Source organism: Euleptes europaea, chromosome 18 (assembly GCF_029931775.1).
Source record: "Euleptes europaea isolate rEulEur1 chromosome 18, rEulEur1.hap1, whole genome shotgun sequence".
In the NCBI taxonomy this organism is placed as follows: domain Eukaryota; kingdom Metazoa; phylum Chordata; class Lepidosauria; order Squamata; family Sphaerodactylidae; genus Euleptes; species Euleptes europaea.
The window spans coordinates 7,626,580-7,686,639 of NC_079329.1; the positions used below are offsets into that span (position 1 = coordinate 7,626,580).

At 44.8% G+C, this 60,060-nt stretch overlaps 8 protein-coding genes across 8 annotated transcripts; all 8 read right to left on the reverse strand.

The window, feature by feature from the left end:
- Positions 1-15,328: 15,328 nt before the first annotated feature.
- On the reverse strand, positions 15,329-17,298 carry LOC130490330 (olfactory receptor 472-like). The gene is made up of 2 exons (XM_056864157.1): positions 17,249-17,298; positions 15,329-16,277 (listed from the first exon to the last, which is right to left on the reverse strand). The coding sequence occupies exons 1-2, from the start codon at positions 17,296-17,298 to the stop codon at positions 15,329-15,331; spliced, it is 999 nt and encodes a 332-aa protein (XP_056720135.1).
- Positions 17,299-20,102: 2,804 nt separating this feature from the next.
- Positions 20,103-21,050, reverse strand: LOC130490331 (olfactory receptor 2D2-like). Its single transcript, XM_056864159.1, has one exon. The coding sequence runs from the start codon at positions 21,048-21,050 to the stop codon at positions 20,103-20,105; it is 948 nt and encodes a 315-aa protein (XP_056720137.1).
- Positions 21,051-25,779: 4,729 nt separating this feature from the next.
- LOC130490332 (olfactory receptor 2F1-like) lies at positions 25,780-26,712 on the reverse strand. Its single transcript, XM_056864160.1, has one exon. It carries the CDS (start codon positions 26,710-26,712, stop codon positions 25,780-25,782), a length of 933 nt encoding a protein of 310 aa, XP_056720138.1.
- Positions 26,713-36,222, reverse strand: LOC130490333 (olfactory receptor 2F1-like). The gene is made up of 3 exons (XM_056864161.1): positions 36,218-36,222; positions 35,169-35,900; positions 26,713-26,725 (listed from the first exon to the last, which is right to left on the reverse strand). The coding sequence occupies exons 1-3, from the start codon at positions 36,220-36,222 to the stop codon at positions 26,713-26,715; spliced, it is 750 nt and encodes a 249-aa protein (XP_056720139.1).
- A 7,010-nt stretch (positions 36,223-43,232) lies between these two features.
- LOC130490334 (olfactory receptor-like protein OLF3) lies at positions 43,233-44,165 on the reverse strand. Its single transcript, XM_056864162.1, has one exon. It carries the CDS (start codon positions 44,163-44,165, stop codon positions 43,233-43,235), a length of 933 nt encoding a protein of 310 aa, XP_056720140.1.
- A 3,725-nt stretch (positions 44,166-47,890) lies between these two features.
- LOC130490335 (olfactory receptor 5L1-like) lies at positions 47,891-48,835 on the reverse strand. Its single transcript, XM_056864163.1, has one exon. It carries the CDS (start codon positions 48,833-48,835, stop codon positions 47,891-47,893), a length of 945 nt encoding a protein of 314 aa, XP_056720141.1.
- Positions 48,836-53,726: 4,891 nt separating this feature from the next.
- Positions 53,727-54,671, reverse strand: LOC130490336 (olfactory receptor 2D3-like). Its single transcript, XM_056864164.1, has one exon. It carries the CDS (start codon positions 54,669-54,671, stop codon positions 53,727-53,729), a length of 945 nt encoding a protein of 314 aa, XP_056720142.1.
- A 3,620-nt stretch (positions 54,672-58,291) lies between these two features.
- LOC130490337 (olfactory receptor 2D3-like) lies at positions 58,292-59,140 on the reverse strand. Its single transcript, XM_056864165.1, has one exon. The coding sequence runs from the start codon at positions 59,138-59,140 to the stop codon at positions 58,292-58,294; it is 849 nt and encodes a 282-aa protein (XP_056720143.1).
- Positions 59,141-60,060: the final 920 nt, after the last annotated feature.

Genomic DNA, 60,060 nt, shown 5'->3' on the forward strand with positions numbered 1-60,060 from the left:
GAAGTGACTTGACATCACGTAACAACAACAAAATTGTAGTGCAATATTGGGGGACCTTTTTAGGAAGATGCCACTATTGAGTTTTTTGGTTCTAGATGATGTCTTCGCAGCACTTTGACCACTGCCCCATGGACGTCTTTGTTCCTCAGGGTGTAAATGACAGGGTTGAGAAGGGGGGTGACCACAGTATAAAACAAAGCAATTCGTTTATCATGATTGGAAGGTGGGTTTGACCGGGGCATCAGGTACATAGAAATGACAGTGCCAAAGAACATGGTGACAACCACAAGGTGGGAGGTGCATGTGGAGAAAGCTTTGCGCTGGCCGGAAGTCGATTGCATTTTTAATACAGAAAACAGGATGAGCCCGTAGGAAGTCACGACAATAAAAACAGGAATCACAAGGGCGATGGATGCTAGCACAAAAACAATGGCCTGTGAGACTTGGGTGTCATCACATGCGAGTTTCAACACCAGTGGGATCTCACATATGAAGTGGTTGATGTGGTTAGAGCCACAGTAGGAGTGGCGAAAGGTAACATATACATATATCATGCTAAAAACGATGCCTGTTGCCCAACAAGCAGAGGCAAGTTGCCACTGGTGATATTTGCTCATGGTGATGGCATACGTCAGGGGATGGAAAATGGCCAAGTACCGGTCATAGGCCATGACTCCCAGCACAAAGCATTCTGTCGTGCCCATAATCAGTACAATAAATATCTGGAGCACACAGCCAGTGAAGGATATGATTCCATTTCCTGCCAGGAGGTGAGCCATCATTTGTGGCTCCGTGCTAGTAGCATAGCATATCTCTATGGTTGATAAGTTGATGAGGAAGAAGTACATGGGTGTGTGGAGGCGAGAATCCGACTGGACAAGCATGATGACCAGGGCATTCCCTGCCATGGTAAGTGAATAGGTGAGAAGGATGACCACAAAGAGCAGAATCTGTGTCTTGCGGTGATTGGACAATCCTTCTAAGATGAACTCGGTGGCAGAGGTAAAGTTCTCAGCCCTCATCATGTTCTCCTGCCTGCAGAGAAAGGACAACTGTAACACATGGTTATAATGCTTGCAGCATGGAACAATCCTAAAACTACGGTAATCATCCTTTTCTCTGATAAATACTGGAATCAACCCTAAACCAAGGAATCAATGTCAGTCCACTTTAAATGCACCTATACTGTGTTTGCACTTGGGCTTTTTTAAAACAACAACAACACATGAACACATGGAGCTGCCTTATACTGAATCAGACCCTGGGTCCGTCAAAGTCAGTATTGTCTACTCAGACTGGCAGCAGCTGTCCGGGATCTCAAGCAGAGGTCTTCCACATCTTACTGCCTGGTCCTTTTAAATGGAGATACCAGGGATCATACCTAGGACCTTCTGCAATGCCAAACTGATGCTCTACCAATGAGCCACAACACTTCCATATCCCCAAAAAGCTCCCCTAGTTTGCAAGTTGTTCTTGACCCAAGTGATAGACAACACCGCTGGAAAGGCTGAACAACAAGCATAATTCTCTCTCTCATGCACACTTACACACAGAGAATCTGTATTCCACGTTGACAAGCATAATCTTACCTTCATTCTTCTCCTCGGTAATCTTACAAAAAACAGAAAGAGGTATTTTTCATGACTCTGGTTTATATGCAAAACCTGGGTAGAGGTCATAAGAACATAAAGGCTCTGCTGGATCAGACCAAGGCCCATCAAGTCCAGCAATCTGTTCACACAGTGGCCAACCAGGTGCCTCTAGGAAGCCCACAAGCAAGATGGCTGCAGCAGCATTGTCCTGCCTGTGTTCCACAGCACCTAAGATAATAGGCATGCTCCTCTGATCCTGGAGATAATAGGTATGCATCATGACTAGTATCCACTTTAACTATTAGCCATGAATACCCCTTTCCTCCATGAACATGTCCACTCCCCTCTTAAAGCCTTCCAAGTTGGCAGCTATCACCACATTTTGGGGCGGTGAGTTCCACAATTTAACTATGCGTTGTGTGAAGAAATACTTCCTTTTATCGGTTTTCAATCTCTCACCCTCCAGCTTCATCAGATGACCCCGTGTTCTAGTATTATGGGAGAGGGAGAAAACTTCTCTCTGTCCACTCTTTCCAAACCATGCATAATTGTTATAGACCTCTATCATGTCTCCCCTCAGCCGCCTTCTTTCCAAGCTAAACATCCCGGAGCATTTTAACCGCTCCTCATAGGTCAAGTCATCTTTCTCATGCAAGAAGTTGAAAAAGCACATTAACGTTTTTCAGATCATACATGAATGTAAAGGAAAACTTACACCTCTTCTGCGGGGGCCAAAGTTAGAGAACTCTTCTATCCTGTTGTAAAAAAAGAAGAAGAAGATGCTTGTGGCAGGATCTAGGTACCTTCATGCCTCTTTTCAACAGTAGAAGATCAGAGAATCATCTAGGATTTCTTAGATGTGAAATATCAAGGCCAGAAAATAGTTATACTTTGGATGCACACACATCATCATCATCAAAGAAAAATATTGATACTGTATGTTATTTTTTGCTAGTTTGCTATTGTGGGCTATTAGAAGAAAGGGGAAAGAATTAACAATTTCTAAGAATTTCCTTCACCTCTAGGACTTCTTTTATATTCCATCAGACTAATGATTTATCTCTCCCAGTATTTTGTCTTTTGACTGCCAGCACTTCACCAAAGCCAAATGTAGTTAGGATTGCCAACCTCTAGGTGGTGGTTTGAGATCTTCTGGGATTACCACTGATCTCCAGGTGATAGAGATTAGCTCACCTGGAGATAATGGCAGCTTTGGAAGGTGGACTGTATAGCATTAAACCCCACTAAAGTCCATCACCTTCTGAAACCCCACCCTACTCAGCCCCCCCCCCCAAACTCTAGGTATGTCCAACCAGGAACTGACAACCGTAAATGTAAATGTTCTCTGATGACTCTGAGATTCGAGAGGACACACAAGGAACCACATACATGCAAAGCTTGAATACTGCTACTGAGATATAATTCCATAACCACCTTAACAGGTGCTCCTCCAACCAATCTATAAAAGACTTCCAGGTTGATAATCAACCTAACTTGGCTTCTGCCCCTCTCTGTCTCTTCTCAGAGTTAGCAAACATGACAGTATGCTGAAATCGCTTTGTCTTTGAGGTGTGAAAGATTCACAGTTTGGGTAAGGTAATAAAGACTATGGCTGTACTCTGTGAGGAGTACTCCGATCCCCTGGGCGCTTTCCTACAGATCATTAATATCTGTTGTTGGTTATTTCAGCCTCTTGGCTCTGAAGCATTTAAGCTAGCAGTATGAGAGGGAAATGTCTTTCAGCTTTTGCACAAAGAAAAGGAAGGAAACCATATAGTGGAAGTTGCAAAACACTTTATTTATTTCAATTAGTTACAAGAAAAGAAACATCAGAAATTACAAACATAATTCAATTTCCTCAAGAAAAAAACAACAATGAATATACATATAAAATAATAAATTATAATAATGTTAACAAGTATTAGGAAACTTTTCAAAAATGGTGGTGAAGTAATAATCATTAGGCAGAGAATTTTATAACAGATATTAACAAAGATATCTAAAACTATTTTTCAGGTATTAAAAATTGTCATATATGATTGTCATCTACCCACTATTCGATTGATTGTTGTTCTCTTGAACATCTGTCGATACAACATAATTCCTAACATGAGATATAAATCAGTTCAGTTACGTCCTTCTCTACCCCCCATTTTCTAAGAATAATATAAGTAATATGCTTTCCATTTGTCTTGAAATAGTGTGTTAAATTCGCCATTACTTGTTGCAAGAAAACTGTGGAAGGGGAATTTAACAGCATAACCATTTCTTGTGTTACCTTTACCTGTACCTTGATTGCTGCAAAATAATAAGTCCTTGCTTAAAAGCAACCAAGATACCATAATTATGGTCCCAACGACACGCACAAAATACTTCTTTACTTCCTAAACCGTCCTTCCACCTGATTGTCACAACAGTCTTCCACAATAGGTGTGTGCATGCCATTAAAGCCAAATGGGGGGAAACCGTGCATAATAACTTTTCTGTATTTTTCAGGGGTGGGTGGGGGTTAGTGGTAAAAAATGGTGGTAATAAAAGGGAGCCAAAAGGAAGCTGCTAAACCTTATTTACTGCTAACACAGACTTAATCTCCCGTATTCAAACCCAACATTCAGATCACTCAAGCAAAGCGACCATATTGGCAAATTGGAAACTGTACCAGTTACAATATGGAGAAACCTTTTTAGGAAGATGCCAATACTCAGACTTTTGGTTCTAGATGATGTCTTCGCAGCAGTTTGGCCACTGCCCCATGGACGTCTTTGTTCCTCAGGGTGTAAATGACAGGGTTGAGAAGGGGGGTGACCACAGTATAAAACAAAGCAATTCGTTTATCATGATTGGAAGGCGGGTTGGACCGGGGCATCAGGTACATAGAAATGACAGTGCCATAGAACACGGTGACAACCACAAGGTGGGAGGTGCATGTGGAGAAAGCTTTGCGCTGACTGGAAGTTGATCGCATTTTTAACACAGAAAATAGTATGAGCCCGTAAGAAGTCAGCACAACAAAAACAGGAATCACAAGGACGATGGATGCTAGCACAAAAACAACGGCCTGTGAAACTCGGGTGTCATCACAGGCAAGTTTCAATACCACTGGCATCTCACATATGAAGTGGTTGATGTGGTTAGAGCCACAGTAGGAGTGGCGAAAGGTAACATATACATATATCATGCTAAAAACGATGCCTGTTGCCCAACAAGCAGAGGCAAGTTGCCATTGGTGATATTTGCTCATGGTGATGGCATACGTCAGGGGATGGAAAATGGCCAAGTACCGGTCATAGGCCATGACCCCCAGCAGAAAGCATTCTGCCGTGCCCATAATCAGTACAATAAATATCTGGAGCGCACAGCCAGTGAAGGATATGATTCCATTTCCTGCCAGGAGGTGAGCCATCATTTGTGGCTCCGTGCTAGTAGCATAGCATATCTCTATGGTTGATAAGTTGATGAGGAAGAAGTACATGGGTGTGTGGAGGCGAGAATCCGACTGGACAAGCATGATGACCAGGGCATTCCCTGCGATGGTAAGTAAATATGTGAGAAGGATGACCACAAAGAGTAGAATCTGTGTCCTGCGGTCGTTGGACAATCCCTCTAAGATGAACTCTGTGGCAGAGGTGAAGTTCTCAGCTTCCATCGTGTTCTCCTGCCTGCAGAGAAAGGACAACTGTAACACATGGTTATAATGTTTGCAGCATGGAACAATCCTAAAACTAGTCATCCTTTTCTCTGATAAATACTGGAATCAACCCTAAACCAAGGAATCAATGTCAGTCCACTTTAAATGCACCTATACTGTGTTTGCACTTAGGCTTTTTTTAAAAAAAACATATGAACACATGGACTGAATCAGACCCTTGGTCCATCGATGCCAGTATTGTCTACTGAGACAGGCAGCAGGTCTCCATGTCTCAAGCAGAGGTCTTCCGCATCACTACTGCCTGGTCCTTTTAAATGGAGATGCCAGGGATCAAACCAAGCATCTTCTGCAATTTCAAGCAGATGCTCTACCAATGAGCTACGGCACTTCCATACCCCCCAAATGCTCCTCTAGTTTGACCTGAGAGATAGACAATACTGCTGGAAAGGCTGAACAGCAAGCATAGTTCTCTCTCTCTCTCATGCACACTCACAGACACAGAATTTTTATTCCACATTGACAAGCATAATCTTACCTTCATTCTTCTCCTGGGTAATCTTAAAAAAAAGAGATGTTTTTTTTCATGACTCTGGTTTATATGCAAAACCTGGGTGGAGGTCAAGTCATCTTCCTCATGCAAGAAGTTGAAAACGCACAATAAAGTTTTTTAGACCATACATGAATGTAAAGGGAAACATACACCTCTTATATGGGGGCCAAAGTTTGAGAACTTCTATCCTGTTGTTGTTGGAGGAGGAGGAAGAAGAAGAAGAAGAAGAAGAGTTGGTTTTTATATGCTGACTTCCTCTGCCACTTAAAGGAGAATCAAACCGGCTTACAAACACCTTCACTTCCCCTCCCCTCCCCACAACAGACACCCTGTGAGGTAGGTGGGGCTGAGAGAGTGTGACCTCATACTTGCAAAGCATGAATACTACTGCTGATATATAATTCCATAACCACCTTAACAGGTGATCCTCCAACCAATTTATAAAAGACTTCTAGGGTGATAATCAACGTAACTTGGCTTCTGCCCCTCTCTGCCTCTTCTCGGGGTCAGCAAACATGACAGTATGCTTAAATTGCTTTGTCTTGGAGGTATGAAAAATTCACAGTTTGGGTAAGGTAATAAAGACTATGGCTGTACTCCATGGGGATTACTCCAATCCCCATGGTGCTGTCTGATGGATCATTAATATTTGTTGTTGGTTATTTCAGCCTCTTGGGTCTGAAGCATTTAACTTAGCAGCATGAGGGGAAAATGTCTTTCAGCTTTCCCCCAAAGAGAAGGAAGGAAACCATGTAGTGGAAGTTTCAAAACATTTTAGTTGTGTTTCCATGATGGAAGCTGATTGATAATTTGGCAATTTCTTGGCTAGGGACATGAATGGAGGAATAATATGTTTTAGTATTGCTGCGACCCAACTGACTGGCATGGCTTTGGAGAGCACAGCCCCAACTCTAGACATAGAACATTCTGGGCACCCAAACTAGGTCAGAAGAACTTGAAAGTTTCCCACATTTGGGATTGCAGGAAAAATGCTCATGGAGAGACCAGTAGGTATACGGTAGACCTTACAGGTAGCCCCCTATGAAGGGATTCTGCAACTCTGAGTTATCGCACATGGGGGTATCTGCCTCCAAGGTGCAATCTATCCCTGTACTCAGCATCATTTCCTTGGTTTTAGCCTCTCACTTCCAAGTTCCTCCTTAGGGGATGTTGGTTCTATCTGCTGAGTGACAGCCACTTCACCAAATTCAGCTTCCTTTGAATCCTCAGTAGAGCTTAGCTCCTCTTCTGTTTGCCTCTTCTATTTGACTGTGTTCTGGAAAGTTTTTTTTAATCTCCCCCTTAGGTGGCTTTACTTTTCAGACCCACCCCTGACCATCTTACATCACTTCCAGATAGGGTTGCCAACCTCCAAGTACTACCTGGAGATCTCCTGCTGTTACAACTGATCTCCAGCCGATCAGTTCACCTGCAGAAAATGGCCACTTTGGCAATTGGACTCTATGGCATTGAAGTCCCTCCCCTCCCCAAACCCTACTCTCCTCAGACTCATCCCCAAAAATCTCCAGGTAGGACCAAACCCAGAGCTGGCAACCCTAACTATTTCTCCAGTAAAAAGGACTGAGGGTCTTTTTTTTTTTTTAAGATAATCTTCACAATGACAAGAACTAGAAACTTGCTTCTTTTCAATAATATGTTTAGATCAGTGGTTCCCAACATGGGGCACACTCCCCACAGGGGGGCAATTTTATTTTTAAGGGGGGCAATTCGAGAATAAGTTATTAACAGTGAATTTTTTGCATTTCTTATGGTTCTAGGGGCTTCATATACAGTATATAAATATATATTGTGACATACACATTTTTAAAATTAAAATCAGAATCTACACGGCAATCAGCTGGGGACAATGGAGAGGGGGAAAGCCCACTAATAGAGAGGAGTGGTGAATAGGAGTTCGTTTTTTGAATAATAAGAAGTATAGGTCACGGGGGGGCGGGGGCATCAGGATTTTAGAGATGCTTCGGTGGGGCATGCCCAAAAAACTGTTGGGAACCACTGGTTTAGATACTCCAAATTCCCAGTTCTCCACTAACTGAAAGATACTGCTATTGTGGAACAAACATGTTACAGATTGAACTTTCCAGCACTATAATTACAAGAAAACTTTGTGTGTGTGTTTTTAATAAAGATTTATTTCAGTTAGTTACAAGATATGTCAGAAATTAAAAACATAATCCAAATTCTTCAAGAAAAAGAAAGATAACAAAGAATATATGTATTATATAATGAATAACCATGTTAAAAAGATTAGGAAATATTAAAAAATAAAAGGTGGTGGAATAGTAATGATTAAACAGTGTTAATTATTGTAATCAGTCTTAACAAATATCTCTAAAAATTATTTATGGATATTAAAAATTAAGCTCATAAATAATTGTCATCTACCCGCAATTCGACTGATTGTTGTTCTCTTGAATATCTGTTGATGCAACATAATACCTAACATGAGATGTAAATTAGTTCAGTTACATCCTCCTCTATTCCCCATTTTCTAAGAATAATATAAGTAATATGCATTCCATTTGTCTTCAGATTCTTTAGTTGGCCTATTATTCACATAATGTATTAATGTTGCAATTACTCATTGCAGGGAAACTTTGGAAGTGGAATTTAATAGCAAAACCATTTCTTGTGTTGCCTTTACCTGTACTTTGATTGCTACAAAATAATAAGTCTCTGCTCAAAAGTAAATGAGATACCATAATTAAGGGCCCGATCACACACACACAAAAAACTTCTTTACTTCCTAAACTATCCTTCCACGTGATTGTCACAACAGTCTTCCACAATAGGGGTGTTCATTCGGCTAAAGCCAGACAGAAATCCTCCCAAATCCTCGGGTTTATTAACCTGAAATTTTCCATTTTCCGGGGAAAGCTGAATATTATTAAGTATTCGGTTTTTTCCAGATTGTTAAAAAAAAAAATCCACTTATTTTTAAAAATACCAAAAAAATTGGGGCACACCCTTACTCCACAACATCCTGCTCTGCTGCTAACCTTAATTAACCCAAAATGTTTGATTTTCCGGGGAAAGCCAAATATTATTAGGTATTTGGGTTTTTCCAGATTGTAAAAAAAATTCCACTTCTTTTAAAAAATACCCAAAAAAATTTGTGCACACCCTTATTCCACAACATCCTGCTCTGCTGCTAACCTTAATTTACTGCAAACACAGACTTTACCTCCCGTATTGAAACCCAACACAGGGACCGCTCAAGCAAAGTGACCATAACAGCCCCAGTAACAATATGGGAAAACCTTTTAAGGAAGACGCCAGTACTCAGACTTCTGGTTTTAAATGATGTCTCCGCAGCACTTTGGCCACTGCCACGTGGATGTCTTTGTTCCTGAGGGTGTAAATGACGGGGCTGAGTAGTGGAGTGACCACAATATAAAACACAGCCATTAGTTTACCATGATTGGAAGCTGGGTTTGACCGAGGCATCAGGTACATAGAAATGAGAGTGCCATAGAACACAGTGACAACCACAAGGTGGGAGCTGCATGTGGAGAAAGCTTTGCGCTGGCTGGAGGCTGATCTCATTTTTAGTACAGAAAAAAGGATGAGCCCATAGGAAGTCACAACAATAAAAACAGGAATCACAAGGACGATGGATGCTAGCACAAAAACAACGGCCTGTGAGACTCGTGTGTCATCACAGGCAAGTTTCAACACCACTGGGATCTCACATATGAAGTGGTTGATGTGGTTAGAGCCACAGTAGGAGTGGCGAAAGGTAAAATATACATATATCATGCTAAAAATGATACCTGTTGTCCAACAAGTGGAGGCAAGTTGCCATTGGCGATATTTGCTCATGGCGACGGCATACGTCAGGGGATGGAAAATGGCCAAGTACCGGTCATAGGCCATGACCCCCAGCAGAAAGCATTCTGCCGTGCCCATAATCAGTACAATAAATATCTGGAGCGCACAGCCAGTGAAGGATATGATTCCATTTCCTGCCAGGAGGTGAGCCATCATCTGTGGCTCCGTGGTGGTAACTTGGCAGATGTCTATGGTGGATAGGTTGATGAGGAAGAAGTACATGGGTGTGTGGAGGCGGGAGTCAGACTGAACAAGCATGATGACCAGGGCATTCCCTGCCATGGTAAGTGAATAGGTGAGAAGGATGACCACAAAGAGTAGAATCTGTGTCTTGCGGTGGTTGGACAATCCCTCTAAGATGAACTCTGCGACAGAGGTGAAGTTCTCAAACCCCATTGCATTCTCCTGCCTGCAGAGAAAGGACAACTGTAACACATGGTTATAATGCTTGCAGCATGGAACAATCCTAAAACTAGTCATCTTTTTCTCTGATAAATACTGGAATCAACCCTAAACCAAGGAATCAATGTCAGTCAACTTTAAATACACCTATACTTTATTTGCACTTAAGTTTTTTTTGAAAACACATGAACACATGAAGCTGCCTTATACTCAATCAAACCCTTGGTCCATCGAGGTCATTATTGTCTACTCAGACAGGCAGTGGCTCTCCAGGGTCTCAAGCAGAGGTCTTCCTCATCACTACTGCCTGGTCCTTTTTAAATGGAGATGCCAGGGATCCAACCCAGGACCACCTGCATGTCAAGCAGATGCTCTACCAATGAATGAATAAATGAATTTACAGCAATAGCCAGCACAAGCAGTTATACTTTGTTATACTTTGGATACACACACATCTCCAATGAAAAATATGGATAGCGTATGTTATTTTTTGATAGTTTGCTATTGTAGCCTATTAAAAGAAGGGAGGAAGGAGTTAAAGATTTCTAAGAATTTTGTTCACCATTTGGACTTCTTTTTTATTCCATCAGACTAATGGTTTATCTCTCCCAGTATTTTGCCTTTTGACTGGCAGCACCAATGCCAACTGTAGTTAGGGTTGCCAACCTCCAGGTGGTTTGAGATTTCCTGGGATTACAACCGATCTCAAGGTGACAGATTAGTTCACCTGGAGAAAATGGCAGCTGTGGAAGGTGGACTCTATGGCATTAAACCCCACTGAAGTCCATCCCCTCCCCAAACCCCACCCTACTCAGCCCCCCCCCCAACTCCAGGTATGTCCCAACCAGGAACTGACAACCGTAAATGTAAATGTTCTCTGATGACTCTGAGATTCGAGAGGACACACAAGGAACCTCATACATGCAAAGCTTGAATACTGCTACTGAGGTATAATTCCATAACCACCTTAACAGGTGCTCCTCCAACCAATCTATAAAAGACTTCCAGGGTGATAATCAACCTAACTTGGCTTCTGCCCCTCTCTGCCTCTTCTCAGGGTTAGCAAACATGACAGTATGCTGAAATTGCTTCTTCCTTGAGGTCTGAAAGATTCACATTTTTGGTAAGGTAATAAAGACTATGGCTATACTCCACGAGGATTACTCCAATCCCCTGGGCGCTTTCCTACAGATCATTAATATCTGTTGTTGGTTATTTCAGCCTCTTGGGTCTGAAGCATTTAACTTAGCAGAACGAGGGGGAAATGTCTTTCAGCTTTCCCCCAGAGAGAAGGAAGGAAACCATGTAGTGGACATTGCAAAACACTTTACTTGTGTTTCCAGGATGGAAGCTGATCAATAATGTTGCAGTTTCATGGCTAGGGACATGAATGGAGGAATGATATGTTTTAGTATTGCTGCGACCCAACTGACTGGCACAGCTTTGGAGAGCACAGCCCCAACCCTGACATCGAACACCCGGGCCAGGTCATTAGAACTGGAAAGCTTCCCACATTTGGGATTGCAGGATAAACACTCATGGAGAGACCAGTAAGTATATGGTAGACCTTATAGGTAGGCCACTATGAAGGAACCTACAGCTATGAGTTATCACACATGGGTTAGGGTTTCCAGGTCCCTCTTCGCCACTTTGGGAGGTTTTTGGGGTGGAGCCTGAGGAGAGCAGGCTTTGGGGAGGGGAGGAACTTCAGTGCCATAGAGTCCAATTGCCAAAGCGGACATTTTCTCCAGGTGAACTGATCTCTATCGGCTAGAGTTCAGTTGTAATAGCAAGAGATCTCCAGCTATTACCTGGAGGTTGGCAACCCTACACATAGGGGGGGTACCTGCCTCCAAGGTGCAATCTAGCCCTGTACTCAGCATCATTTCCTCAGTTTCAGCCCCTCAATTCCAAGTTCCTTTCTAGGAGGTGTAGGTTCTATCAGCTGAGCGGCAGCAGCTTCACCAAATTCAGCTTCCTCTGGATCTGTGGGAGAGCTTAGCTCCTCTTCTATTTGACTGTGTTCTGGCAAGTTATAAAGTAAGGCCCCATAAGGGCCAGACTGTGTTCTGCCCCTTATGGGGCCTTACTTTATAGACCCACCCGTAACCTTCTTATATCACTTCCAGGTCACCCATATTATTTCCTGTTCATTCTCTTCCAGAAGCTGTTCCAGATGGCTGTGTAAGACAGCGATGCTCCATACCATGACCTATCATGCTCCCTGTTCTTTGTTTTTTTTTTTTTAATCCTCTGAACTGCCCTACTTCTGGTCCTACTTTATTCACATTTAAAAGAAATCTGCCTCAGAGATGATTTCTCCCTGGATGAGAAACTTGAAGAATAAACTAGGCTTCTATGGTCTCTCACAACAACTGTTCCTGTCTATGGACTATGAACAGGCCAGGGCCTTGATAAGGCAAAGAGTTTTGGATGGAGAAAGACAGCACGATCTAAATAGAGTTAAAAATGTGTGTTACAACCGAAGCACTCTGATCAACCTGAAGACTTTGTGATCATTTATACACGTACCTGATGGACTTTTTAAACTACTTTTCTATATACTAAGAAGATTGTACTATTTATAGGCTGTACTATTTATAGACTACATCAAACACGTTTTGTATATTTTGTATATATTGTTTATTGTCACTAGTTGTAGTCCATTGTTGAAATGTTTGAAACACAATACACATGTTTTGTATCATTGTACTGATTTCTTCCTGTGCCAGTTTCCAAACCTAACGGTATTAGCACGGAGGTGCTCTCTTTTTTCTTGTTTTGCTAATTTCCTCTATAATAGCTGGCTACCCAGGGAAATCTAGAGCAATCCGTCTTTTTAACATGCTCAGATAAGGACATGGAGCTAACCTTTAAAGTGACCAAATTTGGATGGCAAACTATGAAGACTAGGCGAGCATGGGTTGAACTTAATGGATGAGCGATTCTATATTTATATAGACTGCAATTATGTATCCTATTTTAAAATCATGTTCTCAACTGCTCTCCTATGAGTGAGTGACAATTTTTGACATTTATTGATGTATATAGTTGCTATCCTTTTATTATGTATATCTTTTTATTTGCTGGTCTTGGACCGTATTAAAGTTTTTACATGCCTCGGAGATGCTCAAACACACACACACACACACACACCAGTTCAGCTAATGATCAGTTCTCTGGTAATGAATGGGGGAGTCCGTTCTCTCGTGATCAGTTTGCTACTTGTGAGCAATTCAGGCTTGTTTGTTGGGTCACTTAAGAATTGAAACAGGATAGTATGGAGCTGGCCCGTTCTTGACAGATCTCAGAAACTATGCAGGATTGGCCCTGACTGGTATTTGGATGGGAGAATGCCGAGAAGTCCAGGGTTGCTGGCAATGGCAAACCACCTCTGTTTGTGTCTTGCCTCAAAACCCTACGGGGGTCGCTGTAAGTCAGCTGCAATTTGATGGCACTTCCCACTATCACAGTACCAGCTCTATGTCTCCTCTGCCCTTCTCCCATAGGCTTGTTGTCATGACACACTGCTCGACAACTGATGGTGTAAATGAAACAGCAAGGAAATCAATTAGTCAGTCAATGATTATCCCATTTTTAAAAAAAGAATTGCCATTTGTCATTCATTATTGATTTTATTTCATGTGTGCACACTTTCACACAGCATTATGGGACATGTAGTTCCCCCTCATCTCATTTAATGACCTGATCCAACCCTTCCACCACCACCACCCCATCTGGGCACAAAGGAGGGCACTTCCCTTGAGGTGAACCCCAGGGCACAACAATTGTGGTCTGGTACCCAAAAACATTCTCTGTCTATCTTTTGTAAGGATGGATGGAAGTCTGTTTAGATCTTGCCTTTCTCAGAACAAATAAATAGATCCTGCTTTCTTGGGAAAACATAGTGTACCTCCAGATTCTCCAGCCAGATGCCTGTATGAACCTGAGTCTCCTATTTCCAGTCAGTGATCCTTCCAATACTCCACACTCAGGTATGAAGTATGGATGCAGCACAATGAGATTAAGGTTGGGCAAAAAAAAAAAATTCAGTAAATTTCGGGTTTGGGTTTATTGGATCCATTATTATTATTTTTTGGTAAACCTGGAATAAGCCAAATACCCATACTGGTAAATATTGGTATTTGGCTTATTTCCAGGTTTACCTAAAAAATTCGGGCCCATTATAGTGTATGGGGATTTTTTGAAGCTCCTGTGGGGGCATTTTTGGAGGTAGAGTCCCCAAATTTGCAGCGTGGCTGCAAGGGACTCTCCTCTTAGTCACCACAGTTTGGTGAACTTAGGGACAGGGGGTCAAATCTTATGAACCTACAAAAGGGTCACCCCCATCCTCCAGGTATTTGCAAACCAAGCTGGTCATCAGTTTTCAGGTTCAGAAGTTCAGCATTGTCGAGGATTGGCAGAAAAAGCCGATTGGCAGGCTGGTGTTTCAAAGTCTGGGGACTTCGTTCATATCTGGGGTGCACAGCATGATGTCCATGCAAATTAGCTTCCAAACTGAGGGAAAAGGCTTAAATGCAAGAAAAAATAAGGCACAGAAGACATTTACTTTGGTGGCAAATGACATCCTGTGAACAGTCCTTTATTATGGTCATCAAAAATCTGATTTCAAGAGATGGTCATGGTGTGGGGAAATGAAGCCTCTACTCGAGGCGACCTTCAGTTTCAGAGCAGGTTTTCGGGAGGGGGTGATATGGAACCAGCCGAAGTCTTGACCAGAGGGGCTGTCTGAAGGAGATTGCTCATCCTTGCAGGTGAGGAAGTCTCCTTCGGAAGCCTGGTGGCTTGAGCAGCTTTTGAAGCCAGGTCTTTTTAGTTGGAGGGTATATCCCTCCTGACAGGACTAGTGAGCCCTGTCTTTTAAACAAACCTTATGCTTTATCCAAATTAACCCACTGAATGGTGATGGACAAATGGTTGTGTGGTTGGATGGTTGGTCAGACCAAGTTGGCTCCGATCACATGACACCTACCTTAAAAGGCCCCCAACTATGGGGCACTAACAAAACCAGTAAAAAAAAAGAGAGAAAAATGGGAGAAATCAAAGAGCCGTGCCTCTGAGCAAAGGCGAATAGCCGAACCCAAAAAAGCCAAATAATTATTCAGCTTTTTCAGGAATTGCCTGTTTGGCTTCAGGGAGATCCCCAGGTTTTGATGTTCAGTAAACCCAAAACCCAAAAATTATGAAATGGCAAAACAAAACAAACTCTTCTTTTTTACAGAAGTTCCAATCTTCTCCAGTTACGGATGCCTATACTCGTTTTCATTGAAATCTACTTCGTCGTAGTACTCTAGCCACTGCCTCATGAACATCCTTGTTCCTCAGGGTGTAAATGACAGGGTTGAGGAAAGGGGTGACCACCACATAAAACACAGCAATTTGTTTATCACGATCAGAGAATGTGGTTGATCGAGGAATCAGGTACATTGAAATAACTGTTCCATAGTACACAGTAACTACCACAAGGTGGGAAGTGCACGTGGAGAACGCTTTGCGCCATCCCGTGGCTGACCGTATTTGTAACACAGAGAATAGAATGACAGCATAGGAGGTCAAGATAACAGAAATAGGAACCAGGAGGACCAACCCCGCTATTACAGAAACAATGACCTGAGTGATGTGAATGTCGTCACAGGCGAGTTTCAACACCACCGGCAACTCGCACACGAAATGGTTGATACGATTGGGGCCACAGTAGGAGTGGCGAAAGGTGCACCCCACATATATGGCACCAATAACGAAGCCTGTTGCCCAGCAACTAGATGCCAGGTGCATTTGACGCCACCTGTCCATGACAACAGGATAGAGCAGAGGTTGGCAGATGGCCAGGTAACGGTCATAGGCCATGACACCCAGCAGAAAGCATTCAGCAACACCCAAAGACAAGGAAACAAATATCTGAGCCACACAACGAGTGAAGGAGATGATGCCGTTTCCAGCCAGGAGGTGAGCCAGCATCTGTGGTTCCGTGCTGGTGACGTAACAGATCTCTAGGCCTGAGAGGTGCATAAGGAAGTAGTACATGGGCGCTTGGAGGCGGGAGTCAAACCGTACCAGCATGATGACCACCAGATTCCCCATGAGTGTAAGGGTGTAGGTGAGAAGGATCACTACAAAGAGCATCGTCTGAGTCTTTCGGTGGTTAGAGAGTCCCACAAAAATGAATTCAGTGATCGAGGTGAGGTTCTCAGCAGAAATGGTGGCCTCCTGCCTGCAGAAAAAAAGGACAACACATAGAGAAAGTGGCACTTCTTGAGATCAGGTCAATTCTTTTAAAAAATAAACACATCATTTTAAGCTATTTACTTCAGTAGACTTAGAAGGGGCCTAGCCTATCTCACATGATTGTTGTGCAGCTACAAGGAGAAAAGAGCCATATATGGATCCCCAAGTCCCTGGGAGAAAGGATGGGGTAAAATTTAATCCAATCTGAAGGGAATGAACATGCAAAAAGTTTTGAGACATCAAACAACTTATGGCACACAACGTAGTGATGGAGAGGGTGAAGGGCTGTGGCTCAGTGGCAAAGCATCTGCTTGGCAGACAGAAGGTCCCAGGTTCAATCCCCGGCATCTCCAGCTAAAGGGCCAGGCAAGTAGGTCTTGCAAAAGACCTCCACCTGAAAATCTGGAGAACTGCTGCTGGTCTGAGTAGAATCATAGAGTTGGAAGGGACCACCAGGGTCATCTACAACCCCCGTCACAATGCAGGAATTTCACAACTACCTTCCCCCCCCACACCCCTAGTGACCCCTACTTCATGCCCAGAAGATGGCCAAGATGCCCTCCCTCACATGATCTGCTTAAGACAATACTGACTTTGATGGACCAAGGGTCTGATTCAGTATGAGGCCGTTTCATGTGTTCATGTGTGTTCAAATATGGATTATAAAAAGGGCTACATTTCATTGAAGGCTGCCAGCACTGAGAGTTATTAAGAAGGCAAAACTCAAGAAAAGGGATGTGTTCTTTGGGTCTTTCTAAAAGCAGGGTAGAAAGAGGCAAAAATGCAAGTCATGATTCTTGTGTTCGAAAGTCATAGAAATTGGTAACATCTCCAGGTAGAAAACGCCCATGATGTTAGCTCTTTGAGTGAGAACCAGAGAAAGACGGCTTGGCCTCCAACCAGAAGTATCTTCCCCTACCACAAATGATCTCATCTACAAACTGCAAAATATCTTACCTTCGGGCTTGTCCCAGGTGTTCGTCAAAAAAGAAGTCAGAATCTTTCATGGCAGCAGCTTTGGTTAGGGTATGCAAAAGCTAGTCAATCAGTGTCAATCAGCAAGACAACGAAAAACCATAAGGAACTTCTTCAAATAGTATGTGACACTGACTGAAATCGGAGTCCCTCACGTACGGGGACTACAAGAGGAAAGTTTCTCCACCCTGTTTTGAAAATGCTGCCCATGCAGCATCTTGGTTGCCTAATGCTTACTGGCTCATTCCTCCTGGTTTAGAGGAGAATACATCTAGGATTTCCCAGCTGAAAAACAGCATCATCAAACGGTAATTAAAGTGTTGGACAGACACACATAACCAAAGAACTATGGCTTTTTGCTAATTTCCTGTTGCTGGGCACTTGAGTCCTCACTAGAAATTGTGAATAAATTCATGATGCCCCATGTCTCCAAAGAGCTCCTTCTCCTCTTGGATTGGAAGGTGCTTTAGTCGGACAAATGGAGTATCCAGATCAGAATTTTCAGTTTGAAATAGCAGCAGCTCTACAAAGCCACCAAGGAGATGTCCTCCCATACCCTCTTGTCTAAGAACCTTTGCACTGAAAGATGATTTCCCAAACTATCTGAACAGGTAGTCCTCCAACAAAAGACTGTTATTCAGATGATGACCTGGACAACTTGTGCACCTGCTTGAGTACTTTCAGTGTTAAAATGACAGCATGCTGAGTTGCTTCACCCTCTGAAGTGGGAAAGATGGGAAGCTTCAGTAAGGGAATAAAAACTGTGACTGTATTCCAGAAGGATTCATCTGATCCCTGGGGTGGTTTTCATGTGGATCATTAATGTTTGTTGTTTCTTCTTTTAGCCTCTTGGGTCTGAAGCATTGAACCTAGAGCCTGGGGAATACGTATCCCAAGTTTTCAACAATAAAGAAAGTCACACAGTGTGGGCTGCCAAAACTCTGGTTCAGCTTAGGGCTGTTGATTCAGTAAAAACCGAAGTGGCAAAATACCGAATAAATGCAAATTCGGTAAATTTCTGGTTCGGGTTTTCCAAGTCCACAAAATCCGGGAGGTTGGCAAAGCCGAATTTGCCATACCTGAATATCCTGCTATTTAGCAAAGTCTTTCCATGGCTCCTGCGGGGGCATTTTTGCAGGTAGAGATCCCAATTTTTCAGGGTAGCTAAAAAGGACTCTCCCTGCAAGAACCCCATAACTGCGGACCCCCTGACCCAATTTTCACCAAACCTGGGGGTTCCTGTAAGGAGGGTCCCTTCCTGCTACCCTAAAAGTTTGGGACTTCTACCTGCAAACCCCCCCCCCCCCCGCCAGGAGCTTTGCAAACAAAAAAGCCCATTCTGGAGATTTATGAGAGAATTCTAATTGACTGTGACGTAGTTCTCAGGCTCAGGGAGGAAAAAGGAAACCACAATGTAGTTGCTTTGCTCTCATGAATCTCCTGAATTTTTGCAGGTAGAGGTCCCAAACTTTCATGGTTGCAGGAAGTGACTCCCCTTGCAAAAACTCCCAAGTTTAGTGAAGATTGGGTCAGGGGGTCCACAGTTATGGGGTCTGGAAGGGGTCACTCCCCCTTTCTCCATAGGAATGAATAAAAACAGATTTGTATTCATTCTAATGGAAAAAGGGGGGTGACCCCTTCCAGACACCATAACTTCGGACCCCCTGACCCAATCTTCATCAAATGTGGGGGTTCTTGCAAGGAGAGTCCCTTCCTGCTATCCTGAAAAATTGAGACCTCTACCTGCAAAGATGTTCCCCAGAGCCATGAAAAGTCGTGAATGGGTTTAAATGGCCGAATTTTTCAGGAATCTCAAATTTAAAGCCGAATTCCCACCTTTACCGGTATAGGGGAACTCAGCATTCGGATTTTCCCATGGGAAAAAGGCCAATTAAACCCGAACCCGAACTTTCCCCCCCAAAAATTTTTCCAGCAGCCCTAGTTCAGTTTGCAAAACTATGTGAGGGTGAATGGGTAAAATGTCCTCTTTCCACCCTGTATGGCTCCCAATCATAACTGGGTCTCCACATGGCTGTAATTTGAGTTTTAAAAGTACGCAGGGACCTTCTAGCATCTCATTTATTGGACTGTGAAGTCATCCAAAACACAGACCAATGATAAGCAAAACTTATTTCTCTCCAGCAGAGGGCAACAAATAAACAATAAATAGAAATGTCTGCTCTCTCCACGATCCAGCCCATTGGTAGCATTGAAATCCTTCTTCCCTCTGTGGACACAATTCTGAATGAATTCAGTAATAACTACTGAATGAGTTCTGAGTAACTACTGAATGAATTCTGGAGGAATTAAGGAATAGTAGCTATTTGGGTCCTCCCCCCACCCAGAAAAAAATATGACTTTAAGTTTTATTTATTTTTCACACCAGGTGAGAAGAAATTACAGCTCCCAAACAGTGACTCAGAGCAAAATATTCAGTGCCCATAGAATATTTCTTCATATAGAGTATTTTACTCGATCAGTCTCATTTTGGCCTCACAACAACCCTGTGAGGTAGGTTTAGATGAAAAATAACATCTTTCTGAGAGCCATCGAGCTAATCTGCTGGCTGACGAAGTGCATGAACCTGAGTCTCCTGTATCCAGAAACCGAATTGGTTTCCCAACTCCTACACATGAAGCCTGCTGGGTGACCTTGGGCCAGTTACAGTTCCCTACCGGCCCCATGTACCTCCCCGAGTGTCTGTTGCCAGGAGGGGAAGGGAAGGCAGTTGTAAGCCACTTTGAGACTTCTCAAAGGTAGAGAAAAGCGGGGTACAAAGACCAACTCTTCTTTTCCTTTTTGGGCAGAACTTCCAGGGCTCCCCAGTTAAGGATGTCTATAGTCGTTTTGGTTCAAATCCACCTCTTCGCAGTACTCTGGCCGCTGCCTCATGAACATCCTTGTTCCTCAGGGTGTAAATGACGGGGTTGAGGAAAGGGGTGACCACCACGTAAAACACAGCAATTTGTTTGTCACGATCGGAGAATGTGGTTGATCGGGGAATCAGGTACATCGAAATAACTGTTCCGTAGAACACGGTAACCACCACAAGGTGGGAAGTGCATGTGGAGAACGCTTTGCGCCAACCCGTGGCCGACCGTATTTGTAACACCGAGTACAGAATGGCAGCGTAGGAGGTCAAGATAACAGAAATCGGAACCAGGAGGACCAACCCCGCCATTACAAAAACAATGGCCTGAGTGACGTGGGTGTCGTCACAGGCCAGTTTCAACACCACCGGCAACTCGCACATGAAGTGGTTGATACGGTTGGGGCCACAGTAGGAGTGGCGGAAGGCGCACCCCACATATATGGCACCAAAGAGGAAGCCTGTTGCCCAGCAACCTGTTGCCAGGTGCATCTGGCGCCAACTGCCCATGGCGACAGGATACAGCAGAGGTCGGCAAATGGCCAGGTAACGGTCATAGGCCATGACACCCAGCAGAAAGCATTCGGCCGCGCCCAGAGACAAGGCAACAAATATCTGGGCCGCACAACGAGTGAAGGAGATGATGCCGTTTCCAGCCAGGAGGTGGGCCAGCATCTGGGGTTCAGTGCTGGTGACGTAACAGATCTCTAGGCCCGAGAGGTGCATGAGGAAGTAGTACATGGGCGTTTGGAGGCGGGAGTCAAACCGTACCAGCATGATGACCACCAGATTCCCCATGAGAGTAAGGGTGTAGGTGAGAAGGATCACGACAAAGAGCACCATCTGAGTCTTTCGGTGGTTGGAGAGTCCCACAAAAACGAATTCTGTGATGGCTGTGAGGTTCTCAACAGCCATCGTGGTCTCCTGCCTGCAAGGGAAAAAGGGCAGCACAGAGACAAAAGGTGGCTCTTCTTGAGATTAGGTCAATTTAAAAAAAAAAATACATTGTTTTGTCCGTACCAAACTCAAGTCAACAGAAAACCCCCTGAACAAATTCACTATTGTGAGGTCAGTCTCCGAAGTAGTCACACTTTCTACTGGACTCTCCATGATTCCAAAAGGCAGCATGGTATAGTAGTTTGATGGTCAGACTGAGATCTTTGAGCCCCAGGTTCAAGTCTCTACTCTGCCACAAAAGCTTTCTGGGTGACCCTGCACCAACCACACCCTCCAAACCTAAGTTACTTCATAGGGTTCTTAAATGGAGGAAAGGGGGGGAATGAAAGGCAGCTTTGAGTCCCCTTAGAAAGGTAAAGGTAGCACCCTGTGCAAGCACCGGGTCATTCCTGACCCATGGGGTGACATCACATCCCAACATTTACTAGGCACACTGTGTTTATGGGGTGGTTTGCCATTTCCTTCCCCAGTCATCTACACTTTACCCCCAGCAAGTTGGGTACTCATTTTAGTGACCTCGGAAGGTTGGAAGGCTGAGTCGACCTTGAGCCGGCTACCTGGAACTAACTTCCGTCAGGATCGAACTCAGGTCGTGAGCAGAGCTTTTGACTGCAATGCTGCAGCTTACCACTCTGCGCCACGGGGCTCCCCTTAGGTGAAGTAAATAAATAAATAAATAAACAGAGGAATACAATTTTCAAAAGCTGTGGTTCATTGCCTTAACCATGGTCGAGTTTCCAAATATACAAAACAACCATGGATCCCCTCAGTCTTGTTGGTCCCAGAGCTATTGATCCTTGCTAAACTTAATTTCTGCCTTCTGGCACGGTTGAACAGGGAGACACCCTCATGCCAACATTAGAAAGGAGAGAGGCAGGAAAGACAGGGGAATTGCCTTAACCATACCCCCTAGAAACCATAGAAAGGAGAGAGGCAGGAAAGACAGGGGAATTGCCTTAACCATACCCCCCAATCTTGTTGGCCTCTAAGGTGCTACTAGACTGGCATCTCAGCCATCAAGAGGGCATCTTGACCATCTTTTGGGCATGGAGTATGGGTCACTGGAGGTGGGGGTGGGGAGGTAGGTGTAAATTTCCTGCCTTGTGCAGGGGGTTGGACTAGATGACCCTGGTTGTCCCTTCCAACCCTATGATTCTATGATGTTCTACTGCAGACCAACACAGCTACCCTCTGAAATTGCTTTAAAGTGCCTTACCTAATGTTTATTTAGAATCATAGAGTTGCAAGGTACATCTGGGGTCATCTAGTCCAACCCCCTGCACAATACAGGAAATTCACAACTACCTCCCCCCAACACACACCCCAAGTGACCCCTACTCCATGCCCAGAAGATGGCAAAAACAAAAACTCCAGGATCCCTGGCCAATCTGGCCTGGAGGAAAATTGCTTCCTGACCCCAAAGTGGCGATTGGCATTTCACTGAGCATGCAAGAAAGGACCACGAGAGCCAAACACTGATGCAAACCTCCCTCCCATGATCTGCCTAAGTTCACAGAATCAGCATCGCTGTCCAATGGCCATCTAGCCTCTGCTTTAAAACCTCCAAAGAAGAAGAGCCCAACACCTCCCAAGGAAGACTTACTTTACATGTAAAACTGTCAGATTAATAAAGCATAATATAAACCGTAGCTTCAAATCATGCAGTTACAAGGATATCAGAAGGTGAGCTGTCCCATCCTATGCAAATCAATTTCCCACCTGTTGAATATAACCTTACCTTTGTGTTCTTCCCAGGTGTTCTTTAACATTCAAAACAGAGATATTCATGTCATTGATTTGGGTACTACAGCCAGATGGGATTAAAAGCTTTTTGATGCAATGTGTTTAAAGGTCGTGAGGAAACTCAACTCACTAGACTATCAGTGACTTCTGAACTCAGAGGCATAAACATAAGAATTAGCCATATTCTGAATCAGGTTTGTCTCACTTTTCTCAATTTTGAGTGACAGCAGAACTCAAAGGAGAGGTCTTCCCGAGTACCTTCTTCCTGAGGACCCTTAACTGGAGATGCAATAGATTGAGCTAGTGATCTTCTCGATGCAAAACAGATACTCTACCACTGAGGTATCTCCTTACAGGGATGTTCAAAATCAATGACATCTGTCCTATAAGATCTAAGGAGGTCTTTGCTGGTTTGAAAGACCTACCTGTGGTAGCCTAAATGCACACTGGTTTGTTCCTCTAGAATGAGAACTGAATCTCCAAGCTGTAAAACAACAGTTATTATCTGAGTTAATTTATAACAGCAAAAAAATATATAGAAAATGTATGTGTTACTGATCTGGAGCATGCTGCTTCATTTACTACTGCTGGAGATCTGAGTCTTGGTAAGGAGAGACAGTAATCATGATGGCCACCTTTGCCAAGAAAGCCCTGGATTCTAGGGTTGAGAGAGCTAGAACTAGGGTTGAGAGAGCTAGAGAGCTAATCCTAACCCTAACCCCTAACCCTACTGCAGACCCACACGACTACTCCCTGAAACTATGGTTGAGAGAGAAGCTGCTTTAGGCTGAATCGGGCAAGTACTCTTTAGTTTGCCTGGCCATACTTTTAGTGGATGAGCTTCCATGTTCTAAAAATGCTGAAGAGAAAGAGGACGAGGAGGAAGAGTTGGTTTTTATACCCCAATTTCTCTACCTTTAAGGAGTCTCAAACTGGCTTACAATCACCTTCCCTTTTTCTCCCCTTGTGAGGTAGGTGGGGCTGAGAGAGTTCAGAGAGAACTACGACTAGCCCAAGGTCACCCAGCAGGCTTCATGTGTAGGAGTGTGGAAACAAATCCAGTTCATCGGAACAGAATCTGCTACTCATGTGGAGGTGTGGGGAATCAAACCCAGTTCTCCAGATTAGAGTCCACTGCCTTTAACCACTACACCACTCTGGCTCATGTATATACACAAAGCGTATACACTAAATTCTAGTTTGTACTCTGCTTTGGTATATGTTTAAAGCCTTCTGAGATGAGGACCAACACACCTTGGCTACTTGCTAACTACTCTCAGGATTAGAAAACTGACAGCATAGCGGGTGTCTTTTCTCACCATCTGATCGCAAAGATTCAGGAAGACAATAAATACTGCAGCTCTATTCCACAGGGACTGCTGTGATCCCATGGGCACTGCACGCTTTGGGTTTAATATGTTTGTCTCCTCGATGTCTTTGCATCGAAAGCACTTAATGGAACAAAAACAAGAAAGGAAGGACACTGTGTCACTGCAATCCTGCAAAGTTACAGCAGTCTAAAGCCCTTTATTTCAATGGGCTTAGTCTGGGGCAGGGTGGCCAACATCCTGGTACTAGCTGGAAATCTCCTGCTATTACAACTGATCTCCAGCCAATGGAGATCAGTTCCCCTGAAGAAAAATGGCTGCTTTGGCCATTGGACTCTATGGCACTGAAGTCCCTCCCCTCCCCAAAACCCTCTCTCTTCAGGCTCCGCCCCCAAAACCTCCCACCAGTGGTGAAGAGGGACCTGGCAAGCCTACCTGGCATATTCTATCCAGGAAAAGTATGGCTGAGTTGGGCAGTGCCAATTGCCAGGGCTGGCCCCGTTGCACAGTGGGAAAGGGCACCCATTTTCCCCATCTTAATTTCCCCACACTAGTTCCACTTTCCCTCTACCAGGCAGCCTAAAAATCCTCAACCTTCTCTGCTTCTTCTGTCCTCCCCACCCACCTACCCACCCACCTACCCACCTACCTTTTATCAGCACTTCCATCTTCAGCTGTATTGATTATTTGTGGCCCTTTCTTACATGCCCAGGGAAATGCTGATCACCACTCTGGGGTCAGGAAGGAATTTTCCTTCAGACCAGATTGGCCAGGGATCCTGGAGTGTTTTTTTCTGCATCTTCTGGGCATGGAGTAGAGGACACTGGGGGTGTGTGGGGTAGGTAGTTGTGAATTTCCTTCATTGTGAAGGGTTGGACTAAATGACCCTGGTGGTCCCTTCCAACTCTATGATTCTATGATGATGCCACGGAACAAAGTGACCACCACTAAGTCGGAAGTACATGTAAAGAAGAAATTGGGCAGTCCAGGGGCTGACCACATTTTATTCATATATACTTTATTTTAAATGCTGTTTTAATGTTTTTGTGTTCACCACCTTGTGGGAAAGGCAGCACAGAAATGTTATAAACAAAATAAATAGATGTCCTTGGGACAGTCATTCTGTCTTAATCTAGCCTACCTCACAGAGTTATTGTGAGGATCAAATAGAGCTAGAAGAAGAAGAAGAAGAGGAAGAAGAAGAAGAGGAGGAGGAGGAAGAGGAGTTGGTTTTTATATGCCAACTTTCTCTACCACTTAAGGGAGAATCAAATCGGCTTACAATCACATTCCCCTCCTCACAACTAACACCCTGTCAGGTAGGTGGGGCCAAGAGAGCTCTAAGAGAGGTGTGACTAGCCCAAGGTCACCCAGCAGGCTTCATGTGTAGGGGTGAGGAAACCAACCCAATTCACCAGATTAGCGTCCACCACTCATGTGGAGCAGTGGGGAATCAAACCCGGTTCTCCAGATTAGAGTCCACCCCTCCAAACCACCGCTCTTAACCCATTACACCATGAACAAAGAATAGGATAAAAATGTACTAATAAAATGGTCCGTGATGTTGTTTAGGCAACTGGGGGCCCTTCTGACCAAGCTCAACGGTTATCTATTCTTCACAAATGCCGTCTTCGCAGCACCTTGGCCATCGCCTCATGGACATCCTTGTTCCGCAGAGTGTAAATGAGAGGATTCAGAAGAGGGGTGACCACGAGGTAAAACACGGCCATTTGTTTTTCGTTTTCAGGAGATGTTCCAGACTGCGGTCTAATATAGACAAAGATGATGGTGCCATAGAACAAGGTGACCACCGCTAAGTGGGAACCACAGGTCAAGAAGGCCTTGCGCAATCTGGTGGCTGACCGCCTTTGCAACATGGAGGACAGGACAAGGCCGTAGGAGGTCAAGATAACTGAAAAGGGCCCCAGGATGACAATCCCAGCAAAGAGGACAATTATACGTCCTGTGATGTGTGTGTCGTCACACGCGAGTTTCAACACCATTGGTATCTCGCAGACAAAGTGGTTGATGCAGCAGGAGCCGCAGAAGGGATGCTGAAAGGTGATGCTCACGCATACTGCAGCAATTGAAAAGCCAGCTACCCAGCAAGCCAAGGCGAGCTGGAACTGGCGCAACCTTCCCATGCCCGTGGCATATACTAAGGGACAGCAGATCGCCACGTAGCGATCGTAAGCCATGACTCCCAGCAGAAGGGCTTCGACAGAGCCCAGAGACAAGGTCAGGTACATCTGCAAGGCGCAACGGGTTAAGGACAGTTTTCCCTGACCCGTTAGAAGGTGATTCAGCATCTGGGGTACAGTGCTGGTGATAAAGCCAATCTCTACACTCGAAAGGTTTGAGAGGAAGAAATACATGGGTGTGTGGAGGTGGGGGTCCACCCGTATCAGCACTATCACCCCTAGGTTCCCCATCAGGGTAAAGATGTACATGAGGAGGATGAGCACAAAGAGGAGGATCTGTGTGTTGCGGTCACTGGAGAGTCCCACCAAGATGAATTCTGTAGTGGTAGTGAGGTTGTCGGCCCCCATTCACAGCTTCTTCCTGCAGAGTAAGAGAAAGATTCATACTGAGACATTATCTAGGAGTAGGAAAACTGAAAGAAGCCAGTCTTCATGTCAAAGTGGACTTGGTGGTTGTGTGCCGACAACTCACAGCTGACTTATGTAAGGTTTTCAAGCCTCCAGGTGGTGGCTGCAGATCTCCCGCTATTACAGCTGATCTCCAGGTGACGGAGATCAGTTCCCCTGGAGAAAATGGATGCTTTGGCAACTGGATTCTATGGCATTGAAGTCCCTCCCCTCTCCAAAACCCACCCTCCTCAGGCTCCATCCCCAAAATATCCAGGTATTTCCCATCCAGGACAATCCTGCCTACATAACTAAACATCCCCCCCCCCCAAAAAAAAAGCTCTGTGTGGAGAAGGATGTAACTCCATCAGCCTTAAAAAGACAGGCCTATAAGTCTGTTAATGGTCATTCAAAAACCTGAACTGCTCTTTAAAGGAACACAGCTTTTACTGAAAGGTAGGGAAAACAGAATTAGGAGCACTGGACAAACAGTCATAGAATCATCGAATCATAGAGTTGGGAAGGGACCACCAGGGGTCATCTAGTCCAACCCCCTGCACAATGCAGGAAATTCACAACTACCTCCCCCCACACCCCCAGTGACCCCTGCTCTATGACTAAGTAGATTTAGCAGCATGACCCAAGTTAAGCACAGCATTAAAAAAGAACCCTCAAACAACTCTTTTAAAGTCAAGAAAGCGTTGAATCTATATCCAGGTTTGTGTGTGTATAAGCGAATTAAAACCAAAGGCAGGAATGTGTCAGTTTCCACACAGCCCCAAATTGGTTTTTTGATCCTCACAGAGGAGAAAATGTGCTTTCCAGAATACACTCTCTTCCTTTTTGTTAGTGTCCATCCGTGGAGAGACTAGCGCATATGCAAACAGACATGAATAAAAACACACCATGGATTTTCCTCTATAAGGAAAGCCCTGTTGTTCTGCCATAAAACAGCTAGATTCATGACCAGTAGCACCTGATAGAGTGATAGAGGGGAATAAACTTACACCATCAACATTCTTCTTCTTCTTTTACTAAAATGCATATTTTAAACAATCAGAGGGTCGCCCAACGTCTTATTTTTAACAGTATATAAAATAGGGTTTAATTCAGAGAGAAAATAACTCACCGAATGTTTAGAACTCCTGATAAAGTGAACACTTCCAAAATGCTTAACACAACAAGCTGATATATATATCCCCTACAATTAGGCGTCAAGATCTTACCTCTGTGTTCTTCTCTGATGATCTTGAACAACCACAATGGGCTCCCCCATGCCACTGGATTCTGTCCCAGTAGGTGGATGGGATATAGTCAGCTTTCTAATGCAGCATATGGAAACCCTAAACAGAATTTTATTCATCTATCATTGCCTTTGGTGGACTGTTTCAAGCTGCCCTAGATTATGCCCAGATTATGGACCAGAACCAATAGGTTAAATTAAAACAAAAGAGTTTCCGTCTAGACATTAGGAAGAATTTTCTAACAGTTAGAGCGATTCCTCAGTTGAACAGGTTTTCTCGGGAGGTGGTGAGCTCTCCTTCCCTGGAGTCTTTTAAGAAGAAGCTAGATGGCCATCTGTCAGCAATGCTGATTCTATGACCTTAGGCAAATCATGAGAGGGAGGGCACCTTGGCCATCTTCTGGGCATGGAGTAGGGGTCACTGGGGGTGTGGAAGATAATTGTGAATTTCCTGCATTGTGCAGGGGGTTGGACTAGATGACCCTGGTGGTCCCTTCCAGCTCTATGATTCTATGACTCTATGTCAGGCTAAAGCCATGTAGCTCAATATTGTCAGACTGTCAATCCATCGATATCAGCATTGTGTACTCTGAGCAGGAGCATCTCTCCAGGCTGGGAGGTTAAGAAACATCTTTCCTAACAACAAATATCTGAGTTTCTGTCAACAGGAGATACCAAGCACTTAGGTTGGAATCACCTGCATGGAAAGCAAGTGGCCTAGAAGGGAACCATGAAATCTGACACAATTTCTCACACGTGGCCACAGAGAGTGGGTTTTTCCGTGTTCCCTTGTAAAGGATGTAAATGAGGACCTCAGGAACCTAACACTGTGGTTTGTTCCTCCAGTAGGAGAACACCAAACAAATAGAATTTCCTATCTGTAAAATAAAAACTACAATACCTTGATGGGTCAGCCAATCAGTTACTTTCTTGCTTACAACTGTGGGTCATGACAAGATAAAACTGGATGGGTATTAATCAGTTTTCTTATGTACGAAAATGAGGAGCAGATGGAAAAGGTCATTATGCAGTCAGTGACTTCCAAACACAGTGACTTTCACACAGCCCAAATAATGCACTTTCAATCCACTTTCAATGCACTTTGAAGGTGGATTTTACTGTGTGAACTGGCAAAATCTACTTGCAAACAATTGTTAAGGAGTAGTGAAAGTGGATTGAAAGTGCATTATTTGGGCTGTGTGAAAGAGAGAGATCAATACAAGAATGCAAAAAGTACTGAATGAGCTCACTGGTCCATCAAGCCCCGTGTTGTCTGTTATCAATGCAAGACTTGTTTGCATTAGATAGAGATCTGTTCCCGCCCTCCATTCAGATATTTTTTTAAGGGAAAAGTCAGGAAGTACGAATGGGGTTATATCCATGCAAACTGTGTTCTTTACCACTGATCCACCCAATCTCATTTATTTGGGAAATTTGTACAACCTCTCATACCAAAATTAAGCCTTCGCCCTTAAGACTGCTTGGTGGCAGGATCTGCATACCTTAACTCCTAGTGGCTTCTTCCTCCAGTAAAACAGCATAAGTATCTATGATTCCCGGGCTGTAGAATGGTAGGGAAATTTCTGATGATCCTCCAGAAGAAATTACAGTTGTTGGACACACGTACACACCCTGCCAAATATATAGAGATCACGTACATTAAATGACCCATCTAACCCAGTGCAGAGAAGGCCCCCTAGCACAGCGCGCCGCTCTCTACCTTGACTGGAAGCAGTTTTCCAGGCCCTCAAATAGATGTCCTTCCCCTTCCTGAAAATGTCAGGGACCTTTGATTTGCCTGTGAAATGTGAACTTTGTATTCCAGTTCCTAAGCCACCTTGAAAAGTTCTCCTCCAGGCATTATTCAAAGTTGAGGGTGACCACATCCTGGTTTGTTCAACTTTCTAATTACTCTCAGCACTAGAAAACCGGCAGTATGTTGTTGTTGCTGGTGGTGGTTGTTTCTCCCTGTGATCTCAAACAATTGAAGTTTCAAGAAAGAGCAAAGACTATCTCCATGGAAAGAATGCCAGTCCCTAGAGGGCTTTCTTCTAGATGATTAGAAGTTTTTCTTGCCTCTTGAGTTTGAAGGACATAATGTTACAACTAAGGTTTCTGCAGAACAATCTATTTAGTGCAACAAAGACATTTTCTTCCACAACGTGTAGGACTGAGCTGAGGATGGAGTGGCGACAAGACCAAAGATAGCCAAACGGCTCTTCTGATTTCTCCGCCTTTATCTATTTGTGGCCCCATTTCATTCACCTACAGAAACATCAATTTACCTGGAATGATAAATTCCACTTCTTACTTGAGTAAAATTCAGCTTGAGTATGAGAATTAATTTAAGGAATCCTAAACTTATTTCTTCTCTACCATAGTCCATACAAATAGCAGGCCTTATCCCTCCAGCATAGATGAGCATGCATGCACCTATAAACACAAAATTTACATACTTTTCCATACCCTAATGGGCTGCTCCATTGAAATCCCCTGATCTACAGGTGTTCGGTTGATTATGAATAAATTAAGAAAAGAATACTTGCTTGTTTGCTTCTCTGCTTTTTTAATGTTTTATTTATTCTCCACCACTATATTATATTAAGTAAAAAAAATCTGCCTGTTCATTGCCTGGGGGAACACTTAAATTTTTTGATATGACCAAGCTGAAGAGGAGTCATAGTTGCAAGTTGGGTTTGCCTATGGGGATATTGTCCAGTGTTCGCCCATGGGACCTTGGGGTACTTTATGTTCTCGCAAGTGTATCCTCCTCAGAGTCACAAACTTCTAAGTGTGGTGTAGTGGTTAGGACCAGTGGACTCTAACCTGGAGAACCAGGTTTGGTTCCCCACTCCTCCCCATAAGTGACGGACTTTAATCGAGCATTTAAAATCCAATACCCAAAGCTTACTATTTACTGAAATTTAGTTTGTTGCATTAAAGCAGAATTGTTTACCTTGTTTACCTTTTCATGAACTGACGTGGCTATGTACAGGTTTTATTGCCTAAAAAATATCACCTGGTGAAAATTTATCTGCAGCCATTAAGGAATGTTACCAGTCTTTTCTTGTAAACCTGGCACCAGGGCCTTTTCATCTCCCAATCGTTGAGCAGGCACCTGACACCAATACATAGCTGCCCTAAGTCAAGTCAAACTCTTGGTTTATCAAGCTCAGTAATGTGACTGACAGCAGATCACCAGGGTCCCAGGTGGAGAAGTGTCTTTCCGAACACCCGTATTCCTTTCTCTAGTGGTCTAGTGTAGTGGTTAAGAGCGGTGGACTCTAATCTGGAGAACCGGGTTTGATTCCCCACTCCTCCACATGAAGCCAGCTGGGTGACCTTGGGCTTGTCACAGTTCTCTCCAAACTCTCTCTGCCTTTCCTACCTCACAAGGTGTCTGTTGTAGGGAGAGGACGGGAAGGGGACTATAAGCTGGTTTGTTTCTCCTAAAAAGGTAGAGGAAGTCAGCATATAAAAACCAGCTCTTCTTCTTCTCCCCCTCCTCCTTCTTCTCTAGGACTGAACCAGGAACCTACATACAAACCATGTTTTCTGGCACTGAGCCAAAGACCTTCCATGAAATACTGAGCTGACAAAAGGGACTGTAGTATGTAGAACAGTGAGGAGGACTAGTAATCCAGCAGACACCCCAGGGATTGCTTGAGGTGGCACAATGAGGAGCTCGCTCCAGGCATCAGTTGGACAATGTCACGGGCCAGGGCACTGACTCCTCCTTAAGGAAAGAAGGGAAAGCCATGGACAAGCAGGAGGCTGAGGTCCTTGTACCACCCCAACCTCCAGGTACTAGCTGGAGATCTCCTGCTATTACAACTGATCTCCAGCCAACAGAGATCAGTTCCCCTGGAGAAAATGGCAGCTTTGGCCATTGGACTCTAAGGCATTGACGCTCCTCCCCAAACCCCGCCCTCCTTAGGCTCTGCCCAAAAACCTCCTGCCAGTGGCGAAGAGGGACCTGGCAACCCTACCTAGAAGGCAGAATCCAAGAGATCTCTAGAGGTATCTGAGGTCCAGAAGGAATCTCCACAGACTGGGTCTGTTACTTTCCCATCCTACATTGTGTCCTCACAACAAACACCCCATGAGATAGCTTACGCTATAAAGGGTGAATGTGTGGCCCAAGGATCCCCACCAAGCTTCCATGAACATACCACATCTCTTCCTGGGAGGCTCACATTACTTTTAACTTTCTCCTAACCTTCTCACCATTTAAAATAATCCATTCTGTTAAAGCGGTCCTTGTTTTGAAGTAGGGTTACCAATTATCTGGTTTTAGCTGGAGCCAAAGGGACGGGTGGGCACCTACTGCTTTTTTGTTATGGCGGGGGCAAGGCCTTATAGACAACTCCCCTCTAAAATATTTCAAACATATAGCAGGACTCAGTCCTCCGGCAGAGGGCAGTGCATTCACAAATAAGCAGAGGCATACGTATACAAACATGTATTCTTTTATTGATTGACCATTTACTTTATTTATATCCCGTCTTCCTCCCCAACGGGGATCAAAAGCGGCTTACATCATTCTCCTCTCCTCCATTTCATCCTCACAACAACCCTTTGAGGTAGGTGGTGTGGGATGTGACTGGCCCAAGGCCACCCATAAAGCTTCCGTGGCACAATGGGGATTCGAACCTGGGTTTCCCAGATCCTGGTCCAACACTTTTAATCGCTACAGCATGTTGGCTCTCACACAAACACACAAACACAAAAACAAAAGTTCTTGTGATTTTTCCCCTCAGAGTAAAAACCCTACACTTAAGAAGATTATTCACACTAGTCATCCTTGGCCACAGGAGTCAACACTACACTTTTCTTCACAAAATTCATCTTCTGACCTACTTCTTCAATGGGGTGGGACTTGTTCAAGTCACTGATTTCTAGTTTAGATTGTTATTTATTAGGGTATTATCAATCTTAGTACCCCCCCCAAGATCAAATATCATGTCACATTTTAATTTTGAACAAATGTTATATGTACTCCATGAATTCCAAATACTGGATTTTCTTTTTAACATGTACGTGACAATTGCATTTGCTTATTTTTTTTCAAGAGTTTCCCATTTATCCATTTTATGTCACCAGAGATGGATGGTCCTCTGTTGTCCTCTTTCAACGCTTAAAATGTATTCTTTATTATTATTATTAAATAAATATTATTTTTTTTAAAAATCATCTTCACAGCACCTTGCTTTATGGACATCCTTGTTCCATACAGGGTAAATGAGAGGATTCAGAAAAGAGGTGACCGCAAGGTAAAACGAAGAAGAAGAAGAAGAAGAAGAAGAAGAAGAAGAAGCAGAAGAAGCAGAAGCAGCAGAAGCAGCAGAAGCAGAAGAAGAAGAGTTAGTTTTTATATGCCAACTTTCTCTACCACTTAAGGGAGAATCAAACTGGCTTACAATCACCCCCTCCCCACAACAGACACCCTGTGAGGTGGGTGAGGCTGAGAGAGCATGACTAGCCCAAGGTCACACAGCTGGCTACATGTGGAGGAGTGGGGAACCAAACCAGATCAGACTCCACCGCTCCAAACCACTGCTCTTAACCACTACACCACACTGGCTCTCTAAGCCATTTGTTTTTCATTTTCTGGAGATGTTCCTTCCTAACTGGAGTCTAATACAGACAGAGATGATGGTAACATGGAAGAAGGTGACCACCACTAAGTTGGAGCTGCCTGTAAGAAAGGCCTTAAGGGGACCACATTTGATTGAATTGCTTATTTTATATATACTTTATTTTAGATGCTATTTTCATGTTCATTCATTCATTCACTCGTTAGATTTCTATACCGCCTTCCAAAGCTCAGGGCTTTTTACAATGCAATAAATATCACAGCAATATAAAATTAGACCAACACATATTTCAGTATTACTTATTCCAATATTACAACATTACAATTTTGTCATCTTTGGGGCATGGAGGAGGGGTCATGGGGGGCGTGGGAGGGAGGTAGTTCTGAATTTCCTGTATTGTGCAGGAGTTGGACTAGATGACCCTGGAGGTCCCTTTCAGAGCTATAATTCTATGATTCTACAGCACTATGAGCCAGAGGCATCAACTTGGCCAGCAGTTACACAGAGGATAACAGACCAAACCAGTGGCCTAAGTCTGGAGGAATGCCTGTCAGAAGAGTTCCATTTTGTACGCTCTGCCGAATTGAGCGTGGTGTAGTGGTTAAGAGCGGTGGTTTGGAGCGGTGGAGTCTGATCTGGAGAACCGGGTTTGATTCCCCACTCTTCCACATGAGCAGCAGAGGCTAATCTGATGAACTGGACTTGTTTCCCCACTCCTACACATGAAGCCAGCTGGGTGACCTGGGGCTAGTCACAGCTCTCTCAGCCTCACCTACCTCACAGGGTGTCTGTTGTGGGGAGGGGAAGGGAAGGTGATTGTCAGCTAGTTTGATTCTTCCTTAAGTGGTAGAGAAAGTCGGCATATAAAAACCAGCTCTTCTTCTTCTGAGTGGTATTGCATTGGGTGGAAAGGCAGCACAGAACTGTTTTGAACAAAATAAATAATGAATAGATGTCCAGTTGAGACAGTCATTCTGTCTACCTCACAGAGTTATTGTGAGCATCAAATAGAAAAGATAACCATCAATGCCTCTTGCAGCTTCATGAACAAAGGATATGATAAAAATGTAATAATAAATTGGCCTGTGGTGTTGTTTAGGCAACTGGGGTTCCTTCAGACCAATCTCGACGCTTATCTATCCTTCACAAATGAAGTCTTCACATGAACACATGAAGCCGCCTTATACTGAATCAGACCCTTGGTCCATCAAAGTTGGTATTGTCTACTCGGACTGGCAGTGGCTCTCCAGGGTGTCAGGCAGAGGTCTTTCACATTACCTAATTGCCTAGTCCCTTTAACTGGAGATGCCAGGGATTGAACCTGGGACCTTCTGCATGCCAAGGTGATGCTCTACCACTGAGCCACAGCCCCTCCCCTTCGCAACACCTTGGCCAGTGCCTGATGGACATCCTTGTTCCGCATAGTATAAACGAGAGGATTCAGAAGAGGGGTGAACATGAGATAAAACACTGCAACCCTCTTGTCATTATTAACAGATTCTCCTGAGTGGGGTATGATATAGTTAAGGGTGCTCGGGCCAAAGAATATGACGACTGCCAATAAGTGGGACCCGCACGTAGAGAAGGCCTTGCGAAGTCCGGAGGCTGACCGCATTTGCAACACGGAGAACAGGATGAGGCCGTAGGAGATGAAGATAAGTAAAAAGGGTCCCAGGACGACAATCCCTGCAAATATAACAATGATTAACTCCGTGGTACGGACGTCGTCGCAGGCCATCTTTAACACCATGGGTATCTCGCAGACAAAGTGGTTGATGCAGCAAGGGCGGCAGAAGGTATGCTGGAAGGTGATGCTCGCGCATATCGCCGCAATTGAAAAGCCAGCTACCCAGCAGGCTGAGGCAAGCTGGAATTGGCGCCATTTCCCCATGATGGTGACATATACTAAGGGACGGCAGATAGCTAAGTAACGATCGTAAGCCATGACCCCTAGCAGAAATGCTTCAATGCAACCTAGAGACAATGTCGTGTACATCTGTAACTCACAACGGATTACAGGCAGCCTTCCATTACCCGTTAGAAGCTGATACAGCATCTGGGGGATGTTGGTGGTGACAAAACAGATCTCCGCGCTTGACAGGTGTGAGAGGAAGAAATACATTGGCGTGTGGAGATTGGAGTCCAATCGTACCAGCATGATGACCCCTAGATTCCCCACAAGGATAAAGATGTACATGAGGAGAAAGAGCACAAAGAGGAGAATCCGTGTGTTGGGGTCACGGGAGAGTCCCAGCATGATGAATTCTGTCGTTGAGGTGAAGTTGTTGGCCCCCATTCGAAGCTTCTTCCTGCAGAGTAAGAGAAACATTCATACTGAGACAGTGGAGAAATGCCTTTTTATTTAAGGGTTTGGGATTGAAACCCCCCCCCCATTTAGCTTTTAAAAAAATAACCCTTTATTTTAAGTTTAGTTTATATAACAACAACTACAAAAACACAACAGCGGTAGGTTAAACATCCTTGTGCAGTCGAGATATGTTTCGATACTTGGTTCCAACATATGTTCCAATATTATACACCGGTGCTTTTTACAGAAATCATACCATTTGTTGTATTCATTTAGTTGAACCTAATAAATGCAAATCATTTCACGGGCATCACTCACTTCATGATGCCCCCTTCTCCACATATTCTAGAAAAGGCAGCCATCTATTTTTTAAAAGTTTGTAGAGTAAGAAAGTTTTTCGTTCTCCTCATAGAAAACAGGCTTCCGAGTATTGCCCAAGGGACAGGGGAATTGTGTGTTTGCACCTTAGAATCATAGAGTTGGAAGGGACCACCAGGGTCATCTATTCCAACCCCCTGCACAATGTATTCCTTGCTCAATCCATTGCTGTGCAGAGTGTTTGTATGTGGACTTCTTCTTCTTTTTTTTTACTTTTAATAAATTCTTTGCTGTTTTATATACTGGTAGCTGTTTTCTGTACCACGTAGATCTCTATTGATGGAGCACTCCATGTAAAATGGGCACCAAAGGAGAGGAGGCAGTCATTTGCTAAATTGCTCTTTCCTTGGGAGTGCAAAAGTACAGTAAGCTGTCCCCATGGCAACCCGTTGCTGGATAGCGAGAGACACAGGGACTGGGTAGAGCTTTAGGATGAGCTACACGGGAAGGAAAGCTGGGAATACTGACCGCGTTCATTCCCATGATGGCCAGATAGTGGCAGAGAGAAAAACCCCTCCAAGGACTAGGCGTAGACACGGGACAGATGGTGGCAGATGGCCAGATGGCCAGATGGCCAGATGGTGGCAGAGAGAAAAACCCCTCCAAGGACTAGGCGTAGACACGGGACAGGCGAAGGGTGCCTAGATGCTTTGGAGGGCCAAAGGGAACAGCACTTATGGGTCAGCAGGGGCCATTACACCACATAGACATTCTCTGGGAACAGGAAAACTATTTGTAAAGCCTGTCTTTGCTCCTTCGATGTCAAAGTGGACATAGAATCAGAGACTCATAGAGATGGAAGGGACCACTAGGCTCATCTAGTCCAACCCCCTGCACAATGCAGGGAATTCCAAACTACCTCCCCCCCACACACACCCAGTGACCCATACTCCATGCTCAGAAGATGGCCGATGCCCTCCCTCTTGTCATCTGCTTAAGGTCACAAAATCAGCCTTGCTGCCTTGCCATCTAACCTCTGCTTCAAAACTTCCAGGGAAGGAGAGCTTACCACCTCCTGAGGAAGCCTGTTCCACTGAGGAACCGCTCTAGCTGTTAGAAACTTCTTCTTAATGTCTAGACGGAAACCCTTTTGACCATCCCATCTCAGATCTCAGTTGAGATCAGTTCTCCTGGAGAAAATAGCCGTTTTGGAGATCAAACTCTAAGCAAACGTGGAGAGTGCAGATGAGGGGAACAGCAGTCTGCTTCCCTGCCCTCCTGACTAAGCTTTTTGCACATGGCTGTTTGAAGCTCTTTCCCCTCCTCAGCCCAGTCTGCAAGGGAGAATCAGACTTAAATCGAGAATGGTGTAGTGGTTAAGAGTGGTGGTTTGGTGCGGTGAAGTCTGATCTGGAGAACCGGGTTTGATTCCTCACTCCACATGAGTGGTGGAGGCTAACCTTGGGCTAGTCGCAAATCTTTTAGAGCTCTCTCGGCCCCACCTACCTCACAGGGTGTCTGCTGTGAGGAGGAGAAGGGAGGGTGATTGTAAGCCGGTTTGATTCTTCCTTATGTGGTAGAGAAAGTCGGCATAAAAACGCAACTCTTCTTCTTCTCTCCTTGATATGGGGGGGTCTTTTGAGTACATTTTTGGGGCTTGTACACATCGGATGCAGTGGGAGAAGTTAGACCCAGGTGTGTGATTGGAAATTGTGACCATCAATTACCTAATTCAACTAATTCAATTCTGTTTATGAATGTATTAAAAGCCCACAAGATTTGAATCTAAATACAGCTTCTGGTGTGTGTGTGTGTGTGTGTGTGTGTGTGTGTGTGTGTGTGTGTGTGTACATCCCAGCCTAAATAACAAGGCAGGAAGGGGGTTTCATTAGAGAAAAGATTACTGATTTCCCTCACATAAATCTCCCACCCCAAGCTGCATTTCTCCCCACAAGGGTCCCAAAACTACTCTCCTCCCTCTTAAACTTGAAAGGGCAAGTGTGTGTGCCAGCAAGAGGTATTCTGGCAAGAGGTACAAAGCAAGAGGACTTCTGGCTGTCCCTTCTCACCCCTACTTCAATGCTTCTAACAGAGGTACAGGGCAGTGGATCCATTGCTAAAACTGACTTTGGGATTCCTCTAAACCCTACCCCCCCAGTTCAGGTGAAATGTCAAGGATTTTTTTTCCTCCTCACTTGCCAAATGCTCCATAAAGCGAGCACGTAAGAAAGTTAAAGCCACAAGGTGAGATCTTCCCCCCCCAAAAAAAAGTTTTCCTTGCCATTCATACCTTTGGGTTTCTCTCAGGGAACAGTGGGATGTCAACACGGAATCAGCCTTTTCCAGAGAGAGGCGATGGGTCCACCAAGCCCAGAATTGTCTGTAGCTCTCCAAGGTCTTGAATCAGATGACTATCTGAGTCTTAACTCTAGATACCCTTTCATTGGAGATGCCAGTCCCCCTTGGACCATCTATGCTGGATTACCATCTTCTCTATCATGGAGGTTCCCAACCAGATTTACCAGGGAGATCTGCAGAACTTATCATGTGCGGGTTACTGATGAAGCCTGCTTTGAAAAGCTTGCATGTATCAGGAACGTGAGACCTTAACTCCTAAGGCTTATTTTTCCAATGTAAGAGGAAAAAAATCTAGAATTCTCCAGCTGTAAAACGGTGGGAAGCGTCTGAAGAACCCCCAGGAGAAATTACTGCTTTTCACATGAGCCAATGAAGCTGTCTTATACTGAATCAGACCCTTGGTCCATCAAAGTCAGTATTGTCTACTCAGACTGGCAGCTGCTCTCTAGGGTCTCAGGTAGAGGTTTTTCACATCACCTACTTGCCTGATCCCTTTAACTCACTGGTTCCCAACCAGGGGTCCATGGACCCCCAGGGGTCCGCGAGAACTAAATTAAGGTCCGCGAAACAAAGTTATAAACCCATAATAAATTAATATTTTCAATTAAAAGTTCTCTATTATAAAAATATATATTCAAATATTATTCTAAGTTTAATTTTTAACTAACAGTTATGATTAAAGTTTATTTTCAAATTCTCAGAATTTTTATTTTGAACCTTGGGGTCCCTGCACCAAACAAAAATGTCCTAGTGGTCCCTGGTCAAAAAAAGGTTGGGAACCACTGCTTTAACTGGAGATACCAGGGAATGAACCTGGGACCTTCTGCATGCCAAGCAGAGGCTCTACCACTGAGCCACAGCCCCTCTCCTGCAACATACATACACTGCCACACATGAACCATCTTCATGGATGGATGGCAACATGCTGTTAATTTGTTACTGATGCAACTCACAGCTAGAAGATGGAAGAAAGTTGTTCCTGATGCCCATCTTTCCCAAGGAGGTCCTGGCCTCTAAGACTGGGAGATCATCTGCTTTCTGTTAAATCAGAAAAATGAGCAATCTACCCAGCACTCTCTCTGACTGGCAGCAGATTTCCAAGCCATCCGAGTAGATGTCCTACCTTGCCCTGGAAATGCCAGGGACCTTTGGCATACATGCAGAGAATGCGCGCTAAATCCCAGTGCTTAAGCCACCCCGAGAAGTCCTCCTCCAGCCCATGTTTAAAGCCTTTGGAGTTGAAGCTTCCCTGACCAAGATGGCCCAGGCAAGCCTGATTTTGTCAGATCTCAAGCAAAGCAGGGTCAGCCCTTTCCCCTGCCAGGCTGAAGGTGGGCACGCTCTGTTTCGTTCACCTTTCTCCCTCTTTCTCGGCAACAGATACTACAAAGGTTTGAAGATTCAGGAAGACCATAAAGACTGTGGATCTCTTCCTCAGGGGCTGCTGTGATCCCTTGAGCACTTTCCTCTCTGGATTGTTAATTGTCTGTTGTTTGTTCCATCCGCCTGTCGGGTCTGAAGCCGTTGACGTAAAGCAGGGATTGGAATCAGCCCAATCTATGCAGGCCTTTCCCATAGGGTGGCCAACCTCCAGGTGGTGGCTGGAGACCTCTTGGGATTACAACTGATCTCCAGGCAACAGAGATCAGCTCACCTGGAGAAAATGGCTGCTTTGGAAGGTGGACTCTATGGTACTATAAACCATTCAAGTCCCTCCCCTCCTCAAACCCCACCTTCCTCAGGCTCCATCCCCAAAATCTCTGGGCATTTCCCACCCCTTAGCCGGCAACCCTGCTTTCCCATCTTTCTGCTTCTATTGCTCTCATCCTGGGTCAGGCTGATTTCCAGCCCACATGAGAATGCTTTGTACTCTGTGCATGTTCCAGGCTATTAAATATCAGTAGAGAAGGGATTGGGGGTAATTGCCACACTCCTGCTGGTAAACGCGCACACAAATGATCACTTTAAGATGCTGCCAACATTATAGTGATAACACCATGGATTAAATAAAGGTTTGTTTAATGCAGGGGTGGGGAACCTCCGGCCCGCGGGCAGTATCGCTCATTTAATCTGGCCCCCAGCCCGCCTGCCGAGGCCGGGAGCTCCACGGAGCTAGCTGTCGCTAGCCAGGGCCTCCTCTCGGCACTTCGGGCTTTGCTGGGAGGCAGGAGTGCAAGCCAGCTCTGAACCTTCCTCCCCCTCCCAGCTTGCCTGTGTCTGTGTGGCGGGGCGATCCCCCGGCCACAGCTCTGTGCCACGGACTAACGCTGCTGGGGCGGCCAAGACTCATGCTGCTGGGGCCTCACTGGCCTGCACACTGGTCACACCGCTGGCTCTGTGGGCCCCGTGTGTGTGGCTGGGAAGGTCTCTCTCTCTCTCTCTCTCTCTCTCTCTCTCTCTCTCTCTCTCTCTCTCTCTCTCTCTCTCTCTCTCTCTTTCTCTCCCTCTCTCCCCTTCCCTCCCTTCCTTCCTTCCCTCCCTTCCTTCCCCTCTCTCCCTCCCTCCCCTTCCTTCCTTTTCTGCATAACCTTTCCTAGGGTTGCCAACTCCAGGTGGTGGTGGAGACCTAGCTACCCTAGCCTCTCCCTCTTGCCGGGAGATCTACGCCTGGTATGGCCCCCGAATGATATTATAAATATGCAAATGGACCTTGGCAGGAAAAAGGTTCCCCACCCCTGGTTTAATGGGACAGTAAATGTGTAGCAATAAACCTCTGATCCACAAGTCATGCAAAGAGCTAAAGCTCATATTAAAACCCAGGTTAAGTAGGCAACAGGTCAACTCCTGTTTTGTAATGGAGGATCCTAAACAGGATCTATTGTTTGCCATAACCACAGCTCAAGATAAAGATGTCCACTTGATTGGCCAGCTGCTAGCCAATCAAAGTCCTGTTTCACAAAATCCACAGTTCAAAACAAAGATGCCCACCTGATTGACCAATCAAAGTCCAGTATCCAAGTCTCTGAATACCCTCTTTTGCTCCCACCTGCAGCCATTGCTGACCCAAATTGATCCACCCTCCCTCTTTGCAGATCTGTGTGGTAGGGCATTATTGGCTTCAGTGAGAAATCTATGTGGTGTGTTCAGGTTCCGGATTTTCAGGACCATTATTTTCAATGGACAGTCAATTTGAGAGTCTGAGGCAGCCATCATTGAAAATAATGCCTCCATTTTAATTTTAGACAAGATATCTTCACAACTCAAAGTAGCAAATGACTTATCTTACTCTACAAACTTTTAAAATAGATGGCTGCCTTTTCTATAATATGTGGAGAAGGGGGCAGCATGAAGTAAACAATGTCCACGAAAATATCATATGATTTGCATTTATTAAGTTCAGCTAAGTGAATACAACAATGGCATGTTTTCTGTAAAAAAACACCGATGTATAATATTGGAACATATATTGGAACCAAGTATTGGAACATATCTTGACTGTACAAGGATGTTTAAACTGCTGCAAATTTTTTACTTTTGTTGTTATTGTTATTATAAACTCAACTTAAAATAAAGAGTTATAAGAAAAACGAAAGAAAGAAAGAAAGAAATTTCAAGCACATCCAACAGATTGGGTCAGTTTTACCAAACATCAGAGTAGGTTTCTGCGCATGCATACTGCAGAGAATGTTCTTTTCAATAGACAACCAATTCTAGGGTCTAGGGAAGCAGCCATTGAACATAATGCCACATAATTCACATGGAATGCAGTCTTCCCTCTCCTTTCAAGCCCCCCCCCCCAATTTTAAGCACATGCACTGTACCCCAAAGTAGACAAGTTTCCATTTATGCACACTGCAGAAATGCTGCATTCTCTTTCTATTCCTTGTTCTGCAAGGTTCTGGCTGGGAGCATGAGATTGTGCTCCTCCATGACCAGGATCTGATTGGTTGGAAGGATGTGGAGGAGGAGGAGGAGGAGGAGGAAGAAGAAGAAGAAGAAGAGGAGGAGGAGGAGGAGGAGTTAGTTTTTATACCCTGCTTTTCTCTACCTTTAAGAATTCTCAAACCAGCTTACAACCGCCTTCCCTTCCCCTCCCCACAACAAACACCTTGTGATGTAGGTGGGGCTGAGAGAGTTCAGAGAGGACTGTGACTATCCCAAGGTCACCCGGCAGGCTGCATGTGAAGGAGTGGGGAACCAAACCCGGTTCTCCAGATTAGAATCCACTGCTCCGAAGCAGTACACCATACTGGCTCACGTGGAATCAGTGGAACCAATGGAATCAAAAAACAACATGATGAGATCATGCACACCTTGCTGCTAGCTTGGCAAGCACCTGAACTCCCTCTCCCCCCACCAAAAAAAAGCATGGATTTTTCAGGGGGGTGGTTGATTCGTTTCACTGAGAATCGTGGATTTCTAATAGCATTAGAGGAAACTACTGTACCAAACCACAACATTATATTATATTAGGTGCTTTGGAAAACAGGGAGGACAATGCTGCTGCAGTCGCCTTGTTTGTGGGCTTCCTAGAGGCACCTGGTTGGCTGCTGTGTGAACAGACTGCTGGACTTGATGGACCTTGGTCTGATCCAGCAGGGCCTTTCTTATGTTCTTAACAGTGATTTTTGTGTATATTTTGGCCTTGGGAATTCTGTTATGCACTGCACACCCCTACCGGTGAACCTCTGGACCAATGTCAACATTCGTCTTTTCTTCACAAGCGCCATCTTCGCAGCACCTTGGCCATCGCCTCATGGACATCCTTGTTTCGCAGAGTATAAATGAGAGGATTCAGAAGCGGGGTGACCACAAGGTAAAACACAGCCACTTGCTTTTCGTTAACAGGAGAGGTTCCTGACTGTGGTCTAATATAGACGAAGGTGATGGTGCCATAGAACAAGGTGACCACTGCTAAGTGAGAACTGCATGTAGAGAAGGCCTTGCGCAGGCCAGTGGCCGACCGCATTCGCAACACAGAGGACAGAATGAGGCCGTAAGAGGTCAAGATAACCGAAAAGGGCCCCAGGATGACAACCCCAGCAAACCCAAAAATGGCAAACTCTGTGACGCGTGTGTCATCGCACGAGAGTTTCAACACCATCGGTATCTCGCAGACAAAATGGTCGATGCAGCAGGGGCCGCAGAAGGGATGCTGAAAGGTGATGCTCACGCACACGGCAGCGATTGCAAAGCCAGCTGCCCAGCAGGCTGAGGCAAGCCGGAACTGGAAACATCGTCCCATGACTGTGGCATATACTAAGGGACGGCAGATGGCCAAGTAACGATCGTAAGCCATGACTCCCAGCAGAAGGGCTTCAACAGAACCCAGAGACAAAGACAGGTACATCTGTAAGGCGCAACGAATTAAGGACAATTCTGGCCGGCCTGTAAGAAGGTGATTCAACATCTGGGGTATGTTGCTGGTGACAAACCAGATCTCCACACTTGAAAGGTGTGAGAGGAAAAAATACATGGGTTTGTGGAGGTGGGGGTCCAATCGGACCAGCATGATGACCCCTAGATTTCCCACCAGGATGAAGATGTACATGAGGAGAATGAGTACAAAGAGGAGAATCTGAGTGTTGCGGTCACTGGAGAGTCCCACCAAGATAAAATCTGCCGTAGAGGTGAAGTTGTTGGTCCCCATTCATAGTCTCTTCCTGCAGAGTAAGAGAAACATTCATGTGGAGAAATAGCTTTTTGTTTCAGAGTTTGAGATTGAAATGTCAAAGTGAGGTGGGAACATTTTTCCACCAATGGTGCCAATGGTGGAGTTGTAGCAGAGTGAAAAAAATTCTGGAAAGGTATTCATGAGGAAATTTCTAAAGTTATTGGAGTAAAAATTCAAACCAGAAATATATTTACCACATTTTGGGGCAGGGAGTTCCACAATTTAACGCACAAAGAAATACTTCCTTTTATCTGTTTTGAATCTCTCACCCTCCAGCTTCAGCAGATGACCCTGCGTTCTAGTATCATGGGAGAGGGAGAAATGGCTCTACGGCATTATACACCAAACCTATCTGTACCCTCCCCACGCCTCCCTCAGCAAATCTCCAGGAATATTCCAATCTGGAGTTGGCAACCCTAGCTCTGTCTCCTGATAAAAGAGTTGAGGCAATACCAAATGGAGCAACGGCCTCAAACATCACCCTTTCCTGGAAAGGGATTGTCGGGTATATTCCCCCTTCTCCTCACTTGTCAAATGCATCAAGTAAGCACTGGAGAAAGCTAAAGCCACAAGGTAAGATCTTCCTCTCAAAGTTTTCCTTGCCATTCATACCTTTGGGTTTCTCTCAGAAGATTGTGGGATGTCAGCACAGAATCAGCCTTCTCCAGCGTGAGGCGATTCGTCCGCCAAGCCCACTAACATCTGTAGCTCTCTAGGGTCTTGAATCAGATGACTATCTGAGTCTTGCTTCTAGATACCCTTTCATTGGAGATGCCAGTCCCCCTCAGGACCATATACTGGATTACCATCTTCTCTATCACGGAGGCTCCCAACCTGATTTACCAGGGAGATCTGCAGAACTTATCATGTGATGAAGCCTGCTTTGAAAAGCCTGCTAGAATCAGGATCTTGATACCTTAACTCCTAAGGCTTAGGTATCCAACATAAGAGCAAAAGAATCTAGAATTGGTTCTTGTAGGTTATCCGGGCTGTGTAACCGTGGTCTTGGAATTTTCTTTCCTGACGTTTCGCCAGCAGCTGTGGCAGGCATCTTCAGAGTAGTAACACTGAAGGACAGTGTCCTTCAGTGTTACTACTCTGAAGATGCCTGCCACAGCTGCTGGCGAAACGTCAGGAAAGAAAATTCCAAGACCACGGTTACACAGCCCGGATAACCTACAAGAACCAATGAACTCTGACCGTGAAAGCCTTCGACAATATTTTGAATCTAGAATTCTCCAGCAGTAAAATGGCAGAAAAATGTGTCTTCTACCTAGCACTCTCAACTTTGACTGGCAGCAGATTTCCAAGTTATCCAAGCAGATGTCCTACCTTGCCCTGGAAATGCCAGGCAACTTTATGATGCATGCAGAGAATGTGCTCTAAATTCCAGTTCCTAAGCCACCTTGAGAAGTCTTCCTCCTAGTCCTCCAGCCCATATTTAAAGCCTTCTCTAAGTAGAAGCTTCCCTAACCTAGATGGCCCAGGCTAGCCTGATCTCAGAAGCTAAACGGGGTCAGCACACTTTCCCTTACCAAGCTGAAGGTGGGCACACTCTGTTCCATTCAGCTTTCTCAGTCTTTCCTGGCAACAGATACTACAAAGGTTTGAAGATTCAGGAAGGTGATAAAGACCGCAGATCTCCACCACAGGGACTGCTGTGATCCCTTGAGCCCTTTCCCCTTTAGATTGTTAATAGTCTGTTGTTTGTTCCTCCGGCCTGTTGGGTCTGAAGCACTTGAGGAAAAGCAGGCGTTGGAATCAGCCCAATCTGTGTAGGCCTTTCCCATAGGGTTGCCAGTCTCCAGGTGGTGGCAGGAGACCTCCTGGGATTACAACTGATCTCCAGGTGACAGATATCAGTTCATCTGGAGGAAATGGCTGCTTTGGAAGGTGGACTCTATGGCATTATACACCAATCAGGTCCCACCCCTCCTCATACCCCTAAAATATCTAAGTATTTCCCAACCCGAGCTGGCAACCAGCATCTTTCTGCTGCTGTTGCTCTCGTCCTGGATCTGGCTGATTTGCCAGCCTGATTGGGATTGCTATGTACTCTGTGCGTCCAAGCTATTAACTATAAGTAAAGAAGGGCTTGTGGGTAATTGCCACACTCCTGCTGGTAAATGCACGCACATTCCCTTACACTGGTGGTGATTGTTTGCATTCAAAAGTTGAGGTTCAACACCAAGAGAGTTCTTTCCCCTGGCCCTTGGACTGGTCATGCCACATCTTCTGGTTTGGTCATCTTCCCCCCTCAACCATTCATAGATGCCTTATCAAGCAATCCTGAAGGGGGGCAGAGCTGCTCAGGAGCCAGCATGTCCAATGCAGTGTAGTGGTTAAGAGCAGTAGACTCTAATCTGGAGAACCGGGTTTGATTCCCCAGTCCTCCACATGAGTGGGGGACTCTAATCTGGAAGACTGGGTTCAATTCCCCACTCCTCCACATGAAGCCTGCTGGGTGACTTTGGGCCAGTCACAGCTCTCTCAGAACTCTCTCAGCCCCACCTACCTCACAAGGTGTCGGTTGTGAGAAGGGGAAGGAAAGGTGATTGTAAGCTGCTTTGAGACTCCTTAAAGGTAGAGAAAAGGTGGGATATAACAACCAACTCCTCCTTCTTCTTTTCCCAAAACATCATGTCCCTTTCATCACCCCCTCTTATGTGGTTAATATCAAGCCTGATGAAGACTTCTGTGATCATTGTAAACTTCTGCTTTCCATTTACTGATATTTTGTTTGGCCCTAATAAAATAGAATTGCTCACCTTCTTCTTTTCTTGTAGACTAACATGACTTCACATAATTTTTCATCTCTGAACAACAATAATCCAACAAGGAGGCATTCACAGTAACTATCAAATAGCTCTGGTCCCAAACCCATTTCCATTGATATGGCAGGAATCTCATAGTAACATGTAGCATATCCATCAAATCCCTTATTTCTTATCCGTCACATTCAGTAAGATCTACTCTGACATTAAGGAAGCCCAACTAGTTCTCCCACTGGGAGGTCGATGGATGGTATACACCAGTGTATACACGCTGGCAGGTGTACACCAGCGTGGTGTAGTCGTTAAGAGTGGTGGTTTGGAGCGGTGGACTCTGATCTGGAGAACCGGGTTTGATTCCCCATTCCTCCACATGAGCGGTGGACGCTAATCTGGAGAACTGGGTTGGTTTCCCCACACCTACACATGAAGCCATTTGGGTGACCTTGAGCTAGTCACAGTTCTATTAAGAGCTCTCTCAGCCCCATTTACCTCACAGGATGTCTGTTGTGGGGAGGGGAAGGGAAGGTGATTGTAAGCCGATTTGATTCTCCCTTAAGTGGCTGTAGCTTAAATCGGCATATAAGAGAAATTCAGCATATAAAAACCAACTCATCTTCTTCTTTCTTTAACCTAACAAGCCTCATAGCATTATTGAGGGGATAAAAAGAAGAGAGAACTTTGTATGCCACACTCAACAACTTGACCTGAAGGGGATGGTGATGATGATGATAAAATGGTCTCACTATGGTTCCCCATGTTGTTTAGGCAGATAGTGTAATCTCTAGCACAAATCTCCAGAGCCACTGAGTCCACCACATTTAGGTAAAGCAGAAATTTAATATTCATTGCAAACACCCAACATTCAAGAACTTTATTAAAGGTGTTGATCATTGGCAAATGAGGACTCCCTTGGACAAGGGTCAACACTTAATTTTTCTGCTCAAAGCCCAGTCTTCGCACCACCTTGGCTATTGCCTCATGGACATCCTTGTTCCGCAGAGTGTAAATAACAGGGTTAAGAAGAGGGGTGACCACAACATAAAAGACAGCAATTCTCTTTTCATTATCAGGAGATGTTCCAGACTGGGGTACAATATAGATAAAGGTGGTGGTGCCGTAGAACAAGGTGACCACGGCTAGGTGGGAGCCACATGTAGAGAACGCCTTGCGCAGCCCCCTAGCTGACTGCATTTGGGACACGGAGAAAAGGATGAGCCCATACGAGGTCAAGATAACAGAAAGGGGTCCCAGGATGACCACAGCTGCAAGCAAGAAAACAATGGTTTCTGTGATAAGGGTGTCATCGCAGGCAAGTTTCAACACCATTGGCAGTTCACAGATGAAGTGGTTGATGAGTCCGGAGCCACAAAAGGGGTGGGTGAAGGTGAGGAACACGCATATTACAGAACCGAAAAAGCCACAGACCCAACAGGCTGAGGCAAGCTGGAACTGGCGCCATCTTCCCATAGCAGTGGCATAAGTCAGGGGACGGCAGATGGCCAAGTAACGATCGTAGGCCATGACGCCCAAAAGAAGCGCTTCCGCAGAACCCAGGGACAAAGCTACATACATCTGCAGCGCGCAACGGAGTAAGGACAATCCTCCGTGGCCCGCCTGAAGGTGAGCCAACATCTGGGGGATAGTGCTGGTGACATAACAGATCTCCATGCCTGAGAGGTGCGTGAGGAAGAAATACATTGGCGTGTGGAGGCGGGAGTCCACCAGTACCAACATGATGATCCCGAGGTTGCCCACAAGGGTAACGGTATAGATGAGGAGAATGACCACAAAGAGCAGGTTCTGTATCTCATGGTCACTGGAGAGTCCCACCAAAATGAACTCTGTGATAGAGGTGAAGTTTTCAGCCCCCATCCAGGGTTTTCCCCTGTAGAAAAAGAGGAATACTGAATGACTCACTAGGAATAGGAGCAAGTCAGGCTTTTCTTTCCTGGTGCTGAAGTGCATACAAAGTACCCCATTTCACTCAGAATCCTGATCTCATTCCAAACAGTGGAAAGACTCAGTACTGATTCCTCCAAGAAATTATTCCAAGATTCCTGTAACTGAATATACCTCCAAAGTGTTTTTAACAGTGAGGAACTGTAAGCAGTCGGACCCCTCCTCCGGCTAAGGAGTGCCATGAAGGCAAGGGGGCCAAAGACTGGCATCAGAGCCAAGGCACTGCTCTCCTCTTATAAAAAGTTGACACCATGACCCTATGCATCCGTAATACTTGATGATGGTTATTACTAGTCTTAACCGTGGTTCAAATCCTTGAACACAATGTTTTGAATAGCAAAGAGAGAGCCAGCATGGTGTAGCGGTTAGGAGCAGTGGACTCTAATCTGGAGAACCAGGTTGGTTTCCCCACTCCTCCACATGAAGCCAGCTGGGAGACCTTGGGTTAATCACAGCTCTCTTAGAGCTCTCTCAGCCCCACCTACCTCACAGGGTGTCTGTTGTGGGAAGGGAAGGTCGTTGTAAGCTGGTTTGATTCTCCCTTAAGTGGTAGAGAAAGTCGGCATATAAAAGCCAACTTTTCTTCTTCTCCTCCTTATGCCATTTGAAAAAACCCATTCAGAAAAGAAACGCTTGAAAAGCCGAATGTAGCCATGTAAACATCCTCCTCCCTTGTCAGCCCTACCTTTGGGTTTCTCTCTGACGATCTTCAGCAACCAGAAGGGAGTTCCTCATGCCACTGGCTTCTGTTTAGGAGCTGTATGGGTTTCAGCCGCCTTTCTAAGGTGAGATGTGGAAAACCTGTAGAGGAAGTCATTCAAATATCAGTGACTTCAGGGAACAGATGAAACTGTCTTAGACTATGGCCATCTTGCTCAATACTGTCGGAGCATTGATTTATCTAGGTCTTCACCATCTCCTCTGAGCAGAGGCATCTGTGTATGCTCTTGCCCTAAGATCTTTCCCAACATTAAAAACCAATTATTCTATTCAGGACCAGATCTACATTTTTGAGACGGGGGGGGGGGAGTACAATTTGTCACCCCTCATATTATATACATATTTTTAATATATAATCTGCTGCTGCCGCCCCCCTCTGTGTGCTGCATGGGGCAGGTGCTCCCCCTTCCCCCCCCCAGATCCAGCCCTGATTCTATTAACTGCCAGTGATGCAGATTAAGATTGGGATCACCTGCATATACAAAGCAGGTGGTGTACCACTGAGCCACTATCCTGCTCCAAAGAAGAAAAATCTACACCGTTGCTCATATGAGACTACTAAAGAAGGTTATCTCTGAAGTCAATGAGGAGGGGGCAACTGTATTTAGGAGCACACTGTCCGTCACTCCACTACTTTTATTTCTTAAAACCACTGGGTAGATTGAATGTTAGTATTCTAGTTAACATAAAGAATTTCACTGTTCCACCGGTGACTTGTAAGAACAGGATCAGAGGAGTATGCTGAATATATTAGGTGCTGTGAAACAAAGGCAGGATGGTGCTGCTGCAGTTGTCTTATTTGTGAGCTTCCTAGAGGCACCTGGTTGGCCACCATGTGAACAGACTGCTGGACTTGATGGGCCTTGGTCTGATCCAGCATGGCTTTTCTTATGTTCTTATGAACATCAGCACAGAATCAGCCTTTCTACTAAGGGAGGCTGAGTATCATCTACTATTAGTGGTAGTAGCTCTCCATGATTCCTAGAAAGACCCCTATCTGAGCTGTCTGAGCTCTGCTACTAGATATCCTTTCACTTGAGATACTATTCCCCCCTGGGACCTTACATGTTTACCGTCTTCTCTATCACAGAGCTCACAACCTGATTTACTAGGGAAGTCTGTACAAGTTATCATATGTGGACTACTGAGGAAGCTTTTGATGAAAAGTCTGCCCATGGCAAGATATCAGTACCTTTTCTCCTGTTTGTTCCTCCGGTAATAAAAGCAAAGCACAAAGAATTCCCAAAATGTTCTGAAGGTTCTGAAGATCCTCCAGAATAAGTCACCACTTTGGTGCACACATACACACTGCCAAAATATATAGATCATATACATACCTGGTTGGGAGTACAAGTTGCTTAACTTGCTACTGATGCAGACCAGAGTCTCCAGTAGAAAGACAGATCTTATTTCTGATAAATATATTTCTCAAGGAGGCCCTGGCCTCTAACACTGGGAGAGAAGCTGTTTTATGTTGAGTCAGAAAAATGGTCCCTCTAGCTGATAACACACTCCTTTGACTAACAGCAACTATCCATGGCCTCAAGTGGATGGCCATCCTTGTCTTGGAAAAGTTGGTGACCTTTGAGATGAATGCAAAGTATGTAATCTGGATTTCAAATTCTAAACCATCTTGAGAATTTCTCCTACAGCCAATATGTGAAGCCCTCTTAGATGAGGGTCAACACACACTGGCTTGTTCCAGCTTCCCAAATATTCTCAGCCTTAGAAAATGGACAGCATAGTGTGTAATTCTGCTATCATCTCAAATGTTTCAGGACTCATGAAGAGGATAAAGACTACAGACCTTCTCCACAAGGGCCACTTGACTTCAGTCCCTTCGGTGATTTCTTCTGGATCAATTACAGTTTGTTTGTTATTTCAGCCTCTTGGGTCTAAAGCACTTGATGTAATAACATTTTTTAAATCCTTTTTTAAAAACAAAACAAAACTTCCCAATAATGAAATAACCTAAAATCATCAGGTCAGTTGTTCTGTTTACTTAAAATGTAGCCCATGTTGTTTCCAGCGTATTCAGAGTCAGCAGACAGATTCAATGGAGGAGACTCAATTATGTATAGAAATATATTTATTTTAAGGTGCTGATTATATTAAAACATTAAAAATTATATAAAAGAAAGCACAATGGCAACTAATACAGGTTGATAAACTAAAACCACAATCCAAATGCGTTTCAGCCCCCAGGCCTTCATCAGTGGTCTAATAACATCACTTGTAATTAGGGTTGCCAAGTCCCTCTTCGCCACTGGTGGGAGGTTTTTGGGGAGGAGCCTGAGGAGGGTGGGGTTTGGGGAGGGGAGGGACTTCAATGCCATAGAGTCCAATGGCCAAAGTGGCCATTTTCTCCAGGTGAATTGATCTCTATCAGCTGGAGATCAGTTGGAATAGCGGGAGATCTCCTGCTACTACCTGGAGGTTAACAACAACAACCAAGGCTAAATAGTAGTACTGTAAAATGGTATTGTAGAAAAATGACAGTACTACGACCACTTAGAAAGTATATACAGTAAGCCACTTATAAACAGGCACAGTTTGCAACAGTATATATAAATTTAATTCAATTATGAAACTAAAGCCTGTACTGAATCTAACTAGCTAGCTAACAAAAGCTGCGAATATAAACAACCACAATTGCATACACAGTCTATAAGGGTCCTTTTATAACAACTGGCTGTACAATGTTACATCAACGTAGTTACATCTTTGACCCCAACAAATAAATCTTGGAAGACTAGTTTCACAATGCTGAAAACATTCAAAGTATTTCAGCTGGTGATCTTGAAAATATAAATCACTGCAATGAGTTGACTGTGAAGGCAACACAGGCTCTGTACTGCCGATCCTTGTAAGTTTTAAAGAGGCATGCTGCTCTGAGATTTACAGCAAGGGACGGCTTTTGCAGACCTGCGATCTGCAGTACACAATGGATGGAAAATAACTAACAGCAAGCAAGATAGATTAGGATCCAAATAATCTATTTCAAGGCTTTCTTCGGTTGCTTTTTACTTCTGATAAGGATTGTCAAGCACACTATGTGCGCCAGCAGTTTGCTGTTTCCAGTTTAAATTCAATCAAGCAGTTGTGGTATCTGAATCATGTGGAGGAGGTGCAGAATTTGCAGCCTTCCATGACAAACTTTTTTCAGATTGAACAGTTGAGAAAACGCTGAAATAATCACAAACAACCGATGTGGCTGCTTATTTGGTCAGTTTCACAGCGAGCGTGGGTCAGTTTCCATTCTCAGCATGATGGAACAAAGTCGGGCTGATCTGCCACCCTCTCTTTATATGGATCCTCTTATGGGCATGTTGTTTTTTGTGCGAGTGCAAGACTACCAATGGAACAATTAATGTCACAAATGACTATGCAAGTGTTTTTATGTTCTTATGACCCCTGCATTGAGTTATGCAGAAGCACATTGGTTGGGGGGGGGGGCGGGTGTCCAGACCCTTCTCTGCTTTGGCTGAAAAATGGCCACTCAGTTCATATCAAATGAAAAAATCCCACTGTGGGGCTGGCGGGGGCTCATGACATTTAAAAAAAAAACCACCACAGCCAATTACAAAGCAGTAGTTTCGGGGGGGAGGGACTCACACTTGGTTCAGAAGCTCTGCATTTTCTCTGGGGATGAACAATTGATCACAAGGTACTCCTGGAATTTCTTCAGGGGGGACAGCCCCTGTGCATAGGGTTTTGAGAATTCGACTGCAAATACTGTGCAGTTGGAGAGCAGCAGATCCAGAGGAAACAGGCCATGAACAAAAGGCCATCGACATATTTCTTCTACAAGGTATAGAATTTCCCAACCTGGAGTTGGCAACCCTATTCTCAGCTCGTTGAAGGAAGGATTGGATACAAATGTAATAATGACATTTTTAAAAATAGTTTAGCTACTGGTCCATGAGAGGGTGTATCGTTTATTAGATAGTGTTATCCCAAAGACCCCTGAGTCAAATCTGTGCTGAACAGAGACTGAATCTTCATTGTAAACATACAGCATTCAAGATGTTTATTCACAATTTCCATACTTTCAACTGGTGACCCTTTGGGCCAATATTAACATTCAACTTTTCAGGGCAAAGCCTGATGTTCGCAGCACCTTGGCCATCGCCTGATGGACATCTTTGTTCCGCAGAGTGTAAATGACAGGGTTCAGAAGGGGGGTGACCACAACATACAACACGGCAATTTGCTTGTCAATATCGGGAGATCTTCCTGACTGGGGTATAATATAGTTAAGGGTGGTGGTGCCATAGTACATGATGACCACTGATAAATGGGACCCGCAAGTCGAGAAGGCCTTGCGCAGTCCGCTGGCTGACCGCATTCGCAATACGGAAAACAGAATGAGCCAGTAGGAGACCAAGATAACTGAAAAGGGTATCAGGATGACCAACCCTGCAAATAGAAAATTGATGGCTTTCGTGGTGTGGGTATCATCGCATGCCAGTTTCATCACCATTGGTATCTCACAGATAAAGTGGTTGATGTAGCAGGGACCACAGAAGCGGTGGCTGAAGCTGATGCTGACACATACAACTGCGACATAAAAGCCACCCACCCAACAGGCTGAAGCCAGTTCTAACTGGCGCCTTCTTCCCATGGCAGTGGCATAGGTCAGAGGATGGCAGATGGCTAAGTAGCGATCGTAGGCCATGACACCCAGCAGAAGCGCTTCGGCAGAACCTAGTGCCAGAGCTGCATTCGTCTGTAAAGCACACCGTATTAAGGACAATCCTCCATGACCCCTTAGAAGGTGAGCCAGCATCTGGGGTACAGTGCTAGTGACATAACAGATCTCCAGGCTCGAGAGGTGTGTGAGGAAGAAATACATCGGTGTGTGGAGGTGGGAGTCCGCCCGTATCAGCATAATGACCCCTAGGTTCCCCACAAGGGTCAACAAATAGATGACGAGAATTATCACAAAGAACAGAATCTGTGTCTCCCGGTCATTGGTGAGTCCCACCAAGATGAATTCGGTGGTACAGGTGAGGTTGTCGGCCCCCATTCAGAGCTTCTCCTGGAGAGAGAGAGAGGAATGTTGAGAAACTGTCATTTTTAGCAGGTAACATGGATTTCACCTTCTACGATTGTATCAGTTGTGCCAACCGTTGCATGATTTTTGAATAAATCCTCTGAGAAGAAGCTATGTGAGTGCCCTGTTCCTCTCAAGCTGGAGGGTGTGTTACTAGGAGAAAATCTCCTCATACAGAACATTTATTCTGATCCATTATCATAACGAAAGAATGACCAGCTTCCATAACTGCATGGCAGAAGAAAAGTGAGTTTTCCCATCACAATTGTTGACTTTTAGAAAAATCTTAACAGTGCAGTGAGGCTAAAATTCCCATTCTCAAACACACCTAAGTTAGCAATTGCAAGGAAAGAAGCAGGTGGGACAATGTGTTATCAGCATTTGCTGATGAGAAACGATTAAAAAAAGGCAAAGGTGGTCCCCTGTGCAAGCACCAGGTCATTCCTGAACCATGGGGTGATGTCACTTCATGACATTTACTAGGCAGACTGTGTTTTGGGGGTGGTTTGCCATTGCTTTCCCCGTTCGTCTACTCTTTACCCCCAGCAAGCTGGGTACTCATTTTACCGACTTCAGAAGGATGGAAGGCTGAGTCAACCTTGAACCAGCTACCTGAAACCGACGCTGGCTCTTTGTGAAAGGCTTCCACCACAATTTGATTAGTCAGTCATACCACAATTTGACTTGTCAATCATACCTTTGGGTTTCTCTCTGATGGATGATCTTCAACAACCTGACTGGAATTTCTCATGCCACCAGCTTTTGAGCGATACAAATGTGAGGATCAGCCAACTTTCTAAGGTGATGTCCAGAAAACCGATATAGAAATTCACTCACCTGGGAGAGCCAGTGTGGTGTGGTGGTTTGGAGAGGTGGGCTCTGATCTGGTGAACTGGATTTGTTTCCCCACTCCTACACACAAAGCCAGCTGGGTGGCCTTGGGCAAGTCACACTCTCTCAGCCCCACCTATCTCACAAAGTGTCTGTTGTGGGGAGGGGAAGGGAAGGTGATTGTAAGCTGGTTTGATTCTCCCTTAAGTGGCAGCGAAAGTTGGCATATAAAAACTAACTCGTCTTCTTCTCTTCTTCACCTACCAGTGATGTCAGGAGAACATAGGAAACTGCCATCGAGATTTTGGTAATTCTTCTCAAGATTGTCAGACTGCTGATTTATTTAGCTCAGCACCATCTACTCAGCTTAGGCTAACTACATCTACAACTCAAGAGTCTAATAACTGGAGATGTTAGGGTCAGAAATTCCCTTTACCTGCCTAAAAAGCAGGTGGTTTATTAATCAGGCACTAACCCTCTCCCAAGAAGGACAACAGACACCATTTCTCTTACAGGCTTTCTGATGAAGCCTGCCCTCTGCACTGCCTGGAAAATGATGTCTGTGGGAATCTCGATAGCCTAACATCATGGACTGTTCCTCCAGTATGACAACAGCAAAAACCCAGAATTTCCTATTTGAAAACGAAGCCAGAAAGAACAATGGGCTTATCTCAATATTGTTTACCCTGTTTTTCTCCTGCTCTGGGGATTCAAAGACATTGATAACAATGAAGCATCCAAAACAAAGTACAATTGAAATGAAGTGATAAAGCAGGGCTGTCCCAGGTTGATGTGCATGCCCTTTGGCCTGTACCAAAGACTCATGCCTCTGGCCACATCCAGGCTTCACATTACCTGCAGAAATGGGTGGAGAAATCCTCAGCCTAGGTCTTGGTCAGCTGTTCCAGTTTTCCCCATTTCCTCACATTGCTGGGTGGAACAGTCACTCAGTCCCTTTACTGCTTATCATTACTGGTCCAGCTACTTAATTTTTTGCCCACTGGAGATCAGGGGCTTGAACAAAGAGATCAGAGAGAGGAGAAAAATTATTCCTGATGCCCATGTTTCCCAAGGAGGTCCTGGTCTCTATGTCTGGAAGACCCAGCCAATATTGAAAGCCTTCTAAGATGAGGGTCAACACAACCTAGGTTTGCTCAACTTTATAACCCTTCTCAGCAGTAGGAACCTGACAACATAGTGGGTCATCTTTTTTCATCCTTTGATCGCAAAGGGTAGAAGAATCAAGGAACATAATAAAGATTATGGGTCTTCTCCATAGGGATCGCTTGGGTCCCTTTGGTGCTTTTTCCTCAATCATTAAAATTATCTTTCTTCCCTCAAGAGCTCCAACTGACAAAAGCTCCTAATGGAATACAAGTTTTCTTATTCTTTAAGTTGCCACTGGACTTGTGTTTTATTTGTCTTACCTCAGTCTCACTACTCTAAAGAACACTTAGAAAATGATTCTTTTAAAGTCCTTTAAATTTTCAAGAAAGAAGTGAGCTAAAATCAACCAGATCAGTGTCTCAGGTTATCTATACAGTGGTTCCCCCCACAGGTCATTAAATGTGTAGTCTTCAACTACAGCCAGGGTAGGGATGCCAGGTCCCTCTTTGCCACCGGCGGGAGGTTTTTGGGGTGGAGCCTGAGGAGGGCGGGGGTTGGGGAGGGGAGGGACTTCAATGCCATAGAGTCCAATTGCCAAAGCAGCCATTTTCTTCAGGTGAACTGATCTCTATCGGCTGGAGATCAGTTGTAATAGCAGGAGATCTCCTGCTACTACCTGGAGTTTGGCAACCCTAAGCCAGGGCTTTTTGGCCTTGGCTCCAGCCTGGTGGAATTCTCTTTCTAATGAGACCAGGGCCCTGTGGGATAGGGTTGCCAGGTCCCTCTTCGCCACCGACGGGAGGTTTTTGGGGTGGAGCCTGAGGGGGGCAGGGTTTGGGGAGGGACTTCAATGCCATAGAGTCCAATTGCCAAAGCAGCCAATTTCTCCAGGGGAACTAATCTCTATCAGCTGAAGATCAGTTGTAATAGCAGGAGATCTCCAGCTAGTACCTGGAGGTTGGCAACCCTACTGCGGGACCTCGGAGAATTCCGAATGGCCTGCAAAACAGAATTATCCCACCAGGCGGTGGTTTGGAGCGGTGGACTCCGATCTGGAGAACCGGGTTTGATTCCCCACTCCTCCACATGAGCAGCGGAGGCTAACCTGGTGAACTGGATTTGCTTCCCCACTCCTGCACACAAAGCCAGCTGGGTGACCTTGGGCAAGTCACAGCTCCCTTAGAGCTCTCTCAGCCCCACCTACCTCACAGGGTGTCTGTTGTGGGGAGGAGAAGGGAAGGCGACTGTAAGCCAGTTTGAGTCTCCCATAAGTGGTAGAGAAAGTCGGCATATAAAAACCAGCTCCTCTTCTTAGTTAGCAACCCTATTCTCCGCTCCTTGAAAAAAAGGTGGAATAAAAATGTAATAATAATATTTTTTTTAAAAAAATCTAGCTTGCGGTTCATAGTGTTGTTTAGATTGTTAGATTGTGTTGCTGCAAAGACCCCTGAGTCAATATCTATGCTGAACAGAGACTGAAACTTCATTGCAAACACACAGCATTCAAGATCTTTATTCACAATATTCACATTTTCAATGGGTAATCCTTTAGGCCAATCTCAACCACTTAGCTGTTCTTCAGAAACGCCGTCTTCGCAGCACCTTGGCCATCACCTGATGGACATCTTTGTTGCGCAGAGTGTAAATGACAGGGTTCAGAAGGGGGGTGACCACCACACGGCAATTTGCTTGTCAATATCAGGAGGCCTTCCTGCCTGAGGTATAATATAGTTAAGGGTGGCTGTGCCATAGAACATGACGACCACCAAGAAATGAGACCCACACGTCGAGAAGGCCTTGCGCAGTCCGCTGGCTGAGCGCATTTGGAACACGGAAAACAAAATGAGCCCATAGGAGATCAGGATCACTGAAAAAGGTATCAGGAGGACCATCCCCGCAAATAGCAAAATGACGGCTTTTGTGGTGTGGGTGTCATCGCAAGCCAGTTTCATCAGCATTGGTATCTCACAGACGAAGTGGTTGATGTAGCAGGGACCACAGAAGCGGTGGCTGAAGCTGACGCTGACGCATACTACTGCGACACAAAAGCCACTTGCCCAACAGACTGAAGCCAGCTGTACCTGGCGCCATCTTCCCATGGCAGTGGCATAGGTCAGGGGACGGCAGATGGCTAAGTAGCGATCGTAGGCCATGACACCCAGCAGGAGCGCTTCGGCAGAAGCCAGAGCCAAAGCAACGTACGTCTGTAATGCACAACGGATTAAGGACAACCCTCCGTGGCCCATTAGAAGGTGGCCCAGAATCTGAGGTACAGTGCTAGTGACATAGCACATCTCCAAGCTTGAGAGGTGTGCGAGGAAGAAACACATCGGGGTGTGGAGATGGGAGTCTGACCATACCAGCGCGATGACCCCTAGGTTCCCTCCAAGGGTCAACGAGTAGATGACAAAAATGATCACAAAGAGCAGAGTCTGTGTCTTGTGGTGATTGGTGAGTCCCACCAAGATGAATTCGGTGGTGCAGGTGAGGTTGTCAGCCCCCATTCAGAGCTTCTCCTGTTGAGAGACAGACCCATGAGGAGAGATAGTTTGGAGAGAACTGTGACTAGCCCAAGGCTTCGTGTGGAGGAGTGAGGGAACATACCCAGTTCTCCAGAGTAGTCTGCCACTCTTAACCGCTACACCTGTTACGGGCTCCTGCACAAAAGGAGGAAAAACATAGAGTTTTCCCATTTGAAATCCATTTAAACTGCATATGAAAGGAGAAACAGGGTTTCTCAAAGCCTGCTTCTCAAAGGAAATGACTCAGCTTAGTTATTTTTAGTCAAAGAGCTGCTGGATATTCAAACTGATCTTAACACTAGCGAGCAGCTAGCAGCAAGCAGCAGGTGTTTCTGACTTTCCCTCTGTACTCTGAACTCTGACTTTCCCTCTGTATTCTCATAACATTTGCTAATTGAGAGCTATGATGTAATGAAATGTCACAATGTGATTAGATGTAAAGTTTTAAGTCCTTTTAAGTTAAAAAGGTCTTTCAGAGGGGAAAAAAAGAAAAGCATCAAATTAACCATATTCTTAACATGAAGAAAATGCTGGGAAAAGTTATATTTTAAGAAATGTCATAAAGCCATAAACTGACTGTTTAATGCAAATGGCCATGATCAGCAAAAGACCTGCTGTAGGAAGGAACTCCAAATATGGTAAGAGCAAAACAGCTGCTGCTCAAGTTCCAAAAGAACTGGAACAATCTCAAGATCAAATCCTGCCAAGCAGTGTCAAGGGTGGGGAAGAATACTGATCTTGAAAGGTATATAAGGAGGAACTTACTAGCCAAGAGTTAGAGTTCCTAACAGGTTGATACCCATTGACTTGAAGGGATCTCTCCATCCCTTACCTGGGATGTAAAAGACTTTCAGCCTTGATTCTTGCATGAACTGAGGCTCTAAGACCTTGTTGCCTTTTTA

What these genes read in the sequence shown, in the direction of transcription:
- LOC130490330 (XM_056864157.1), bottom strand. Translation starts at nt 17,298, where the DNA reads ATGAAAGATTCTGACTTCTTTTTTGACGAACACCTGGGACAAGCCCGA. An exon ending in CACCTGGGACAAGCCCGAAG is followed by an intron (nt 16,278 to 17,248) that starts GTAAGATATTTT and finishes TTTTTTCTGCAG; the next exon opens with GCAGGAGGCCACCATTTCTG.
- LOC130490331 (XM_056864159.1), bottom strand. Translation starts at nt 21,050, where the DNA reads ATGGCTGTTGAGAACCTCACAGCCATCACAGAATTCGTTTTTGTGGGA.
- LOC130490332 (XM_056864160.1), bottom strand. Translation starts at nt 26,712, where the DNA reads ATGGGGGCCGACAACCTCACTACCACTACAGAATTCATCTTGGTGGGA.
- LOC130490334 (XM_056864162.1), bottom strand. Translation starts at nt 44,165, where the DNA reads ATGGGGACCAACAACTTCACCTCTACGGCAGATTTTATCTTGGTGGGA.
- LOC130490335 (XM_056864163.1), bottom strand. Translation starts at nt 48,835, where the DNA reads ATGGGGGCTGAAAACTTCACCTCTATCACAGAGTTCATTTTGGTGGGA.
- LOC130490336 (XM_056864164.1), bottom strand. Translation starts at nt 54,671, where the DNA reads ATGGGGGCCGACAACCTCACCTGTACCACCGAATTCATCTTGGTGGGA.
- LOC130490337 (XM_056864165.1), bottom strand. Translation starts at nt 59,140, where the DNA reads ATGGGGGCTGACAACCTCACCTGCACCACCGAATTCATCTTGGTGGGA.